Source organism: Haliotis rubra, unplaced genomic scaffold, assembly GCF_003918875.1.
Source record: "Haliotis rubra isolate DU_JTF1 unplaced genomic scaffold, ASM391887v1 Scf2219, whole genome shotgun sequence".
Taxonomy (NCBI): Eukaryota; Metazoa; Mollusca; class Gastropoda; order Lepetellida; family Haliotidae; genus Haliotis; species Haliotis rubra.
In genome coordinates this window covers 1-54516 of record NW_025766247.1, presented here as the reverse complement: position 1 = coordinate 54516, position 54516 = coordinate 1, and the positions used below count along the sequence as shown (strand labels likewise).

General features: G+C 38.1%; 1 protein-coding gene and 1 long non-coding RNA gene across 2 annotated transcripts; both read right to left on the bottom strand.

Annotated features, from left to right (window-relative positions):
* Positions 1-3071: 3071 nt before the first annotated feature.
* On the bottom strand, positions 3072-35615 carry LOC124277463. The gene is given in 24 exon segments (XM_046713158.1): positions 3072-3495; positions 14995-15033; positions 15035-15175; positions 15639-15899; positions 16782-16985; positions 17468-17638; positions 18138-18368; positions 19066-19242; positions 20128-20291; positions 21115-21322; positions 21894-22055; positions 22547-22708; positions 23392-23683; positions 24152-24321; positions 24616-24828; positions 25851-26054; positions 26375-26629; positions 26743-26925; positions 27858-28049; positions 28401-28525; positions 29027-29156; positions 32754-32858; positions 34425-34626; positions 35358-35615. Coding segments are annotated over 24 exon segments (4257 nt in total). The 5' UTR covers positions 35424-35615; the 3' UTR covers positions 3072-3295.
* A 13160-nt stretch (positions 35616-48775) lies between these two features.
* LOC124277462 lies at positions 48776-51610 on the bottom strand. The gene is made up of 3 exons (XR_006898827.1): positions 51574-51610; positions 49151-49264; positions 48776-48915 (listed from the first exon to the last, which is right to left on the bottom strand). It is a non-coding gene; the product is annotated as an uncharacterized LOC124277462 (long non-coding RNA).
* Positions 51611-54516: the final 2906 nt, after the last annotated feature.

Below are 54516 nucleotides of genomic sequence, written 5' to 3'. Positions count from 1 at the left end.
AAACATGTAATAGAGATATGGTTTGAATAGTAATCAGTTGTATAATCAGAGTTTTATCTTAAAACCAATCTTACATCGAACTCCAAACAGTGCAATAACGTTTTGTTTTCGTTTTATTTTTATTTTGTTTTGTTCTTTGTGTGTGAGTTTTTATTTGATTGTTTGTTGTTTAGCGCCTCGCTAGTAATATTCGAGCACTAACATGGTGGTCTGTAACAATGGAGCTCTGGACCAGACAATCCGGTAATTGACATCATGATCATTGATCTATGCAATTGGGATACGATGACATGTGAACCGAGTCAGCGAACCAGACCATCTCGATACCGTAAGTAGCCACTTACGACAAGCATGGTTTGCTTGAAGACCAGTTCTAATCCGGATTTTCACAGGTATGTAATAACTAGTAAGAGGGAATATTTTGGAATGATCAAAAGTATTTCATCAACTGTTACATAGTAATTGCATCTGGCATTGCCTGTGTGTGTGCTGCTTTCACACTGCACTCAGTATAACGTCAGCTTGGTAATATTCAAATCCTGATCAGACAAACTAGTGGTGGATACAATGAACAACAACGCCAGTACGTCGACAAGCCATCAGCCAAGTCACCGAACCCCATACAACGACCAGCAACTAATGTTCCCAGTGTTTGTCGGTATGTTGCTTTTGTTATATTTGGTGTTAGACGACTTTAATTCTTGTGACATAAATTTACTTTGAAATGACTACTGTCCTCAAGAAATATTAAATCCAAGAGTTTCAAACAAATGACATATTTTGTAATATTAGAAGGAATGTATAGTCTTCACGTTACCTTGAGGAACATGCACATCAACTGAAAATATAAGTGCCACAAAAAGATGAGATCAACATCATAGAAAGTACACATAATGCATATATAAACGTTTTAATGGAACAAAACCTATGTTAAGTGAAGTTGATAAAGGGAGTCGATAACTCGGGCAAAGGAATACTAGTCGTGAAATATGTCCCTCAACATGTCATGGTCTATACCCACGGTCTTTCAAGACAATGTTGCTATAGTTACCGTCGCTTGGTTGAGTAGCCGCTATTTTTAACCAACCAATAAAGTCACAGCCTGGTTTCAGCCAGAGCGAAACCGACGGGTGCTAGGACCAAATAGGGCATACGTAACTCTGCACTATTGTGCATTTCTTTCTTTCTTTTTCTTTTCATTTTTGTAATTAATATTTTATTTCTGAGTCCCTGTTACATACAAAACCAGATACCCAGGGCAGTGCTTGGTTCACATCAGATATGAAACATGGGCAACATTAGAAGATACAAGCAAGATTATATAGGAGTATAAAGCAAAAATATTGTTATCTATCTATCTATATTTATCTGTTAGTGAGGTTCATATTAAATGTATGACATTATGGGCTAAGATATGTTTGAAATTTAACGCTGACACAGACACTCATTCACACTCAGCTTCACTCACATTCAGCACTAAACTATAACAAGTTGTACCAAAGCCACATCAGAACATACATTTAAGCAATCTAGAATTGCACTCATTAAATCAAGACCACCTGGCAGTAGATATCGACATATGTACATCAGCTAGTTCATGGTACAATCCACTAAGTACATAACTTCGCTTGTTGGCCTTTGCTATAAGCAATATTTCTTTCATTGATATGCCTGTTGGGATATAATGTTTAAAGTGTTTCATATCTAAAGTTGTTTTCACAACTTTTATACATTTATAGATAATGAATTTATCTGAAAGCAAAGGTCAAACTAAAGTAGGTCAAACACATCAGTATATATATTTCAGTATATATATATCAGATCAAACAGAATAAGCTGAAGGTCAAATTTCAAATTATGGATTTGTGGGCGCTTATCATAGTAAAGGTACTTGATTGTAATCAGTGTTATTGATTCAACTTTACATTGAAACAAAACCCAAGAATTACACTCAGTTGTTGATTTTATATAAACATGAGTTAGTTGATAGTTACTGAAACCATCTCAACTCGGTATCTAAAGTAGTCTTATATAAAAATATATTTTCCCACTTTCAGCAGAGAGAACACATTCCTCACACTTCAGATTACATTTTAGAAGAGTATCACATGCATTCAAGATAAAATATTAACACTTCTTAACTCCAACACCTTTCCTAACTGATAGCAGTTTCCTGACAACAGGATTATCATCCAGTTGGACAAAAGATGTGGGTTGACATATGTTCAACTCATCCTGGTATTTTCTTTATAGCCTGGGTTAACCCTCGATAAAGAAGGAAGTTGGTATTGTTGAAAAGTGCATTGGATTTGTTCAAGAGTTAGTTAGTTTCCTTCAGGATTTATCTCGTACTTGGCTGATACCTCTATCAAACCATTTAGAATAAAAGATAATCTCTTTACCAATGGTGATATCTTTGTTGTAAAGTCATCAAATGACCCAGGCGGTATATTCTTTGAGAACTTATCAAACGCAAAGACAGTATCCAACCCAAAACATTATTGATTTTATAATGCTTTAGCTCGAAAAGTACTGCCTTCCATTTTGATTCAGTTTTCATACAAGATAGCTTCAATTAACTAACATAGGACAAGACTTGAACCATACCAAGACCACTCTCTTTCATATGTTTACACGTATCTGGTTTCCCACTCCAATGAAATGTAATTAACATTTTATTCAACTCCTTCAGGAAATAACCAGGAGGGTTAGGTAGTGCTAGAAATAGTAAGTTTAATTTTGAAAGGAATAAAGCCTTGATAACAGCAATTCTACCGAGGAGAGTAGTGATTCTTTTCATTCATCTTTTATTATTAAATGAATTTTAAAAATTATATCTGTTGAAAAAAACAACTCCTAGTAACCATTCTGGATTCCACTCAATATTTGTCAACCTTGCTCTATTATTCTTCCTGGAACCTTTCAATATTACTTGAGATTTGTCATTATTGATTTTAAGCCTGCCATGTCAGCAGACATGTCTATTGTGTCAACTGTAGCTTCAAAAGATTCTCGAGAATCTCCTAATATAAACGCTATACATCTGCATTTTGTGATAACAGGTATTCTTCCTCTCTTACTCTACGTGCTGTGATAATCACATTTTCCTGACAAATCCTGCATTGTCCATTTCTTGTGCCACAGCCTACTTATTGCTTCCCTTTCAGGCAATCGTAGGGATCGCACATTTCATGCGATTTACTTATATTTTTTTTATTTACTTCCTTGAGGCATGCACGCAAATCGTAGATACGCTTCATATTTCACAAGCCCAATGTATTCACGGGTGACTGATTTACGTGGTAAACACAATGAACCACTGAGTGTATTGCATCGTACCTGTACATTCCTCTATACTCAAGGAAGACCTCCCGGGTGTGGACTTGCCCTTGGGACATGCATGACAAGATGTCGCCGCCGTGATGTTGCTGTAGCGGCCAATGTCACATCGTTCACAGTAGCCATTGATATAGAAGGTTCCAGGACCACAAGGAACTAAATAACAAACGTTGAATTGTGTCTTGAGATCCCTTCGAATTTATTATCTACTCAGTTCTTAAACATTTCATGAACGTGACAGGATATATGTAAATACTGTCAATACAGATTAAAAAAATAACTTTACATTTCATTAATCAGATTTCCGTTTCAAATAATTCGGTTACCTGAGTAAGCGGCCAATAGTTTAAAATATCACATTTTATTAATCACATTTCCATTTAAAATATTTCTGAATAAATCAAATTCGGTTACCTGAGTAAGCGGCCAATAGTTTTAAATATCACATTTTATTAATCACATTTCCATTTAAAATATTTCTGAATAAATTAAATTCGGTTATCTGAATAAGCGGCCAATAGTTTTAAATATCACATTTTATTAATCACATTTCCATTTAAGATATTACTGAATAAATCAAATTCGGTTATCTGAATAAGCGGCCAATAGTTTTAAATATCACATTTTATTAAGCACATTTCCATTTAAAAGATTTCTGAATAAATCAAATTCGGTTACCTGAGAAAGCGGCCAATAGTTTTAAATATCACATTTTATTAATCACATTTCCATTTAAAATATTTCTGAATAAATTAAATTCGGTTATCTGAATAAGCGGCCAATAGTTTTAAATATCACATTTTATTAATCACATTTCCATTTAAAATATTTCTGAATAAATCAAATTCGGTCATCTGAATAAGCGACCAATAGTTTTAAATATCACATTTTATTAATCACATTTCCATTAAAAATATTTCTGAATAAATCAAATTCGGTTATCTGAATTAGCGGCCAATAGTTTTAAATATCACATTTTATTAATCACATTTCCATTAAAAATATTTCTGAATAAATCAAATTCGGTTATCTGAGTAAGCGGCCAATAGTTCTTAATATCACATTTTATTAATCACATTTCCATTTAAAATATTTCTGAATAAATCAAATTCGGTTATCTGAGTAAACGGCCAATAGTTTTAAATATCACATTTTATTAATCACATTTGCATTTAAAATATTTCTGAATAAATCAAATTCGGTTATCTGAATAAGCGGCCAATAGTTTTAAATATCACATTTTATTAAGCACATTTCCATTAAAAATATTTCTGAATAAATCAAATTCGGTTATCTGAGTACGCGGCAAATAGTTTTAAATATCACATTTTATTAATCACATTTCCATTTAAAAGATTTCTGAATAAATCAAATTCGGTTATCTGAATAAGCGGCCAATAGTTTTTAATCTCACATTTTATTAAGCACATTTCCATTTAAAATATTTCTGAATAAATCAAATTCGGTTATCTGAATAAGCGGCCAATAGTTTTAAATATCACATTTTATTAAGCACATTTCCATTTAAAATATTTCTGAATAAATCAAATTCGGTTATGTGAGTACGCAGCCAATAGTTTTAAATATCACATTTTATTAATCACATTTCCATTTAAAAGATTTCTGAATAAATCAAATTCGGTTATCTGAATTAGAGGCCAATAGTTTTAAATATCACATTTTATTAATCACATTTCCATTAAAAATATTTCTGAATAAATCAAATTCGGTTATCTGAATAAGCGGCCAATAGTTTTAAATATCACATTTTATTAAGCACATTTCCATTAAAAATATTTCTGAATAAATCAAATTCGGTTATCTGAGTACGCGGCAAATAGTTTTAAATATCACATTTTATTAATCACATTTCCATTTAAAAGATTTCTGAATAAATCAAATTCGGTTATCTGAATAAGCGGCCAATAGTTTTTAATCTCACATTTTATTAAGCACATTTCCATTTAAAATATTTCTGAATAAATCAAATTCGGTTATCTGAATAAGCGGCCAATAGTTTTAAATATCACATTTTATTACACATTTCCATTTAAAATATTTCTGAATAAATCAAATTCGGTTATGTGAGTACGCAGCCAATAGTTTTAAATATCACATTTTATTAAGCACATTTCCATTTAAAAGATTTCTGAATAAATCAAATTCGGTTATCTGAATTAGAGGCCAATAGTTTTAAATATCACATTTTATTAATCACATTTCCATTAAAAATATTTCTGAATAAATCAAATTCGGTTATCTGAATAAGCGGCCAATAGTTTTAAATATCACATTTTATTAATCACATTTCCATTTAAAATATTTCTGAATAAATCAAATTCGGTTATCTGAATTAGCGGCCAATAGTTTTAAATATCACATTTTATTAATCACATTTCCATTAAAAATATTTCTGAATAAATCAAATTCGGTTATCTGAATAAGCGGCCAATAGTTTTAAATATCACATTTTATTAATCACATTTCCATTAAAAATATTTCTGAATAAATCAAATTCGGTTATCTGAGTAAGCGGCCAATAGTTTTAAATATCACATTTTATTAAGCACATTTCCATTTAAAATATTTCTGAATAAATCAAATTCGGTTATGTGAGTACACGGCCAATAGTTTTAAATATCACATTTTATTAATCACATTTGCATTTAAAATATTTCTGAATAAATCAAATTCGGTTATCTGAATAAGCGGCCAATAGTTTTAAATATCACATTTTATTAAGCACATTTCCATTAAAAATATTTCTGAATAAATCAAATTCGGTTATCTGAGTACGCGGCAAATAGTTTTAAATATCACATTTTATTAATCACATTTCCATTTAAAAGATTTCTGAATAAATCAAATTCGGTTATCTGAATAAGCGGCCAATAGTTTTAATCTCACATTTTATCAAGCACATTTCCATTTAAAATATTTCTGAATAAATCAAATTCGGTTATCTGAATAAGCGGCCAATAGTTTTAAATATCACATTTTATTAAGCACATTTCCATTTAAAATATTTCTGAATAAATCAAATTCGGTTATGTGAGTACGCGGCCAATAGTTTTAAATATCACATTTTATTAATCACATTTCCATTTAAAAGATTTCTGAATAAATCAAATTCGGTTATCTGAATTAGCGGCCAATAGTTTTAAATATCACATTTTATTAATCACATTTCCATTAAAAATATTTCTGAATAAATCAAATTCGGTTATCTGAGTAGCGCGGCCAATAGTTTTAATATCACATTTTATTAAGCACATTTCCATTTAAAAGATTTCTGAATAAATCAAATTCGGTTATCTGAGTAAGCGGCCAATAGTTTTAAATATCACATTTTATTAATCACATTTCCATTTAAAATATTTCTGAATAAATCAAATTCGGTCATCTGAATAAGCGACCAATAGTTTTAAATATCACATTTTATTAATCACATTTCCATTAAAAATATTTCTGAATAAATCAAATTCGGTTATCTGAATTAGCGGCCAATAGTTTTAAATATCACATTTTATTAATCACATTTCCATTAAAAATATTTCTGAATAAATCAAATTCGGTTATCTGAGTAAGCGGCCAATAGTTCTTAGTATCACATTTTATTAATCACATTTCCATTTAAAATATTTCTGAATAAATCAAATTCGGTTATCTGAGTAAACGGCCAATAGTTTTAAATATCACATTTTATTAATCACATTTGCATTTAAAATATTTCTGAATAAATCAAATTCGGTTATCTGAATAAGCGGCCAATAGTTTTAAATATCACATTTTATTAAGCACATTTCCATTAAAAATATTTCTGAATAAATCAAATTCGGTTATCTGAGTACGCGGCAAATAGTTTTAAATATCACATTTTATTAATCACATTTCCATTTAAAATATTTCTGAATAAATCAAATTCGGTTATCTGAATAAGCGGCCAATAGTTTTTAATCTCACATTTTATTAAGCACATTTCCATTTAAAATATTTCTGAATAAATCAAATTCGGTTATCTGAATAAGCGGCCAATAGTTTTAAATATCACATTTTATTAAGCACATTTCCATTTAAAATATTTCTGAATAAATCAAATTCGGTTATGTGAGTACGCAGCCAATAGTTTTAAATATCACATTTTATTAATCACATTTCCATTTAAAAGATTTCTGAATAAATCAAATTCGGTTATCTGAATTAGAGGCCAATAGTTTTAAATATCACATTTTATTAATCACATTTCCATTAAAAATATTTCTGAATAAATCAAATTCGGTTATCTGAATAAGCGGCCAATAGTTTTAAATATCACATTTTATTAAGCACATTTCCATTAAAAATATTTCTGAATAAATCAAATTCGGTTATCTGAGTACGCGGCAAATAGTTTTAAATATCACATTTTATTAATCACATTTCCATTTAAAAGATTTCTGAATAAATCAAATTCGGTTATCTGAATAAGCGGCCAATAGTTTTTAATCTCACATTTTATTAAGCACATTTCCATTTAAAATATTTCTGAATAAATCAAATTCGGTTATCTGAATAAGCGGCCAATAGTTTTAAATATCACATTTTATTAAGCACATTTCCATTTAAAATATTTCTGAATAAATCAAATTCGGTTATGTGAGTACGCAGCCAATAGTTTTAAATATCACATTTTATTAATCACATTTCCATTTAAAAGATTTCTGAATAAATCAAATTCGGTTATCTGAATTAGAGGCCAATAGTTTTAAATATCACATTTTATTAATCACATTTCCATTAAAAATATTTCTGAATAAATCAAATTCGGTTATCTGAATAAGCGGCCAATAGTTTTAAATATCACATTTTATTAATCACATTTCCATTTAAAATATTTCTGAATAAATCAAATTCGGTTATCTGAATTAGCGGCCAATAGTTTTAAATATCACATTTTATTAATCACATTTCCATTAAAAATATTTCTGAATAAATCAAATTCGGTTATCTGAATAAGCGGCCAATAGTTTTAAATATCACATTTTATTAATCACATTTCCATTAAAAATATTTCTGAATAAATCAAATTCGGTTATCTGAGTAAGCGGCCAATAGTTTTAAATATCACATTTTATTAAGCACATTTCCATTTAAAATATTTCTGAATAAATCAAATTCGGTTATGTGAGTACACGGCCAATAGTTTTAAATATCACATTTTATTAATCACATTTGCATTTAAAATATTTCTGAATAAATCAAATTCGGTTATCTGAATAAGCGGCCAATAGTTTTAAATATCACATTTTATTAAGCACATTTCCATTAAAAATATTTCTGAATAAATCAAATTCGGTTATCTGAGTACGCGGCAAATAGTTTTAAATATCACATTTTATTAATCACATTTCCATTTAAAAGATTTCTGAATAAATCAAATTCGGTTATCTGAATAAGCGGCCAATAGTTTTTAATCTCACATTTTATCAAGCACATTTCCATTTAAAATATTTCTGAATAAATCAAATTCGGTTATCTGAATAAGCGGCCAATAGTTTTAAATATCACATTTTATTAAGCACATTTCCATTTAAAATATTTCTGAATAAATCAAATTCGGTTATGTGAGTACGCGGCCAATAGTTTTAAATATCACATTTTATTAATCACATTTCCATTTAAAAGATTTCTGAATAAATCAAATTCGGTTATCTGAATTAGCGGCCAATAGTTTTAAATATCACATTTTATTAATCACATTTCCATTAAAAATATTTCTGAATAAATCAAATTCGGTTATCTGAATAAGCGGCCAATAGTTTTAAATATCACATTTTATTAAGCACATTTCCATTAAAAATATTTCTGAATAAATCAAATTCGGTTATCTGAGTACGCGGCAAATAGTTTTAAATATCACATTTTATTAATCACATTTCCATTTAAAAGATTTCTGAATAAATCAAATTCGGTTATCTGAATAAGCGGCCAATAGTTTTTAATCTCACATTTTATCAAGCACATTTCCATTTAAAATATTTCTGAATAAATCAAATTCGGTTATCTGAATAAGCGGCCAATAGTTTTAAATATCACATTTTATTAAGCACATTTCCATTTAAAATATTTCTGAATAAATCAAATTCGGTTATGTGAGTACGCGGCCAATAGTTTTAAATATCACATTTTATTAATCACATTTCCATTTAAAAGATTTCTGAATAAATCAAATTCGGTTATCTGAATTAGCGGCCAATAGTTTTAAATATCACATTTTATTAATCACATTTCCATTAAAAATATTTCTGAATAAATCAAATTCGGTTATCTGAGTAAGCGGCCAATAGTTTTTAATATCACATTTTATTAAGCACATTTCCATTTAAAAGATTTCTGAATAAATCAAATTCGGTTATCTGAGTAAGCGGCCAATAGTTTTAAATATCACATTTTATTAATCACATTTCCATTTAAAATATTTCTGAATAAATCAAATTCGGTCATCTGAATAAGCGACCAATAGTTTTAAATATCACATTTTATTAATCACATTTCCATTAAAAATATTTCTGAATAAATCAAATTCGGTTATCTGAATTAGCGGCCAATAGTTTTAAATATCACATTTTATTAAGCACATTTCCATTAAAAATATTTCTGAATAAATCAAATTCGGTTATCTGAGTAAGCGGCCAATAGTTCTTAATATCACATTTTATTAATCACATTTCCATTTAAAATATTTCTGAATAAATCAAATTCGGTTATCTGAGTAAACGGCCAATAGTTTTAAATATCACATTTTATTAATCACATTTGCATTTAAAATATTTCTGAATAAATCAAATTCGGTTATCTGAATAAGCGCCAATAGTTTTAAATATCACATTTTATTAAGCACATTTCCATTTAAAATATTTCTGAATAAATCAAATTCGGTTATCTGAGTACGCGGCAAATAGTTTTAAATATCACATTTTATTAATCACATTTCCATTTAAAAGATTTCTGAATAAATCAAATTCGGTTATCTGAATAAGCGGGCCAATAGTTTTTATCTCACATTTCATTAAGCACATTTCCATTTAAAATATTTCTGAATAAATCAAATTCGGTTATCTGAATAAGCGGCCAATAGTTTTAAATATCACATTTTATTAAGCACATTTCCATTTAAAATATTTCTGAATAAATCAAATTCGGTTATGTGAGTACGCAGCCAATAGTTTTAAATATCACATTTTATTAATCACATTTCCATTTAAAAGATTTCTGAATAAATCAAATTCGGTTATCTGAATTAGAGGCCAATAGTTTTAAATATCACATTTTATTAATCACATTTCCATTAAAAATATTTCTGAATAAATCAAATTCGGTTATCTGAATAAGCGGCCAATAGTTTTAAATATCACATTTTATTAAGCACATTTCCATTAAAAATATTTCTGAATAAATCAAATTCGGTTATCTGAGTACGCGGCAAATAGTTTTAAATATCACATTTTATTAATCACATTTCCATTTAAAAGATTTCTGAATAAATCAAATTCGGTTATCTGAATAAGCGGCCAATAGTTTTTAATCTCACATTTTATTAAGCACATTTCCATTTAAAATATTTCTGAATAAATCAAATTCGGTTATCTGAATAAGCGGCCAATAGTTTTAATATCCAATAGTTTTAAATATCACATTTTATTAAGCACATTTGCATTTAAAATATTTCTGAATAAATCAAATTCGGTTATGTGAGTACGCAGCCAATAGTTTTAAATATCACATTTTATTAAGCACATTTCCATTTAAAAGATTTCTGAATAAATCAAATTCGGTTATCTGAAATAGAGGCCAATAGTTTTAAATATCACATTTTATTAATCACATTTCCATTAAAAATATTTCTGAATAAATCAAATTCGGTTATCTGAATAAGCGGCCAATAGTTTTAAATATCACATTTTATTAATCACATTTCCATTTAAAATATTTCTGAATAAATCAAATTCGGTTATCTGAATTAGCGGCCAATAGTTTTAAATATCACATTTTATTAATCACATTTCCATTAAAAATATTTCTGAATAAATCAAATTCGGTTATCTGAATAAGCGGCCAATAGTTTTAAATATCACATTTTATTAATCACATTTCCATTAAAAATATTTCTGAATAAATCAAATTCGGTTATCTGAGTAAGCGGCCAATAGTTTTAAATATCACATTTTATTAAGCACATTTCCATTTAAAATATTTCTGAATAAATCAAATTCGGTTATGTGAGTACACGGCCAATAGTTTTAAATATCACATTTTATTAATCACATTTGCATTTAAAATATTTCTGAATAAATCAAATTCGGTTATCTGAATAAGCGGCCAATAGTTTTAAATATCACATTTTATTAAGCACATTTCCATTAAAAATATTTCTGAATAAATCAAATTCGGTTATCTGAGTAAGCTGCAAATAGTTTTAAATATCACATTTTATTAATCACATTTCCATTTAAAAGATTTCTGAATAAATCAAATTCGGTTATCTGAATAAGCGGCCAATAGTTTTAATCTCACATTTTATCAAGCACATTTCCATTTAAAATATTTCTGAATAAATCAAATTCGGTTATCTGAATAAGCGGCCAATAGTTTTAAATATCACATTTTATTAAGCACATTTCCATTTAAAATATTTCTGAATAAATCAAATTCGGTTATGTGAGTACGCGGCCAATAGTTTTAAATATCACATTTTATTAATCACATTTCCATTTAAAAGATTTCTGAATAAATCAAATTCGGTTATCTGAATTAGCGGCCAATAGTTTTAAATATCACATTTTATTAATCACATTTCCATTAAAAATATTTCTGAATAAATCAAATTCGGTTATCTGAGTAAGCGGCCAATAGTTTTTAATATCACATTTTATTAAGCACATTTCCATTTAAAAGATTTCTGAATAAATTAAATTCGGTTATCTGAATAAGCGGCCAATAGTTTTAAATATCACATTTTATTAATCACATTTCCATTTAAAATATTTCTGAATAAATCAAATTCGGTTATCTGAGTACGCGGCCAATAGTTTTAAATATCACATTTTATTAATCACATTTCCATTTAAAAGATTTCTGAATAAATCAAATTCGGTTATCTGAATTAGCGGCCAATAGTTTTAAATATCACATTTTATTAATCACATTTCCATTAAAAATATTTCTGAATAAATCAAATTCGGTTATCTGAATAAGCGGCCAATAGTTTTAAATATCACATTTTATTAATCACATTTCCATTAAAAATATTTCTGAATAAATCAAATTCGGTTATCTGAGTAAGCGGCCAATAGTTTTTAATATCACATTTTATTAAGCACATTTCCATTTAAAATATTTCTGAATAAATTAAATTCGGTTATCTGAATAAGCGGCCAATAGTTTTAAATATCACATTTTATTAATCACATTTCCATTTAAAATATTTCTGAATAAATCAAATTCGGTTATCTGAGTAAACGACCAATAGTTTTAAATATCACATTTTATTAAGCACATTTGCATTTAAAATATTTCTGAATAAATCAAATTCGGTTATCTGAATAAGCGGCCAATAGTTTTAAATATCACATTTTATTAAGCACATTTCCATTTAAAATATTTGTGAATAAATCAAATTCGGTTATCTGAGTAAGTGGCCAATAGTTTTTAATATCACATTTTATTAATCACATTTCCATTTAAAATATTTCTGAATAAATCAAATTCGGTTATCTGAATAAGCGGCCAATAGTTTTAAATATCACATTTTATTAATCACATTTCCATTTAAATATTTCTGAATAAATTAAATTCGGTTATCTGAATAAGCGGCCAATAGTTTTAAATATCACATTTTATTAATCACATTTCCATTAAAAATATTTCTGAATAAATCAAATTCGGTTATCTGAATAAACGGCCAATAGTTTTAAATATCACATTTTATTAAGCACATTTGCATTTAAAATATTTCTGAATAAATCAAATTAGGTTATCTGAATAAGCGCCCAATAGTTTTAAATATCACATTTTATTAAGCACATTTCCATTTAAAATATTTCTGAATAAATCAAATTCGGTTATCTGAATAAGCGGCCAATAGTTTTTAATATCACATTTTATTAAGCACATTTCCATTTAAAAGATTTCTGAATAAATCAAATTCGGTTATCTGAATAAGCGGCCAATAGTTTTAAATATCACATTTTATTAAGCACATTTCCATTTAAAATATTTCTGAATAAATCAAATTCGGTTATCTGAATAAGCGGCCAATAGTTTTAAATATCACATTTTATTAATCACATTTCCATTTAAGATATTACTGAATAAATCAAATTCGGTTATCTGAATAAGCGGCCAATAGTTTTAAATATCACATTTTATTAAGCACATTTCCATTTAAAATATTTCTGAATAAATTAAATTCGGCTATCTGAATAAGCGGCCAATAGTTTTAAATATCACATTTTATTAATCACATTTCCATTTAAAATATTTCTGAATAAATCAAATTCGGTTATCTGAGTACGCGGCCAATAGTTTTAAATATCACATTTTATTAATCACATTTCCATTTAAAAGATTTCTGAATAAATCAAATTCGGTTATCTGAATTAGCGGCCAATAGTTTTAAATATCACATTTTATTAATCACATTTCCATTAAAAATATTTCTGAATAAATCAAATTCGGTTATCTGAGTAAGCGCCAATAGTTTTAATATCACATTTTATTAAGCACATTTCCATTTAAAATATTTCTGAATAAATTAAATTCGGTTATCTGAATAAGCGGCCAATAGTTTTAAATATCACATTTTATTAATCACATTTCCATTTAAAATATTTCTGAATAAATCAAATTCGGTTATCTGAGTAAACGGCCAATAGTTTTAAATATCACATTTTATTAAGCACATTTGCATTTAAAATATTTCTGAATAAATCAAATTCGGTTATCTGAATAAGCGGCCAATAGTTTTAAATATCACATTTTATTAAGCACATTTCCATTTAAAATATTTCTGAATAAATCAAATTCGGTTATCTGAGTAAGCGGCCAATAGTTTTTAATATCACATTTTATTAATCACATTTCCATTTAAAATATTTCTGAATAAATTAAATTCGGTTATCTGAATAAGCGGCCAATAGTTTTAAATATCACATTTTATTAATCACATTTCCATTTAAAATATTTCTGAATAAATCAAATTCGGTTATCTGAATAAGCGGCCAATAGTTTTAAATATCACATTTTATTAATCACATTTCCATTTAAAATATTACTGAATAAATCAAATTCGGTTATCTGAATAAGCGGCCAATAGTCTAAAATACCCACAGTAAGAGGTACATAAATATTGCTTGCAGCATATAGATGCATTTTCAGAATATTGCATTTTCATTGTGTTCACATTTATTCCACAGTAGATCAAAGATAGGGACCTGGCGGACATACTGAAAAGGCAATCTTAAGACGCAAGAAAGGATTTTAGCAGGAGTTATCTAGCCAAATCGGAGAAGAAAATGTTGTGTTCATGGACGCAAACAGTGAACAAAGAAATACTTAGCTGACCTTTCAGGTTGGAACAGCAAAGACGCGATGCAAACGCAACCAAATTGCACTTACTGCAGTAGAATTCAACTCTGGTCCATCCAGCACGGCATGGTGGCGCTGCCGACAATAGTCGGGGATCCTGTCAGAAAATAGTTCATGCCATCCAGCTTCACTGTAAAGTTCCCAGCTGACGCGGAGAAGTTCAGTTGATTCACGGCCGTGTGAAGTCCCTCGACTGACGTTTGTAGGCCATCTGTCGTGTACAGAGATCTCGACATGTTACAGTCAGCTATGGTTATAGCAAACACACTTATATCGAACAGATTTTCTGTGTTCCGGCCACTTATTGAACACTGTAGTTAAAATGCGAAAACGAACTAAAATTAGAGGTCTCTTTGAGTTCGTTATAACCGTAGTTTATTGTACTATATATAAATTGTTTTACTCTGCATGGGGGACGATGGATAATGAACAGTCTTCTGGGGCGCCACAATTCACAGGCATGCCCAGATTCAACGTGGTTACTTCACTATGTTTGTCAGCATCATACTTGTCGTTATCAATGAAGTGGTTAACGCCTCAAATATTCGTCATTTCGGGCGTTCCTAACCCACCAGTGTGACACGCCACGCTATAACTGAAACTCTGCCCAAAGCAGTCCTACACCCAAATCACTCTCTTGGGTGACGTAACATTTAATCAAATTACGCACTTACTTTCAGACGGATGAGCACCAAGGGTTATGATAAATCCCATGAAAGTGATATCCCTCTTCCGCCGTCGTTGAGCATCACAATCAGGTACACGTATGTCTTTGATATAACACGTGTTATCGTTGATGCAAGGCAACAAGTTGGTTTCTTCTCTGGCGCGCAGTAAAACCTTAGACTTCCGGTCAGCCTCGTTGTCATCTACGCACTCCAGGTCTTCATACTCCTCCTGGAATTCTACCTCTAATTCATCAGCATTCTCTATTGCTGAAAATATACACTTAACTGTCATAGATGTCTTCTTTGATTGGCATTCTACAAGTTGGGAAGATGAAGAATGAGGACTATTTTTATGGATATACAACTTCTTTATTTTATATAGGCGACGTTTCGACATAGATTCTAATGTCGTTGCCTGACGTAACCTATATAGAATAAAGAAGTTGTAGATCCATAAAAATAGTCCTCATTCTCCTTGTCATAGCTGTGTTTTCGCTTGTTGGTTGGGTAGGAACTATTAAGCAATATACCAGCTTCATAACAATACAAAGTATTTTCTACTCTTTGGAATAACATCACGTTTTACACACGACAAGTTGTTCCCTGGGTATGCCGGATGTTTTGAACTTGTGTAGAGGTTAAAACAATGGCTCTTACGTTCTGATTAAAAAAAGATTATATTCTTCTGATATCCAAACATCGCCGCTTACAGTAACAACGAAAAAGAAAACAAGATGTGTGCCACTGTTGCACATTTGTTAAAGGCTGCGCAAACCCATCAAACTAAAAAACCTGCGAAGATCCGGGTTAAAATTGGTCTTAAAAAAACCAGGCTTGTTAGGCGACCAACGGGATCGGGTGGTCACGCTGGCTGACTTGGTTGACACATGTCATCGCATCACAATTGCGAAGATCGATGTTGGGAGGGCGAAAAGCAGAGAATGACAAGCAGCTAGCGGTCACGTGGGTAGTTGGCGCTCAGCCTGGGAGAGGCCCGACTGGGGTGAGCTATTTTTTACTGTTCATTAAGGAACAATAGGACAGAGGTTTCCACTTGGATTCGGAAAGAAAAGGGAGATAAGTTACAACGTATGAGTCAGGATAAGGAAAAATAAACAAACACTTACTCATGTCAGCCACCAAACCTACCGACACAGTTGGGGAATCGTCCATCTGGGTTGTCCTCAGTAACATAACTCCATTCGTATCCCGTCTCCTGCCCACACTTATAGACAGACAACGGAGGTCGGTCGAAGTCATAGCCGTCGTCACATTTCAGCTCACACAGTCTTGTACTGTTGACATCCCTGCATTCCAGATCACCGTGATCAGGGGCACTTACTTCTGCACAGACTGTAGATGACAAAACACTGGCAGACTGAGTATGGTTTTACGCCATTTTCAGCAATATTCTAGCAATATCACGGCGGGTACACCATCAATGGGCTTCACAAATTGTACCCATGTGGGCAATCGAACACGGGCCTTCGGCGTGACGAGCGAACGCTTTAACCACTAGGCTACCCCACCGCCCCGCGATGACAAAACAAAACGAGGGATACCGATAAACTGGTTAGGGACGTCTTTCAGAATCAGCAGATGACTCAGTGAAATAATCACATATTAGCTTTGGAATACGATAACAATATGGACACTGATTCCTTAGAAATGTGAAAGCATTTTGTGGTGATTTTATCTTTACGCACCATTTTATTTTATTGCTGACAATTTTCAGATCTTTGAGGAGGATAAATTGCCGAAATGCAAGCCATCAGTTCTATGGGAGCCGACTGTAAATAATCGAGGCAAGGATATGAAGTGCATGATTATGGTACCTGGACATTCTCCTGTATTGCAGAGCCCGACCTCTGTTTCTGAACCCTCGCAGTCGTCTCCGCCATTCTGTGGTTGTGGGTTATCACAACGTCTGGCGCGAGTTCTCTCCCCTGGTCCACATGACGTGGTACACTCTGTCCAGTTACCCCATCCGGTCCATTGTCCGTGAACTACAAAGTATTGTTTTGGGTATATGTTTCAACACAAAGGTATGCAACAAGTTATGATAACAATGCTAACATGATTATTATCAGAAGAAGCTCAGGTTGTGCATTTGTGTTGGTTTGATTGAGCAAGGGAGATAACTCTTTGGATAAATTGTAATATAGAAAATAGCCATTCGTCCCCACTCGTCCCTTTCCATAACCTCAAGGAATATCGGCATGTCCCGGAATAAAATGAGTGGGGCACGCTTGAGAAAATAACTCATCTCTAAAGTTGTCTTTCCAGTATATTTGCTAGTTCGTTTGCAGGTTGGCATTGCACTCAGCAATATTCAGTAAAGAGACAATATGTTATCTATATAGTTTGGACCAAGTCAACCTGTCATTGGAGTCACCATTCCAAGTACATGTATTAGGAATGCGGTGACATTCAGTCTTACCGCAAACATTAGTTGCGAAGGTGGAATGCTAATTCCCACCTTCATGTAACGCCCCACAGAATTACCTAAATTAGCATCGCAGTACTGCCCTGTGTACTCAGGTGTACACCTGCACGTGTATTCCACCACACCGTCGACACACGTGCCCCCATTAGTGCACTCGTTCTCCACACAGTCATCTATATTGACGTCACAGTTGTCGCCTTGGTAACCAGTATGACAGGTACACGTGTAGCTATTCAGCTCATCGTTACAATCTCCATGGATACAAGGTGAGGATAGGCATTCATCTGTGTCTGAAATACAGAACCGTTAGTTCACTTTAAGGTCAATCTGTTCTGACTCCATATTATTGAGTGTTCTATATCTCCATTGTTTTATAAGAAATATCATGGACACATTCGCCAAAATAGCTACGTAAGCGAAAAATAGCCATTCCAATCAATATTACACTATTTCCATTGAAAAAATACAATCCTATAACCGATAGACAACTCCCTTTGCTGCACATCGTCTTTAGTAGCCTCCTACCTGAATGTGGTAGGTCTCGTCGTTTTTATGTTCTCATGCGGGATCATACGCTGCCAGTGAGATGGTGAGCGAGTTTAACACTGCTGTTGGAAAACACCAAATGCCATTTACGTTTAAAGACGCTTTTGAAAAAGTATATGAAATGCTTTTTTGACGTTAATGTGGTTGGAAGTGCAGCGTGCAGACAAGGGTCACAATGGAGTGAACCTCTGATTGGAATCCATTACATGAGAAACCAGGACACAACTCTACACAACGAATTGCAGCTCATGAGCTCACCGTCGCCCCGTGCCAAGCCTACCTGTGTTAACCTGTAGTAAGGATTGTTACCATAGTGGTTACAACATTGACTCCTGATGCCAGTGTTCGACAACTCTGATTATCTCACAGTTCTAAAACGAAGATAACTCATTTCAGAGGTATGTTCATTTTCTCTGCAAAGCATTAATCTGAAACCCATACCGTCACATTCACTGGGGATCTGTATAAACGATTCAGACTGGTTTGCGGATGTGAAGACGTCCCAGTTGATGACGTCTCCGACGTCTCCCAGGAAGCACGTGTGTGACGGTGGTGAAACGACACTCTGGGGGGACCGCCACATGTTCAGCTGGGAGACACCCCCTTCAAAACCAGCACCTGTTGACAAGACCACGATCTCAGGAGTCACCATTAAGTGTGATAGTGATCAACTGGCATATCTATGACAGTAATCAACTCACATATCTATGATAGTGATCAAGGTATATCTATGATAGTGATCAACTCACATATCTATGAAAGTGATCAACGTATATCTGTGACAGTAATCAACTCACATATCTATGATAGTGATCAATTTAGATATATATGATAGTGATCAACTCACATATCTATGAAAGTAATCAACTTACATATCTATGATAGTGATCAACTTACATATCTATGATAGTGATCAACTTAAATATCTATGATTGTGATCAATTTAGATATCTATGATAGTGATCAACTTACATATCTATGAAAGTGATCAACTTACATATCTATGAAAGTGATCAACGTATATCTGTGATAGTTATCAACTTACATATCTATGATAATGATCAACTTACATATCTATGATAGTGTTCAATTTAGATATCTATGATAGTGATCAACTCACATATCTATGAAAGTGATCAACGTATATCTGTGATAGTGATCAACTTACATATCTATGATAGTGATCAACTTACATATCTATGATAGATATCAGCTTACATATATGTGGTACAATCAACTGACATAACTATGATAGTGATCAGCTTACATATCTGTGGTACAATCAACTGACACAACTATGCTAGTGATTAACTAACATATATATGGTAATCTATCTATCTCTGTTTGTATCCTGAGTTAAGCGTCTCACAGAAAGTATGCGTCAACATCATGGCCGACTGATTCCAGACATTTCAGATGTTGGTTATTTTCTTTCTTTATGTATGAATATCTTTTATCTTTTAATGTAAAACATTAGGAACAAATGACGAAAAAAAGACTTACCACCCATGGAAACTAAAATGTTTTGAGCATCGTTAGCGTCAAAAGATACAGAATGTGAGCGACTGTGAACCCCATCCACACTGACGGAGAGTTGATGGTTGATGTAGCTAACATCTGTCTGATACCACTGGTTGGCGACAAGGCCTGGCACATCCAGCACTGTCCTGTTCAACAAATAAGGTTCATACTTCATCCATATTAGGCAACGATACCCCGAAAATAACGGCGATCCTTCTGCGTGATTCACATAACTTGCACATATAGATTACGTGTCACCTGCGCTGTTTTGGAAACAGTAACTTTCGCTATTTTTAAAGTAAATTGGGATAGATGCCCAAAATTATTCTTCTTTTTTTATCATGTCACTTTACGGTGTGTAGATTTAAAATAATATATATTTAAAACACAAAATTAAATATGTCTTCCATATAATTTTTGGGCGGTGGGGTAGCCTAATGGTTAAAGCGTTGGCTCGTCACGCCGAAGACCCGGGTTCGAATCCCCACATGGGTACAATGTGTGAAGCCCATTTCTGGTGGCCCCCGCCGTGATGTTGCTGGAATATTGCTAAAAGCGGCGTAAAGCCAAACTCAGTCAGTCAGTCCATATAATTTGATATAATGTAAAATCGCCCTGATAATAAGTTTCCGAATTAACCAATCAAGAGAATGTAATTATGACCGTTTAATTACATGTACAAGTATACAGAGACACAAGTCCCGAGAGTGATCAGGTTAGGTGGGGTCTCTGGAAGAATTCAATCGCTCAACACAATTAAACATTTGCATTTGAAAACAGGACGAAGTTCATTTACTTTTCGAGACGTCGGGGTAGCCCGTAGGTTAAATGTTAGCACGCCTAAATCCTCGGTTCAGTTTCCCAGATTTCCCAACATAAGAGCTCCACTTTTTGTGTCCCCCAATCCTCAAATACAACATTCTTTCCTGCCAATTTTGTTTTGTCGTAACCACTTATTGAGAAACTTACCCGTTAACCTCTAGTTGCATTCCGTATGTAGTGCTGATGGAGACAGACAAGATACCCTTATCTCCATGTGTCAGAGAGATGACGTCCCCTGCTGATTGATACGTCAGCCAAAAGCGAAGTTCAAATCCGTTTTGAATTTCAAAATCTTCTGTGTCGACTCTGAGCTGAGCATTGGCGGCTTGAGAAGGAGACATAGCCACGTCAAACGCTGTTAACATAAGGATATCAAGTTACCAAAAGGAATTTTACACACGGCTTTAAAACACCTTATATATTTTCTGTGAAAGGGGTCCGACTGCAATTTAGGCAAATGGTTATGTGAAGCGATAAGATATTCGGCTTCACCTAATGGACACAGCTTTTATGAAATATATGCCTGATTGCTTCTGACCCCTCTTTATTTGATTTAAATATTCCAAACTTCTGCTTGCAAGGCAAGATTCTCAAGACTTCACAGATTTGAGAGGGGGGGGGGGGGGGGGGGGTAAGAGAGAGAGAGAGAGAAAGACGGCTAGCCCGGTCATGAATAAATTCGTCATTTTATTCGCTGTGCAAAGTTACAGCCAGAACTTGTGATTGTGGGTTCGAAATACAGTTTGCGGTCATCATGTGTCAATGTTTGTCAACGGACTCAACACCATATACCGTTGCTCTAAACGCTCATCCTGCCCAGTCCTCTTGCCTGTCAGCATAAACGTAAACATATACATCTTTGCTAGTTACACTGAAACCAAATTGTGTGCCTCGACCTTTAACATATAGCGATGTGCACAACCTACGTCGACAGGAGGTGACACTTTCTGAGCCTTGGGACACCGTGGTCATGCTACCCGAGCAGGCTGTACATTCTGTAGAACCAAGGCGGTCAGCGTACTGTCCTTGACCACACGGTGAGCAAGGCTCAACACCATTTGCTGAGAAATGACCAAGTCCACACATTGCTGAAACACCAAAGCAATAATTAACATCGTTCTACTTTTTATTGATACTAGTATAATGTTCATTGTATGTTAAGCGTCATTGTATGTCAGGTAAAACGTTTTGTAGAACGTAAAACGAGAGAAGAGTTGTCTCATGTGTGAGTGCCAGAACATTGGATAAAGGATTCAGTCGTCCCAGCCATGACAGTTAGCTGTGCAGACATATACATTTCCTTGGACAGGTCAGAAACCTATGTATAATCATGGCTCAGAACCCCTGTTCGGCCCAATGTATCTACTAGGTTGGTCATCGCTATACCCATGTTCCAAGATTTGACCAAAGTTGTCAAGTATAAGACCCACATCTCTTTGGGTTTTTCGTCCTTGATGCCATGTGTGAGCCAATCTTGGTGCCTCCCATATGACGGGAATTTTGTTCAAAGTATCATGCAACAATACTTATATACTCTTTAACTGCTTTAAATTATATTCGGAAGTCTAGAGAGGCTTACGAAGACAACCATCAACGGTTGTAGTCTTATTTTGTAAGGTTGTCATTCCGTCTGGACACTGGACACACCCAGAACCTTCAGCTTCGGGTTGGTAAGTTCCAGTAGGACATTCCTCACAGCCGTTGTCTTCCTCGGAGTAGTATAGACCCTCACCGCAGCCAACTGCAATAAGACGAGAGAAACATATCATATGATATACAGATGCGTTAATGTCGCATTCATCGGTGTCAGACATCAAGCTCTGTAACTGACACGTACTAAAGAATAGGTACATATAAATAGGAAGACACCATTGAGTATACCAAGACCTCAATCATATGGTATATATGAGATGATGCATTGGGATCAGCGTCCTTCTTAGAATGTTTTATTGCCAAGTTCGCAGTTTTGGGCATATACAGTCACCGGAAAGGCCGTGGGGTTTCAGCAGTGCAGTACACTCGCACAACGTGTCTAGGAAAGAAAAAGCCATACGTAATCCTCTGTAATATACTGGACAAAAATAGTTAGGGATATATGTAAAGTTTGAAATTATGAATAATGATCTATTTATTCATTGACACACTGATAAAATATCAATCATAAAAATACCAATATCCCTAACTTATTTTGTTCAGTATATGTTTACTGTAAATGCCAACTATATCATTAGCATGATTCACGATCACGATGTTCAATGTCTCGCCAGGGTTACGAGTAAAAAAACATAGGTAAATGTTTTTGTATCAATAAAATAAACAATTTATAAACATTTCCCCTTGTTGATGGGTTATTCCTAAAGACCCGATCATTCCAATTTTGCTACCTTCATGTTAAAGATATGTAATGTATTATCATATACCTACCGCAGCTATATGTATTATACGATGGGAAGGTATGAGGAGGGCACTCCAGGTCAACCGTTGGCCTTCCTATAGCCATCTCAGCTCGGACTTCCTGACTGAGCTGAGGAAACAGTTTAGAGTTGTCGCCCTTTATGTCATCAGTAATGTGACTGTACAGATTCAGAAGAGTTGTCTCTGCCTCCTTAAAGGTCTCTCTGGACGCGTCGCCATCGAGGGCCAGGAGGATGTCAACTTGCACTGTCACACGAGTTTCTCGCTTTCGCTTCCCATGATCAGAGGAGCCGCAGGTCACCTTTCATTGAGGTCAAAAGGTCAACCGTGAACGTAATATAAGAAAATAAGATATCAAACAAAAACAAGAAACAAATGAGACATCAGGATATCTGAGACGATGACACGCCATCGACCAAGTCTCCGAACCTGACCACCTGATCCACGAAGTCGCCTAATACCACAACCACTGGTTGCAATGTAACATTCGTTAAAACAAACCCGGAGTGCTGTCTTACCCGGAGCCTAAGTGTGGGTCGGGAATTCGGAGACGAACTGGCGTGACCCCCTTTTATCCATATTTCAGTCATATCACGGCATGACAGCTTGTAGAAGGCGTTAGCCACCTTAATGAGCTCAATGAGTTAAAGTGACACAATGTTATAATTGACTGACGGTAATACATGTATAAAAGGGTGACGTTTGGGGATTTCTTAATGTATATATTCATATATATGAGATTACTGTACTAAATTGTGACGTTGCTTACCTTGACATTGGCAGTCGTCCTCCCTGTCTGTCCGATAATTTCTCGGAAAGGACTCTGATTGAAAACCTCCTGGAAGTTTGTTTTTATTTGCTCCTGGGCATCTTCCTTCGTGCATTGACCATCGTAATAGAAATGTACTGGCATTATTGTGTCCGTTGGTCTTCTAGATACTGTGGGCAGATGTTCACGAAGACATCAACAATTTAGTCTTGCCATTTCACGTGCCATTCCTAATTTAGTCACAGCTTACATTGTATAGAATCACGGACAACTCCAATAATACCCGTTTGTCTGTTTGAATAGGTCTATTAGCTATTTTATGTTCTAAAATGTTATTTTTTTCTGAAATAATTAAAATATCAATTTGCAAATAAAAATGTTTGTATCAAAATATTATGAAGATATGTGTATGCTGCAATGGAGACATATGTATTACATAAATGAAATATGGATGGCAAACTTACTTGTACAAGCTGGTAGTGGGTCATCAATAGTACGATGACTGATCTTCCAGTCCCCAGATTCCGCACATACCATTAGGTTCCCGTAGAATGCTGTTGACCTTGTCAGGTCGGTTCCACGCGAGCACTGCATCTGACAGAAATGGCCATCTTCCCATATGTCACATGCCAAAGCTCCGTTGTGAGGTGGCGTTAAGTCTCGACACGTGTCAAACACTGCAATCAATTTATTATTCAAACAACTCGTTTGTCACAAAGTGAGAATGATTAATTGCAACAAACTCATTATCAGGAACAGTTCATTAATATCAATAATGTTCACGACAATGGGTGAGTGAGTGAGTCAGTGAGTTTAGTTTTAGGCCGCACTCAGCAATATTCCTGCTATATGGTGGCGGCCTGCAAATAATCGAGTCTGGACCAGACAATCAAGTGATCAACAGCATGAGCATCGATCTGCGCAATTGGGAACCAATGACACGTGTCAACCAAGTCAGCGAGCCTGACCACCCGATCCCGTTAGTCGCCTCTTACGACAAGCATGGGTTACTAACCCGGATCTTCACGGGTCTCACGACAATGAATACCCTGTACCAAACAACATCTGCTTATTACGATATAGTTGTGTACAGGGTAGTCAACGACGTGGAGGGGCGGTGAGGTAGCCCTGTAGTTAAAGACATCATTCAAATTTAGAATTTTAACGATTCCCGTGGAAAAAAATAAAATGCCCGTTTCAGAAATTCAAACAGACAGTTTTATTTCGATATATAAGGCCATGATCCAGATTACAGTACATTTCCACGTTTTATTTGATGCTGGTAAACCAGTAGCAATCATACAATATTGCCAGAGCGTTTGTATAATATCAAACATTTCTGCAAAATGTATAGGCATAATATATCCTTCTAAAGAAAGCATATGAATCTTCGTATCCAAAATATTGACTGAAATTTATGCATTTCAAATTTACGATCCTTCATTCCTAAATTCAAAATGTAATGTCTAAATCAAATGATGATGACATCATCCATAAACCTGATGCTGAAGGTAGCCATCAAACGACAACCAAAGGCTGGACGACTTTAAGGAACATGTGACCTAATTTTTGTCATAATGGAAAACCAAAACACAAGTACATACTTGTATAGAAAGTCCAGCAATGTTAATAACAATATAACGCATGCCAGTTTGGGGATGATACATCTCTCATCTCTAATATACAGACGTTTACTTACCACTGCATGAGGGTTGTGAGGACATGTCCCAGTACGGGTAGGATACTCCATTGTCAGAGTTGGCTAATTCACACGTGGTCTCCTTTGCACCTTCTAAGATGTAGTTACCGGTGCAGCTGAAGTTGCAGGTAGACCCGTGCCGGTAGCCGTCGGGACAGTCCACCCTCATGTAGGGGAGCGGGTATTGGGCGAAACATTTCAGTTCTGAAAAGACGGACATTCTTTTGAATTTTGTACGTGTGTAATGAAATAACTACAAAAAGTACTCACAAACAACGATTTGCTTACAAACGTTTATGGTCGCAAGGTCTGTTTTCAGAGTTACAATCTCGTCAGCAAGGACAGAAACTCTCTTTCAGTAAATTGATCGAAGAAATATCAAAACTGGTTTTATTGTTGAACTTAAGCTCTTATCCATGACAAAAGCTCATGGCATAAATACATGCACGCCATATCCCAATCACATAAGTTTCCAAGTTCTAGATAGACTTCTAAACTGATCATGGCCCTCGTTCTGGCTCTACCTTTGACCACAACCTTGAACTTGCATTCCCTGGCCTCGTTTCCGGCGCTGTCCTTTGCTGTGTAAATGATTTCATAAACACCCACCGGATGATAGTCTGTGTTAGATATACCAGAGGTCTGTATAGGCGTGATGGACTCCTGACTGTTATCTGTGGCGGTGGGAACATCCCAGTCAACTAAAGCCAGGGATGAGCTCCTTTCTGTGTAATAAGTCTCAACGCTAGGGCAGCTGGTGAACTTTGGAGGTTCTGAATCTGAAGCATACGCACAAATACCCTTGTGGTGACTCGTGGTTACAATAGGACATCACAGCCGATGGAAGAAGCAACGGTGAACTGCCGGACTGAATGTCATCGTACCCACTCACCTACACATTCCGGAACGGCACCTCGCCATTGACCATCGTATGCGCAGACTCTGACACGTGACTTTCCAGGTTTTACGTCATATCCGGTTTTGCACGTGTAGGAACATGCGCTCTTGAAGTTAGTGCCATCGGTGCACATAAACGTGGCGTCAGGTGCAATGGATTGTGGTGGACACGTGACAGCTGAAATATGGACGATATGCGTGCACAAGGGTAGCAAAATATTTGGTTCACACTTCGGGTTGACTGACTGAAGAGAAATGAAATATTAGTCCTTGCGCTGCTCATGAATTCTGGTTTTAATAAAGAGCAGTTTTAGTATTTATTTGTCATTGTTTTGTATACAATAACTCAGTTATAAAATAATAACTGATATTTTAATATGTGTACTCATATCCAATCCAACCAAATTTGAGATCAAAAATAAACACAGTCATTCATTTTTTGATATCTTATTATCAAATTTGTACTGTAAGTGGAATTTGTGATAATGTGTGAATTGTTTACATATTGAAACTAGGATACTAATATTAACTACAGCTTGTTCAGGTTGACCTGATCAAGTGAATACTAATGCATTGCGTGACCTTATCTGGTTAGGTCTATTATTGTGAATGGGTGCAGCTTTGTCAGTTGATTGTCAACATGTTCGAACAGCCGAGACAAGGTCGCCGTTTGTCATCTCAGTGTCGAGAAATCGCCATGATCAGCAATGTCTTTTTAAAAGAAAGAAGCTATAGATGGTTTAATGTTTCCGATTCGGGCTTTAAGTCAGCGAGCAACAGCAGCAACTGGGTGTAGAGAGTGATAGCGAGAGTGAATCGGGTTGTGAAAGTAACTTATGTCTGTACATTGTAAAGTTAGTAAACCAAACTAGATAGCATATGACAGTATAAACCATTCAATTAAAACATGAAGCTGCATGACAATACAATCTGTGTCACAATGAAACTGGGAATGTATTTTCAGTTTCCTTTACCACGAACGTCCATCTTTGGGAAGACATGGGCATATTCAGTGCTGAAGTATTTTTACGTTCGTAGAAAAAATACGATTAAGAAATCTTGAATAAAATGTTCTTTGATCACATGAGGTATGATTGGTGTAACCCTTACTTTCACAGGTCGGCTCTAACGTCGTTGACCATTTGCCACTTTGCCAGCATTCTCTGCGCTTTGAACCCTTTATCGTGTAACCATAGTAACAGCCGTAGTTGCAGCTGGTACCGTAGACGAAGTCGGCGCTTGGATGGCAGACATAGTAACCGTTCCTGAAGGTCTTGCTTGGCCCAGGTGAACATCTGATGGCTGCAGAATATTGTTTATAAAAAGGCACACAAAAAAATTGGTCATATCACACGAAGTATTGTAAGGTTTACATGTGAACAAGAAGTCAGACCAATCAGGTCACAGTTCTAAGACGTGGGGGGTCTCCTGACGCACAAGGATCAATCTTTGATATTCTCCAACCATCCATAACATACGGACTTACAGACGTACAAGTATACGTACTCACAGATATGTCTGGACAGAGTTAATTCTTTATTCCGAAAGTCGGAAATCGCAAATTATAGCACAATGTTGATCTTTGTCTACTAATCTAACTTTAATATTTATCACTGAAGATGAATGTTTCTGGCCAGCTTGTGTAGGACGTACTTGTCACAGTGACTGTCATCACACATGTGCCCATGTTCCCCGCACTGTCTCTGGCTGTGTAGCTGATGGGTGTACTTCCTTCACTAAACAAGTACCCGGACCGCTTCCTGCTCGCCCGTCTTACCCTGTAGTAGAGATAAACGTATGATTTTGGTTCAATAGGGTTAACTTCAGAGCTCAAGTGGAAACAGGACGGTTGGTAGCCTAGAGCTCGAGACGTCGATTTCCGATATGAGTACTCCGCCTTGGTATTGCTGGAATATTGCTAAAAGCGGCTCAAAACTAAACTCACTGACTCATGTGGGCAAGGCAAATTTTGTTAGATGAGATGTAAAGTTCAGCACCCTTCTATGTGGCCTGAGACGGAGGACCCTGGTGTCGGGGGTAGGGGTGGGAGTGGTGGCCTGACTGAACTGGACAGGTGGGATATCCACATTCGATCAGAATGGAAAATAGCATGTAACCCAGTTGACAAAAACAACCTAAGGGTTCTTTATCTCGATACATTTCTAGACACATACGTCACACTGTATCTATCTTAAAACAGTGAGTCTTGAATTTACTAAATAAAGCAAGTCATGAAATTAGTGTGAGAGTACCAACAACGCTGAGCAGAGTTATCTTACGCAACATGTCTATCTTTGTTGTCGTAGGCTGACGCATCGTCGTCGTTCCAGTACACCTTAGTGCTTGTTTGGATTGGGTCTGAGAACTTATGGATATCCATTGGACAGGTGACCACTGGAGGAGATCGGTCTGTAAACAAGTGGAGAACATTACATCGGGCGACAACAGTTGACTCAAGTTTCTCATGTATGATTCAGTCCACATATAATAATACAAACTGATTTATTTCTTACAGGAAAACACTTATTATGGGGTATAATTCTCCACGACCTGGTTTGCCGAACAACGTGAACCAATTGCCTGATGATTTGCTATTATCTCCATCGTTTTATAGACATTTACCGCAGTTTACGGCATTTTAAGGGTAATCTACGACAACCAGCGTCGATCAGGGGCAATCTCCGTCGATTTATAAAAAAAACATAAAGTTTCAGGCAATCTGTTAGTAATCCACGGGAATGTGCGGCGATATTCGGATATCTACGGCAACTGGCGTTATCACGGATAATGTGTGCACTGTTCTGCGCCAGTGGCGATCGCCATAGATTAACTACTGTGATATACGTCATTTTCGGCCACTTATCCATCATAGGAAGTGAGTTAAAGTTTTCGGACTGCTAATTGTAGCAGGTGCCTCTATTACAGGTTCCGACAAACCGAGAGCTTGTGTTTTTTAATTCAGTGAACTGTCTGAGTTAGACAAATTTTATTAATTCAGTGTACACTGTATCCGAACATGAGGAAGAGCTACTCTATTACGTCACCTTCGTTTCATAAACGTGTCCTCTTGTATCCTGAAAATATCATTGCGAACGCCTAGCGATATTGGTGTCATAATATGGAGTAACTCACAAGCATTTCAAAATGGCGAGATGTATTTGGAAAATGGCGCAATGTTGGTGGCATAATGGCGTGATAAGGACTGGTTGATTGTTTCGTAGTTTAACGCCGCACTCAGCAGTAGTCCAGCTATTTGGCGGCGGTCCGTAAATATTGAGCCTGGACTAGGCAATCCAGTGATCAACAGCATGAGCATCGATATACGCAGTTGGGACACGCCAAGACCACACGATCCCGTTCGACGCCTCTTACGACAAGATCAATTCCACACTCCGGCGCAGTGATGACTTAGCATAACATCACTGCCACAGGCTAATTTGCATATCACGTGACCGGACTTTTTCTCTTGTTTGTGAACAAACGCGCATATTCATTTAAGAAGAGACTGGCCTTACGCAAGTTTTTCGGCGCGCTCTTCACAGTGATCTACATGTACATTGTTACATATATATTCTTCCACAACTGCGACAGTAAGGTCTATGACAGAACATATTTAGATATTAAACTGGCTGCATCGTTAGCTCTCCATCAGCTTCGATGACAGCACGTGGAGCCGTACAACCTATGTAAACAAAGGATCGCTACGCAAATCGAAATAGTGTTACACGTTTTAGGATATTTTCTCAGTGAAACCAAACCATTCTATCAAAGATGTTTCATTAGATGTGTAGACTCGTCAAAAATACAAGAGTTAAGAAATATGTAGATTATATTGAATGGACGGTGTAAGATGTGACGAATCGTCACATCTTTCTGGCCTGTGGCAGAGGTACTATGCTCGCTTGCCGCAAGGAACTCTGGGAAGGAGACTGGAACCATTCTAGACCTCTTACGATAAGCCTGTGTTACTGAAGACCATTTTTAACCCGTGTCGCGCTATAAGGAAGCAAGAGTGCCTCGGTAGTAGCCCTAAATGAGGAGATCTTCTATAAATGACGCCTTAATCTATAGTTAACCTCCAAGATGTCACAATTCTGACATCTAATGTTGGCAAAACCTTCTCAGTAACACGGGAAGATACTTTAGTATTTGACACTAAATGTACACAAATGTAACGCTTATTGTACAATGACGTTGTATGATTTCACTATTAACACGATACGGACAGATACCATATGAATTGTAGTTTGTACAAAATCACGGCGCAATTAAAGAGGCATTGTTCTAATGGCAAAAATGAATAAGGACAAAAATACAATTTCACGTTGAGCAATGTAAACTCACGCGCGAAACAAACGTCACCTCGCTATTTTAACATGTCACAAAACAACAAACTCAGATTTTGGAAAATTAACAATCCTATTTGGAAAATTAATGGATTCACGACATTCTGAATGATGAAAGTGTGAACTACAGATGTGAATAATCACTTAGAGTACGATAAAAGAAAAAAAAATATCATTTTGGTGACGTTTCTTTCGCCCGTGAGTTTTCTTAAAGGTCAATGCTACCGTCAGGCGGTGTTATGTAACAATACATTCACGTGACGGTTAGTCCATTGTGTCGTTGCGGTAACGTTAACATGTTTAGGTCAGTCAGCCCTCTCAGAATCGTGACGTGCAGGTACTAGTGGTAGTTCGGTGAAGGCAGTTGGTGAGCTGGCTTAAACATCTTTGAACAATATATCGGATGTATCTGGGGTTGTGTTTGGCGTAGCTGACGTATAACGTTTTGATAGCTCACACTTTGGTGAAGCCAATGGACACAAACATTTTGCTGACAAGCCAAGAGGTATGGCTTCTTCTTCCGGGAGAAATCACATCTAAGAGCTATGACCTGGTTGGTCTGGCCTCTGGTACAACGACTTGAAAACTCTGTGACGGCTCCACCACTGAGCTCCGAAGGCCGAACAAACTGTGTGAAAGTTTCATTAATATGATAGCCACAACTGTCACAAAGGATGTTTCTGATGGGACCGCATGCATATCTCAGGCGTAAGTCCTAGTCCTGGCGTAAGGGTGAACTGCACCCAAGCACAAATCTACGCCCTAATGCATATCCATGACGTAAGAAAAGCTGCGCCTTATTTTACGTCCCGGATGTACGCCACCTACCCAGATGGCGTTAGGCAGGCGCAGCTGAGCAATGGCGGCTGTAGTGTATCAACACCGCAGACGGTACTTGAACAGAAACCAGATATTAAGAGACAGAACAAACCCGTTGGAATTGTTTGAGTATCTAGAGCTCCATAGTCGATTCAGCTTTCGGACATCGACATATTCAGGATTGTCCATCCAGTCAGAACATGACATCAGCCATGGTGTTTCCCACAGATCCACTCTATCTCCCGAGTTGCAAGTGCTCGTTGCCGTACGCTTCTGCGCAATAGGTTCATTTCAGGACGTTGTCGGTAAAACGAAAACTTCAAGCTACACCAAGTGCTCATAATACCTACCCCGTGGTCCGGTAGAATGGTGCCACGGCAGGGCAGTGTCCCTACTTACCTAACGATGAACGTCATGATAACTATATATGTGTTTACCCAGAGTGAACTGAATAAATAGAGGATATTATATGAGTACCCATGTCATACTATGTTTACGACACGAGTGCCTAAATGATGGTATATCCCGAGCGAGAGCGAGGAATATACCGATATTTAGGCACAAGTGTCGTAAACATAGTGTGATATGTGCACGAATATAATATTCTATTTATTACCGAAGTCGTCAAATTGAGGAAAATAAACCTAAACCTACTTTAAAACATAGGCTGGCTACCCGCCGTCGCCGCATGTAGAACGCAACGTCATAGAAGAAATGTGACGTCATAGCATTGTTCATGACGTCACGTCACCATGACAAAGTGATATTTTGCCCTAGAGCATCGTATGAAAATATGAACCCCGATATTTTCGTCCTCGTAGGTAATAAAGAGTTACATTACCTGGAGGAGGGCCTGGTCTTGATCCCCACCACCCTATTATTAATATTGGTATCCAGAGCCAACGTTTTTGACGTCGTCTTGGTACCAGCTGGACATCCTCCATACCTAGAAGAATATATGCAATCTTTATGCTAGACCATGAACATATGATTAAGGAAGTGGTCGAATGAGTTAAAATATAATGTTGGCAATAATAAAAGCAGTATGCTAATTAGGTGGATCCAGCAAGCATTTATAAATGAATATGATATCCCGAAAACAAAACCTCATCAATTACATAAATCAGTCTGTACTGTGCATTTATCGGTGTGTTCAAAAATATGAGAACACGTAGTTTGAGGGCAGAGGTGACCTTTTCGCCTAGAACACATAGCTCGGTATGCTGAAGGGCATGGGGACCTATTCGCCTAGAACACATTACTCGGTATGCTAGAGAGCATGGGGGACCTATTCGCCTGGAACACATTAATCGGTATGCTAGAGGGCATGTGGGACCTATTCGCCTGGAACACATTGATCGGTATGCTGGAGAGCAAGGGGAACCTATTCGCCTGGAACACACAACACGGTATGCTAGAGAGCATGGAGGGCCTATTGCCTGGAACACATTGCTCGGTATGCTGGAAAGGCATGGGACCCTATTCGCCTGGAACACATTGATCGGTATGCTGGAGAGCAAGGGGAACCTATTCGCCTGGAACACATTGATCGGTATGCTGAACGGGTGTGGGGACCTATTCGCCTGGAACACATTGCTCGGTATGCTAGAGGGCATGGGGACCTATTCGCCTGGAACACATTGATCGGTATTGCTCGGTATGCTAGAGGGCATGGGGGACCTATTCGCCTGGAACACATTGATCGGTATGCTAGAGGGCATGGGGGACCCATTAGCCTGGAACACATTGATCGGTATGCTAGAGGGCATGGGGGACCCAATAGCCAGGAACACATTGATCGGTATGCTAGAGGGCATGGGGGACCCAATAGCCAGGAACACATTGATCGGTATGCTAGAGGGCATGGGGGACCTATTGGAATAGCCTGGAACACATTGATCGGTATGCTAGAGGGCATGGGGACCCAATAGCCTGGAACACATTGATCGGTATGCTGGAGGGCTTGGGGACCCAATAGCCAGGAACACATTGATCGGTCTGCTAGAGAGCATGGGCATGGGGACCCAATAGCCAGGAACACATTGATCGGTATGCTAGAGGGCATGGGGACCTATGCGCCTGGAACACGCTGATCGGTATGCTAGAGGGCATGGGGGACCTATTCGCCTGGAACACGCTGATCGGTATGCTAGAGGGCATGGGGGACCTATTGGCCTGGAACACATTGATCGGTATGCTCAAGGGCACAGGGGAGCAACCATCACTTTGCGGAGCCGCGTCCCAAATTCATGCCTGAAACCTGTGAATGCAGGTTCGAATCCCTCTTGGTCCTGTTTCTGTTACAGGTCTGGAAGCACCGTATCCTTGCATGATGGTTTCATTAAACTGGTACAGTTTAGGACTTTCACCTGTGCGAGATCTGAACTTCCCACATCACACTGACACGACGTGAAGTAACTGATGTAAGTCTCACTCACCCACACTTACTCACTCACTCACTCATAATGTGCTGTCTAACTGGTGGTTTAGATACTTGCAAAATTATGCTCACCATTGCAAAGATTGGGTGTCATATGCCATGTCCCGTCGTCACAGATCAGGAACCGTAACTCTGCATCCTCAAGGCAGGTAACTCTGCATGTACTGCGGCTGGGGAGTCTGGATTGAAGATTTGCAGCTATCCGGTTGCCGTCTTCATCAGTACAGTATCCGACAGAAATTGGTAGACGGCCAGCAGTCAGACTGCAGGTACGCTGGAACAGAATGGGTATAATTTGATACCGCTGCGAACAATGTTACAGTTTTAACAGAAGACGACGGACTTGTGTGAAAGGAAAGCCCAAACAGATCCGATGCAGACGGTTGCAATTTGAGTGACCACGGGTGGTGACGTAACAACCAAATGTTCATAAGAAGCATATCACTGCACATTGGGACTACTCCCTTTAACATGTTTCGCAAGAACTGACCACGAACAGCCTACACGAGGCTACTCAACTGACTGGGTGACACTGTTGATGGCATGTCATCATACACCATGGCGAGGGAATGACATGATGACATGTTATGATTTCAATGTTTGTAGCTGCAGTCATAATTAAATTGCCAGCCTATGTTGGTGTATGTCGGTAAACTACCTTATTTCTACTAATCATTTAGGTAGGGTAGTCTAGTGGTTAAAGCGTCAGCTCGTCACGCCGAAGACCCGGGTTCGGTTCCCACGTGAGTAAAATGTGTGAAACCCATTCTGGTGTCTCCCCGCCGTGATATTGATGGAATATTGCTAAATGCGGCGTAAAACCATACTCATTCATTCCATTAACCATTCAAACACGCTATCACCTGAGTATTGTGTAACAATGCGTGGAACAGAGCTCAAAACATCACATTACATAGAGTGAAAACTCGTTAAACCAACATTCCCATCAGTGCAGATATAGGGAATGTCCTGATTCAGAGGGTTTCGTTGTGGAAAGTAACTTACCTGACAGCTGTATTCGGATACGACAGACAAGCAGATGGCAATACCAAGCCAATACTTGGCCGCCATGTTGCCACTGTCGAGCAACAGCGTCGTCTTTAAGTTGACTAGCGGGTTTTGTCTCATGGGTATTCCGAGTGTAAAATAGGCGTGGCTGGTGAAGCCTGACTGACAGGGTACTCTGTGTTGAGTGACAGCCGCTTCGCAATCTTTCCTCCTCAAGACATTGAGTTACGAGGAAATTTGACGACGAAATGAACAGACGTTTTGGAACTTTGCCCAGTGATTCGAAGCAGATAAATTAACTTATCGAACAAGCGAAGGAGTGTCAAACAGGTTGTCAAAGGAAACAGTGCACGACAGTGCATGTTGTGAAATCACGTGTTTGTCTACATCCAGAATTCATGTTACAGCGTGTTATGTAAAGTGTTATAGGCACGAGACAGTAAAGTAATATGCAATGTGAATGAGTGATTGACTGATTGTTTGTGCGACCGAGTTAATCTTTTACACATACAGTACGTATCGCATTTATCCCCCAAATCAGGGAACCGCCTCCGTGGTGTAGTGGTTAGAGCGTCCGCCCGGAGTGCGGAAGGTCGCGGGTTCGATCCCCGACTGCGTCATACCAAAAGACGTTAAAATATGGTACTTGTTGGTCCCTGCCTGGCGCTCGGCATTAATGGGTACATCAAGGACTGGTCGGCTCGGAGTCAGTATAATGTGTCTGATTGGGGTATTCATACTTCACTGCGGCATGGTATCACAGTGGGCTAGCACTATAAAACAAGCTTCAGTCTGGGCTAGTACAAGCAGCCGCACTTACACATACACGCATGCACGTCGTCATATGAGCGAAATATTCTCAAGCACGACGTTAAACCCAATTCCACCACCACCACCACCCAAATCAGGGGAATTGAACCCGGGCATTCTAAATGATTCACTAGATAGCACAGTCTGCTATTACAACTAGGGCTTACATACATTCACTGGACATAAATGGTATAAATATTATGCCCTAGTGGGAATCGAACCCGGGTCTGTGACAAAGGTATCAAAGGTATAGATGATGAGACAAGAGACTAAATAATCCAACTCAGTCCTTGGTAGGTTTTCATCTGTTTGTATCTGAATGGACTGAGAAAAAAACAAATAATTCTATTTAGTGTAATATCCTTTTAACATGCGTTCCTCCGAGTGATCCGCGAGATATCTTTTCTGAACTCATTACTTGTGTCTATATATATAACTTAAGATTTTCTTAACCTTAGCCAGGCAGGTGTTATGACTTATGCTGCCAACGTTAACATAATCGCCGTTATTATCAAGGGGTAGAGTTTCAGAATATGACCTCCCGTGAATTCTGGGAAATACCAATAATTCCCCTATTGCAGGACTTCCTGGTTGGACTGTCTGTTGTCTTGACGACAGGTTTGTGTATACCAAATATTACTTTCACTATTCATTCACGGCCATTGTCGCCTTTCAAAGTTCACTTTGAATTTTAGCTGTGCCTTGCGAGTCTGTCTTTATGTGCTCTATAAAAACCCGAAGCACTCCATATTGTCTACTGTTCAAGATCGCCCAGTCGTAATACTGTTTGCTTAGATTGAAGATGTTGCTTTGAACGTGCTATGTTTGAAGGCATTGTTTGGCCTTTACAGGCCACCATTAGATTGAACACTGGCTACGGTCTCAAATATCTAGTTGCGGAAAGGTGACATATAGATCATGTCGATTACGATCCGCGATATGGAAACGAGACCATGCTTCTCATCCAAGTAATAAATATATAGTGTTGACATAGAAAAATATGACTGATTAAGATATGTATATCAATGTGAAAATATAATGACCTCTAACAAAACGATGTTCAAGTTCAGCTTGTGTATGATGATACGCATCATAAGAATGCTCATTTCAGAAATTATTGCAAGTGTAATAATAATAATAATAGCGTCAAATCTCCATTACTTCACTGTTTCAATTCTCTTGTGGACACAGTTGATGTTCCTCCATGGTTCTGAAAGGTCGCACAATACTCCTTCCCAAGGAAGGAGATTTGACTGATCCCAAAAATTTCCGCCCATTCACATGTTTGAATACTCAGTATAAAATTTTCACAGGGTGTTTGACAAACCTCGTGTCATCCTACTGTTCTTCCAATGATATAATTTATAGATAACAGAAAGGGGGTGCAAGGATCAACTTCTTGTACAGAAAATGACTTTGGAAAAAGGCTAAAACATATCATCGCAACCTCTTCATGTGCTGGATTAATTACAAAAAAGCATATGAATGGATTCTGAAGTCTCTTTGTTGTATTGACCTTCCTGAGCGACTACTTGATTTACTCAAGTCTTTAATGAGTCGCTGGTCGACTCAACTTGAGTCGTTCTCGCAAGGGCAGGTGGAGATTTCGGAATCTATTCCAATCAGAAGGGGGATATTCAAGGGGGATTCCTTTAGTCCTTTGCGTTTTTGCTTGTCTTTAAATCCTTTGAGCTTCCTGTTTTTGGTGCTCGAAACAAGGTCAAAACCACTAATACTGTACCAGTCCTTTTCCTATTCTTTTGGAGAAGTTGATTGGGCTCAACAAGATATCCAGAGTCTTGACCGCCTGACCAGAAGGATCATAATCTGATAACAGATCCCACCATCCTCGTCCTCTCTTAATCGTTTATATATGCCAATCAATTCGGGAGGCCGAGGTTTGATTAATGTGGAGGCTTTTCATCACAGAAGTTTATTGTGTACATTTACACGTCATATTTATTTATCAGATGATCCCCAAGTGATGCATGTCAAGACCCATGATGAAAGGTTAATTTGTTATGGTGGTTTACTGCTGGACGGTGCAGCGATGGGAGTAAACCAGGTGATGTCCTTCACCAAGTCTGCCCAGAGTCGGTCATTTGTCAACTTTCTGAGACCATTGCATCGTGTGTACATGCAGTGTGTGGAACAGAACAGTAATCCTTCGCCTTCGCCTAATGAAGTCGACTGGTCTAAAATATGAAACTGAGAGCTTCCTTTTTGCCTCTCAGGACCAGTCACTTCCCACTCGAAATCGCCAAAATGTGATTCTTAAACAAAATATCAATATGAAATGTCGACTTTGCAATAAATTTACAGAGACTGTCCAACACATTGTCAGTGGATGCCCTTCCTTGGCACAAACAGCATATCTTAAAAAGACATGATGGCATGGCTCGTTGCTTCTACTGTCGTCTTCGCCATGCCCGTGGCTTTGGCTCTGACGTCCATCCACGGTATGACCTTGAACATGTCCAGGGCGTCATGGAAAATGATGCTTTTAAACCTCTTTGGAACAGGCCCATATGCAGTCTCAGAATTCATGACAACAAACCTGATCTTGTCCTTTTTGATAAAGCCAATGAATTTATTTATGTTATTGAATTTTCTGTTCCTTTTAACAGCAACGTGATTGGAAAGATTCACCAAAAGCATGCTAAATATGCGGATCTCGCCTTTGAAATGTCTCGCTTGCATCCCAAGAACACCGTTGTTCTCCGGTGACCTTGGTTTTGGTACCTCCTGATCTCTTTATGCAGATCAGGAGATTGCCCAGGATTTTCCATTGGAAGCACATACCTTATGGCACTCTTGGTAATGCAGAAGGCTGCAATGTTGGGGAGTCTACATATTCTCCGGAAAGTTCTTGGCGGTTTCGACAAGGCAGCGTTTCGTGGGAGAAGTCCCATTCGCTGCGGTAGAGGGAGCCTGTGGGGTGCTAGAAGGTTAGTGGTTACATGAGGCACCCATTTTCTGCTGTGTTTACAGGGGCAATTTTGAACAAACTCATTTGCCTAAACTGAGGCCACATGTATCACGTGTGCTTCGCTGTGGGGCAGGACTGAAGTCCTGGAAACTCTCAGGAGCCAAGCTACCAAACACGGTTACCAAGTGTATTTCTTGGTGGAACTCCTGTTGAGCATGTCCACACGCAAACCCACGATTTTTATAAGTGCAGTTTGTGCACGTTCCGTGTCGTGTCGGTATTTAATTTTGCAATGTTCAATCATCATTATGCCACTGGAGATTATCAAATGACCAGCGATGACTAATTATTGATATGCATATTGGTATGTCATTTAAAGCAACTGGTCGGGAAGTCCACTACATAATTGCTAGTCGTTAGGTCAGAAAACGCAGAGAAACCAATGATGTGATGGATCGTCAACGTTCTCGCCAAGGTGCAGCGTTCGAAATTAACGTCGGTCCTTACGCCCGAATCCGACTGAAAAACACTTGGACCCACAGTTTTTGTTTCCTGCACGCCCTTAATGGCCCGCGGCTTTTTCAGCCCCAAAACTAAGAATATTATTTTTCAGAAGAAATCATTCAATAATTTCTAGATCTTATCTCGATCGGCAGCTGGTCAAATAATGGTAAAAAACATAGGGTGGCGTTGATTGGTTTGACATCGTGGTTCCTGTTAGTCTACTGTCAGAATGTGGTCGTTTTCTAGATTGCTAGCCCCGAAAAGAAATCTAAGCAGACTAAAGAAGATGCCCCGACGCCCTGACTCCAGTGTTGCCCCATGCTGTGGAACCTGCCGAGGAGTCTGATATCTGCAACAGTGGGTGCCGGTGTCAGTGGTGCACAAACTGCACTGTATGACTCTACTGCTCTGACATATTCCTGTCTGAACTTTCTGATTCAGACTTGGATCTTGACATGGATGTTGATTTTTGTTGTAAATGAAGACTAGTCAATCACCAGACCCTAAATTAAACTCAGTTTGTTAGCTGTCACATTTTGTCTGCTGGGAATTACTTATATTGTAGCTAAAATATAGGGGCCCTACTCATTCTGATCAGGACCCATAACCCTTTATGGTTTTGGGTCCTTCGGGATCGCAACTTTTCATGGTTAAGGGCAAACACTGCCAGGATGGCGTCGGAACGTGAAGACAGGGAACTATTGAGGCTCACTCAAAGACAACCATTCTGAAGAACCACTTGTACACATTTCGCCGGGTCTTAGCGAGAACAGTACAGAATCGCCTACTGGGAACCGTGTACATCTCTGGCAATGTCATCAAATGACCTCTACTGAGCGAGCATCACCATCAAGCATATTTGGCTTGGTGTTTGAATGAATAAAACAAAAACAAACAAAACAAAAGAAACAACAACAAAAACACAGCACATGCAACACAATTTCATGAAGTACATTCGTTATACAGACAGTGTGATCTTCATTAATTTTACGCAAGCCTTTATCTTTGTACTTTGTGTGCACTTTGTACGATTTCATCGTTGTTGCCAATCCGTTATGCATGCGTGAGTGAGTGAGCATTTAGCACTATTCCAGCAATATCACGGCGGGAGACACTCAGAAATAGGCTTCACACACTGTGCCCATATGGGGAATCGAACCCGGGTCTTCGGTGTGACGTGCGAACGCTTTAACCACTCGGCTACCCCATCGCCCCACTGGTAGGACAGGATAGTCAATACGTTATATATTTCCGTTCATTAAATATTTAGTATTAGAGGCAGATACTTCAGACATAATAGAACAGATACAAAGGGGCGTTCAATACATTTTGCAACTTGGGCATTTGTGCTTACACAAATTATGTCATGTTGTGGCAGGTGTGACACTAGTCATTACATCAGACTGACACGCGCCATAACAAGTTCAAACCGAAACATGATTCTCATGAACCAATTCAGACAACGAACTACTTTTCAGCCTGGGCAATCTTATGCCAATTTAATTAAATGAAATGATTTGTGAAACTATTCGCCAGAAACGCCGTGGGATGTTAATACGTGGTGTCCTACTTTCGCTTGACAATGCTTCGGTTCCCAAGTCGAGGATTGCACCAGGCCGCCATACATGCATGTGGATTCGAACAGTTAAATCAAACGCCCTACAGGCACGATCTAGCCCCAAGTGACTACTTCCTGTTCCGGCAAATGAAATCTGCCCTAAGTGGAAGATGCATCCACGGAGAACACAAAAGAACACAGAGAACACAAAGGCTGCCTCAGAGGCGTGGTTAGAGGACCAAGTGGCAGATTTCTATAAAGTGGTATTAATAGCGCGAAGGACAAATGGAATAAGTATACTGAGGTGAATGGAGATTATGTTGAAAAAATAAAAGTGCCAAAGAAATTCTGGGACTTGGTCTTATATTGAAGTTGCAAAATATATTCAATACCCCTCGTATAATAAATTACCTGACTTGGATCATCTGGGATATAACACATGCCACACCAGAGTGGTGTTTAGGTGAGATCTAAACCTACCGGTAGATTTTGTTTACACCAGGGTTGTGTTTAGGCTATTTGAGATCTAAACCTACCGATAGATTGTGTTTACACCTTATCATTCTGCTCACGAAATAAATGTGTATACATTGTATTGCTTAGATATAACACACTTTGTTTTCGTCCATTGTGTTATTCAAGCGTTTGAATGTTGCGTGTTCTATTATTCCAACTTAAATTGCTGCGTACTTAAGAGTTTTCCTTCTTGAGAGCCGTATGTGAGGCATAAAGTGATATTTCAATTACAAACAAAGAAAACGAAATATAAATCAAATTTATGGTGTTTATCTGCCATCTACAAAGAGACGTCTTGACACGCGAAACAACAATAGACCGAAGATAAACACGACGAGTGATAGAATTTGAGACACCTCGGATTATCTCGGGTATTTGGATGATTACATACACGTCTGTCATTGACTGTCATTGACTGCTGACTGGCCCGTCGCCAGTATCCGTAAAATATTGTCTTTGACTTTAACAATGCCTTTCAAGCACTTATTAGATATTTTGTGTTGGGATTCCCAAGCGTAGCGCTGTGTTGTGATTGGCTAGCACATACTTCCTGGTTCGATTGTTTACATCACAACGCAGCTGTTGCTGTGTAGGCTCTGAAAATGATTACTCGCGGAGACCTATCTGGTCATCGAGGTTGTTGTATCATGTAAATACCTTATGTATTAACTCCTGATTAAATCTTTTGTTCATGCACGTGTTCATTCACGTGTTCATACACGTGTCCCAGATACCTCGTCCATGGTACTTGGTTTTCACATAAATACTTGAAATATATACATAGGATTAATATATTGCACAACGTATACACTTACTGTTTAAATATTACAACGTATTACAAACATTTATGATATTAAATCTACTCATGCCAATAATGGTTGTCAATAAAACTGGACTACACTTGCGCTCAGCCAGCACTCCAAGATATGTGGATGTATTTCTAAAACATATTTTTGTATGCTACTTATAACATTAATAGTATAAATGTTTGCTCAAATACATAATAGCTGACGGACATCTTTATACACATCTAGTCTTTGATAATCAATTAATCTGCTTGTGGGGGATATATTAGCAACATTTCAAACATGTCATGGAATTGCAGTCTCATTTTATATCTCAATCTTCATTGAAACAAAACAAGGTTTACGTAGAATTTCCCCGTCATCGCTTACGTTTCATTGACAGCTGCAGGAATGGATGATCCACAAATAGTTAATGCTAAAACTTGGTGACAGTTCTTTCAATTTTATATTACACTGAAACACAACTAGTTATACTTTACTTAATCCTCAGTCTTTATGTATCAAACCAAAAGTGTAAAACTGCAACTGTTTGCTTACATGACACAACAAAGAGAGTGACCAGAGACAGATGGACATGTGGTGTACAACGTTACTTCAAAAATCAAATGTTACTTCTGAACTCAGTCCATTTCTGAGACTGTACAAATTCAAGCAATTCTTTTGACTTTTTGAGAATCCACATGGTATTTAATACGCTTGTCTCAAACACTTTCTGTTAACATTGCGAACATTCCACGATGGTATTGAGGGTTATGTATAATCTTTGAGACGGGCAGAAAATAGTAAAACCGATATCTGAATGCATTTTGTATTGTTTATTACATTCATTCTTGTCAATGATCACAAGTAAACGGCCCTGTGGCATCATAATCATAATCACAATCTCCATATTCACAAAAAGTACCATAGATATGAATTATTATATAAACGGCAAAACAATTTCCATAAAACATCACAACTACAAAGTAGAGTCCGTTGCACTATTCCGGCTACTTCAGAAGCATGTGTGTAAATTGAGACAATAGATTTCGTTGATAAGAAACGACCATGACCTGTACTTGTTATCAGCGTATTTTCCATTACCGGACAGTTTTAGCAAATGCCTATGTTTAACTCGAAGGCTGAATGTTGAACATCCGTCACCGTAAGGGACCGTTCATAATTTATGGCTAGTGTGTGTGTGTGTGTGCGTGCGTGTCCGTGCGTGCGTGCGTGATGGTTTTAAGGGGTCGCCCATTTATTCTGGGAAGGTAGTAGGGGGGGGGTGAGGTCATCAATTTTATACACATATACTAGGGGTCAGCAATTTTGTACACACACGCCCTACCTATCAGTTGCGAACGGTCCCTATTATGGAGAGCAAGTCCATTATCTCATCATTATTCTTCACGCGCCATTGAGGTCTTTAAATTATATGCCAAAGGATATCATGACTCACTTTAGCTTTTCCACGAAATCTATATCTGACAGTGCAACTGAACTTTACTGCGCCTACCACGTTTGGGCAAGAAGCCAGAGCTATCCTGATTATAATAACAATGTTAGAGAGTCCGTTTTCTATCAACATCGAATGTTGACATTAGCAGGTACACACAGATCGGTGTGTTTCAGACATGCAGTGTTAAAATCCGAATTCTTCAGTGATGAGATATACTGTTCTTTACGGCACTGACGTCATCACAAGAATCCGGACTGCCGAGGGATGCCACCAGACGCACCGATGAGGTCAGCCTTATCTGCGTATAAATTCATACATTGATGTTTTTACAATATATCCATTCCAATTACAAAAATAGTTCACGTTCACAGATATCGATATACATCATAATATTTATAGCCACATACCAACATCATGATAGAGATACAACCCCGTTGGAATGTACCTCATACCCGTGAAGGTCCGGGTTAGAATATTGATCTACAGCAACCCATGCTTATCGTAAGAGGCGACTAACGGGATCGGGTGGTCAGGCTCGCTGACATGGTTGACACATGTCATCGGTTCCCAATTGCGCAGATCGATGCTCATGATGTTGATCACGGGATTGTCTGGTCAGGTAAAATTGTAGATGTTCCATATGTCTGAGTAAAATCACCATATTTGGTCGGGTTAAATCCATTTTGGGCTGGTAACAGTTTGAAGTCACCAGCCCTGATGTCTGGCTGGGATTTTGGTTTATTTCATACACTGCTTTATGGCTCTTTTAGCAATATCATACAGTATTAGAATATCACAGCGCGAACAAACAAGCTGTTTCTCAAAGTGTAGTGACGTAGAGAATAGCACTGGGTGACTAGCGAACTCTCAGTAAACAAAGCTACCACACATCTTGGTGCAACATTTCGTTACAATGAACGTGCTTCACCACTGTTCAAATACAAATGAAATATATATCCAAACTCATTAATAATTATATTTCTTCAAAATATAAAATGCGTTACCTTCACATTGGATCATTCCTGGGTTTGAAGACCAGGTTCCGCCTGCTCCACATGCATACCATTGGCTGCCATCAATGTCACGTGGTAGGGTTCGGTTCGCCAGGCAGCCAATCAAACAATATTGTCCAAAGTCTGGTCGCCAACCGTTACAGGCCACGTAACCAAATTCGGGGACAGACAGGTTATCGCATGGAAAAGCTGTAAAAGAAAATAGGGAAATTTGAAATTAAGCACACGTCCTCTTAATGAAGATACGTTAAATATAGTATGACCAGAAATTATTCAGAATTTTAGGAATATGTTTAATTGGATTTCTAGTATAAACAACCTTGACCAGCTATCAAGTACTTGGTTTCATTCAAGAGAGACAACTCCGTTGATCCTTTTCATTAGCTTGTGAAGAGTTATCCCCTTTGTTTACTTGCTAGCAGACGACATTTTCAGTGGTCCTCAGTATGGATGATTTAGAGAAGAGGAAGTTGATTTTAGAGTATTATAACAAGTACATCAGATCAGCTAAAGTGATTTCAAGTAGAACAGGCATCCCCTTGTCCACTGTTTATCGTGCTTTTTGAGAAATATTGCAAATGGATATGGCATTGAGCACCAGGGAGGCGCGGGTAGGCCCCAGAAAAGTGACTGCCGGTGACAGGAGGCGGCTTGGTATTATTGTTTCTAAAAGTAAACGAAGGAGTTTAGAAAACTTAAGGCTGGATATGATTGATAGAGGAACTGTGGCTGTCTGTAAGGAGACAATTAGAACTGAGCTGCATGCAATGGGTTGGCAGAAAAGCCGAGGAATTCCATCACCGATCATGAAAACCTGAACAAAAAGGAGCGAAGGTTGAACTGGTGCTTACAGCATAGAAATTTTAACTGGGACAATGTGATTTTCTCAGATGAAAGTTCTGTGTGGCTGTTTCTTAACACACTGAAATTCTGGACCAAACAAACTGAAAAACCTTTGTATCAGCGCCCAAAGTACAGTCCGAAAGTTAAGGTGTGTGGTGGCATATCTGTGTTAGGGGCAACGCCCCCTCTGTGTATTTGAAGGGAATATGAACAGTGAGCGGTACACAGATATTCACGAGGGACATTTACTTCCATCTGCTCACGTGTTCTTTGGAAATGTTTGGATTTTCCAGCAGGACAACGACCCAAAACATCGTTCAAAGCATTCACAGGCCTGGTTTCGGACCCAAAATATGACATTATTAGATTGGCCAAGCTATAGCTCTGACCTAAATCCAATAGAAAATGTTTGGGGACTTATGAAGGAAAGTGTCAATAAGAAAAATCTGACAAATATTGCTGAAATGAAAGAAGAGGTGGTCCTATATTGGGACAGCATGGACCACGACTTTCTAACTTCTTTGATCAGTAGTATGCCCCGCCGCATTGAAGCCTGCATTGCTGCCCATGGTGACTTGACAAAATACTAACTGTTGACCTGTCTTTGAATCTGGAGTTATGTTCTGCTAATATTCACATTTAATACGTGAGTAATGAGTGAAAAAAAATATAAAAAATTACAATCTTTAAATTCTCAATAATTTCTGGTTGTACTGTAGTATAATATGGTTTATGTCTTTAGAACGATATAATAATGGGTGCATATTGTTGGGTGTATAAAACCGGACATCAGTTGGGTTTCTTTAACGCCGCATTCATCGATATATCGATATTTTGATAATGTAAATAATGGTGTCTGGACTAGAAAACATTGTGTTTAAATTTTAAACATCTCGATCCACACATTTTGGATGCGATCACGTACAAACGACCAAAAGCATGACCACTTTGACCACCGATCCATTTTGTGGCCTTCGTATGTCAGGCTCAGACTGCTAGGGACCTGAATGCTGACAGGAGCTCTTAACGGGTAAATTTGACATGTACCATTTATTAAAAGATTTACCAGAGATTTGCTGAGAAGTTGTTTTATCATGACTAGAACATCCAATGTCTCAGTAAAGATTTCAGAAATCGTGGTAGACGTGTGTAGGACATTTCCAGATTTGACACATCAGTCAACAAAAGATTCTGTATAGTTTCATATTTTGACTAATTCAATATGCTTTGTGCTTTTTCATATGAGCAGTTGTCTAGGTTCTGCGTGTGTTTAAGATAAGTGTTACAGGTAAGGCAGGAAACGCTCATCTTTTACGAACACCCGTATTACCATTGTGGTTGTGGAAAGGGACTTTACTTTTACCTACTGCTGGACCGGGTTAGAATAGGTCTTCAGCAGCCCATGCTTGCCGTAAGAGGCGGGCTTGTGTGCAGACTGAGACTCGCTGACTATTTCATCGCTTCAAAAAATGATGCTTATGATGCTGGTAACTCGATTGTCTGGTCCAGAGTCGATTATTTGAAGTCCGCCGTATTTGCTTAGTGTGGCGTTATACAACAAACAAACCTACTACTTCTGAATTATAAACCCTATTATCTTCTCAGTACCCAGTTTGTATCACGATGACATAATCAGTTTCCAAACTTCTAACTGTCCATACATAGCTTCTAACATCACATAACCACCGATGCATATATACCCAAATGGCCTAAATACAGTTATTATATATACATATTATAACTGCATCGAGTAACGTAAGGTTTGTTGGCGTTTGTCCCACATATACTCATGCCAATAATGGTTGTCACCCCTTAAAATGTTTTTAATTGAGAGGGTGGGGTGTGAGGTGTGGGGGTTGGGGGATGGGAGGGGGTGGTGGGTGACAACAATTATTGGCATGAGTATATTTGTGAGTTTTAACAAATACTTGCAAGAAGTAGCAATGTTAAACGGATCCCAAAACAACATAACCTGATTGTAAGAAGAGGATGAATGGATCGGTGGCCAGACTTTGTGTCATGCAGACAGCATGTCTCTGTACAAGGACGACCTGGGTCTCTGTTCAGACTGTTCAGACAATATATCACTGTTCAGACAACAGAAATTACAGTCCGACGTCATATGCCTGGATTACTCCTCAATGAATACATTTCTCAGGCTTAACCCAGAGGTCAGGTTGTTACCAAACCCATGAGAATTATCCTACCGGCCATTCAAACAAGAACAATGAGCTATGAGGACAGGTAGAACAAGCTATTGAAATGTGTCTGATGGCGTAAATGAAGATCTGGGAGATATGACACAAATTATAAATGCATTTGTCATATCTGATGTGTTGTGTTTGGTCTACTGCCTATGTACATTCTTTCACAAAGGACAACAGGTAGCTGTGTGGCGAGGAGGAAGTAGAACGATCCTCCCACAGACCTTTGTTCATAATGTAATATGTCATGGTTTATCATTTAACGTGTCTGCCAATTCATCGCGCAATATCGACCGTTAACAATGCAGTTACTAACGAATGTAAATACATGTACATACACATGGTTCTGGTTTAACGTATCTATACCATAATATCATATTACGACATGTTAGCCTTACGTGTCGTGACTTCCCGCAATGTACAGACTTTAGATGCGCATCAGTGGTAAACCCATGAGTACAGATATAGTGCTGACAGTCATACGGCGACCCTGGGATGTGAACCCGTGATCTGGCATGATGCCAGGATGCCATTCTACTAGTCACCTTAATTGACCACTCCCGACTCTGTGAGTGTGTACGTGTGTGCGAGCGTGCGTGCGTACTTGCGTGTGTTCGTGAATGTATGTTCATGCATTCATGTTTGTGTGTGTGCGTGCACGCGTGCGTGGGCGTATGTTATGGCTTACGTCTAATGCTGAGTTGAAACTTGCACTCCTTCTGTAAACCATTTGTTTGTCTTGGTGGCCACGTACTGGACGAAGAAGTCGCCCCAGGGGAAGCGGTAGGAGTTGCTGACGTAGTTGGATGTCGAAGTGACTTCGTTATAAAGTGGGTCTGTGAAGGTTGGCACTGTCCACTCGTGGGTCAGTTCGTGGTCAGCTGTATTGAGATCTGTCCTGTTTCCACAGCCACTCATTACAGGGGCTGGACGTCTGGAGCAACATCAGGAATATTGTGTATATGGTTTCTATTTGTAAGGTTGAAAAATCAGATATAAAGTACATATAATGAATAAACAGTCATACATACTCAACAACATGCAACTCCACGCTTTTGTGTCTTGGGAAGAATACTTGGGAGAAAAACGTGTTTTTTCAGATTTGAGGTGCTATTAGCATTCAATGGCGGCAAATTTCCGGACTTGACCAGACTTGTTGGAAGTCCTACCTTCTTCACAGTTGACCCCTGACCATCCAGGTGGACACATACACGTGTACAGCTCCAGGCCGTTCACACACGTGCCTCCGTTCTGGCAGGGGTTGCTGTTGCAGGATTCAGCGACTGGAGACAAAACAAATGTGACCGTTATACGAACGCCTTGAAATATTCTGATGTGGTGGGTATCATAAATGCCAGACACTTAACGAGACATACCATGATCACTTAATGCGTGTTGCTGTATTGTAGCTGCTTCGTTATATCAGGGGATATTCGAGGAATAACAATGTCACTGCAGCGAGTTTGGCGGGCACTGGTAACGGATGGCCAAGCGAAAGGTAGGACCAGTTGTAACATTGCAATAGACATGTTCACGGTGTATTCTTTGGGTGCAAACAGAAAGACGACAGGTGGCTAAACACTGTCTGTCCAACACCCAACCACACACCTCATCGTTGGCCATGCATCTGCTTATGAGGCATGGTCGAACGGATATATAATTTGAAAGGGTCTCATAAACTCTTGTCTCTCAACACCTGACCCAATAACGACCCAGTTTCAACGACCAAGGCCCACCCGTGCTCTGGGCCAGGACTTTGGCTGGTCATTGTATTCTATGGATGTTTTCCAGGTACTCAGTTACGATATGTGTACGGTGGATTCGAGCCTCACCATCTTCATACACAACAGAAACAACAAACCCCTTTCCACATCCATGGACCAGGATTGCCAAACAGCACGACCAGTACGATTTTTCGGTTGAGTTGTTCAGCTACCCTTCCATGGACACTGTACAACAGCATTCTGGCGGTCATCCTAATGGTCATACTGACCACGCCACACCAGACCCTAATCCCAACTGGCGTTGGAAGAATGTGCCGATGTATCAAGGTTTGTACTCAGTGGATGTCACTCGTTGAGTTCTACTTTGCAGTTTGAAGAATGGAAAAGAAGCCCTTAGTCGTTCATCAAAGTGTAGGTGACATGTTTTCGGTAACAAATACTGCATTATAGTAAAGGTGTCGATAGCTGATGTATATCCCGGTGTCAGGGGTTTTCGACGATGTAAGACAAAAACGTAATTTTTATCTGTAATATCATTTAAAGTTTTATTTTACTAACCTCGGGTGATAAAGGATATATTCATCTATTTCACACAAAATATCAAGTGTTTCCACCAAACATATAGCGTTGATGACATCGTATCGGCGAAAACAGTGGGCGCTCGTAACACCCGGGTATTTTGGTATGGGTTTTCGACGATGAGCCATACTTTTTGCTCCGCACTGCGAGGGAGTGTTGTGATCACGTGGCTTCCTATTTATATATTGCCTGTCACCAGCAGACGACTGATCTTACTGAATTTTCGCTTGCTATTATTTGTTATAAAGGCAATTGATTTTGCATCTTAAATTAAGGTATTAACGATCTCAGGTAAATAATATTGATGTTTGTTTGTTTTTCATATAACTTTACTTCCCGATTTCCATTGTCAATAAAACTTCTCGACAGCGGCTGGGCACCCGCCCTACCAGTGAAACTGTTTTGTTCACTCCGATCGCAATAACTACTCACCCGATATAAGCGCGAGCAATGCAATCGTCGAAATCACCCAGAACGTCGAATACAGCTCGTGTTGGGATATGTGTGCTACTGTGTCTAATAGATAGCATCAATGGCCGAGATCGGTTTCAGATAATTCCCTAGAGGGTGACGCATACACAGAGGTACTGAATGACTGATGGGAAACCTTTTCTTTATGTTAGAGTGTTCCGTGGCATTTGGTCCCAGTGTTTGTTTTCACCTCATTCGCTTTTCATATCCGACTTATCGTATCATCGTTCAGGCGCACGTTCCTTTGAAGGAGGATGATCCATGCGCTGTATGAACATAGAGGATTATTACACGAGTGTTTCATACGACTTATACCACAGAACGAGTGTGAAATTCCTTTCATTCGAGAGCAATACCGCAATTTGCACTTTGAATTTCATTATAAGTCGTGTGGCAGCACCTTGCCGAAGTGTAATAATTTCTTTTAATCCATTTTATTCATGTACATATGTGCAGTAAAACACGGTAAAGCAAGTGATGACTGCCCTGTTCACTGATGTCACGTTAACTGTTTAATGACGTCCTGAGATGACGAAATACAGAAACAATGGTTGCTTGACAAAGTCATATGTACGCATGTGCACATATGGTATATATGACACTGGTTATGTTTCACCATATGGATAAAATACCATTATTAAAGGTCTAAAGATTCAACATTAAAGTTAAAGGTCTGTTTCAATAAGGTTAAATCTGCATTTCAATATTCTATGCCTTGGTAAGTCCGACGGCAATGTTGCCAGCAATAACAATACTTCAGTACTGCAGCAATAACTTTTGCTGTACCATGATAATTTTATTAACGAGTCATGACTTACATGGGCACCTTGGCGTAGACCCTGTCCAGTAGCCATATATGTGGAGTAGCTGCTGTATGTTGAACACGTCATTTGTGGCCGATCCAGTTATGTTGTATCCGTCGCTGCACGTGTAGCCTGCCCGTAGTTGTAGCAGATGTTGCTGACGGTGAGAGCACCGTTAGACGTTGTTTGTGGCGTGCGACGGGTAACAAAGCTTTCAGAAAGACAATAGCGTTATGTGAATAAAGAAGACATATAAGGGTTTGTTATATATATGAGGTAAAATAGAAAATACTTTGAGAGAACGTTTGTATGAGTAATGAATTACTGAGAGAGGAACATGACAAAATACGTTCATATTGGTCGATATCCGCTGCTTGCATTCAGCAGAACTTAACTGCATGTACCCAGACTACATATACTGTCATCGGCATATATTACGTAACGCACTGGCTCTAGATCAGGTTTTCCTTCATCTACGAAATTTGTTAAAGGAAACGATGTAAATTTAATTTAAGGACATTGGAGGGACTTTTTTATGCCGGCTTTTAAAGTAAAGGGTCATTCACCCACTACACGTGCACCGACATTTACCCGGAAAGAAAGACCAATTATGCTACTTCGTGACCATGAAGAAACCCAGTTAGAATAGATGGCAGCGGACTGGAAATAATCGAGTCTGGACCAGAACGAATCCAGTGATCAACAGCGCAAGCATCGATCCCAGCAGCACAGGATACGGGCACACACATTATTAGCCTGACCACCCGATCCCGTTAGTCCGCGACAAACATGGGTTACTGAAGACTGATAAATATCTTAGGTAAGTACTGTGTCATTATACAAACATTCCCCGACCTGCGTGGGGGGATATTACCAACGGGTGAGTACAGACAGGCAGGGCCACGAGGTTGCCATACAGGTCGATTTACTAATCCAGCAAAACAGAGGGATGGAAATACAGACATGTGATTAGTTCAATAACTTTACCGATATCACAGCATGTTCCGTATCTTCACCGCCGGGCACCTGCATCCGCCGTAGGAGGAGTCGTTACGAACCGTAAGGTACAGTGGGGTGTTACAGTCTTGGTAGTCATAGGCCGCCAGCTCCACCATCACAGTGTTCAAATGTCCCACAACTGTCAACGCACCGACTTTCCTCTCCCTCACCTGCCTCCGTAGCAGGCTTTTGGGCATTTCTGACATTCTTGCCAGGCATCCAGCTGCATTCACACGCATCCCATGTTGAAGGAGCTCTCTGACTCCACGCAGCAGGCAGCGTAAGCAGAACAAATATACCATATACATGAAAACATTGTGGCCTTGTAAAGCCGCTTTCTGGTTGTAGAAGATACTATCGGATGAAAACTTCATCAAAAACCCTGTTGACTGTTTCATCTATTTCACGAGAGACAAGATTCGGAAAACAGTCCTTGCATTACTTCTTCAATGGCTGGACAAAGAGACGTCGGTTGAGATAAGGCTGTTGGGTGGGTTTGGGACCGCTTATCCATACTGGCGGCTATGCTTAATGCAGGCGTCGCACGACAAAGGTGTAATCTAAAGACCGCCGCCCGCATTATCTACGCCCGAGACCAGGCTTTTCCGTTACACAGGCATAGAAGCAGACTTCAAGGCCAGCAGGGGTAAAGTGGAATATTGCGCTACAGACAATTCTTTGGTACACATTTAGCAAGATAGGTGTTGTGAGTGTAAGCTGAAGTATCAATCCTGCAGATATTTACATTTTTCATTTTGATTTCCTATAAGTGACGTCTTCTGGACAAAGGGATGCTTGGTTGGATTTAGTTCTCGATTACTGGATAAAGCTCTGTCGGCTAAACTGAACACACCAGATCGCTAGTTGCAAAGTTGGAAGGAAGAATTCAAAATTAGTTCATTACAGAATATATACACGAAAACGATAGGTACAATGTTGTTAACATATTTTTTCTGAGCTGTCGGATCAAGATGAAAAATGAAAACTTACGCCAACATATTACATATTTTTTACAGGTGTATTCTGAAGTCGTTGTGTTTTACGCACCTTACATGTACTTTTCTAATGTTTTTTCACCTATGCATATTAATGGGAAAACAGAACAATTTCAAGTTTTACTCGTTTGAAGGTTATATGATGATTATATGAATCCGATGATAATTGCACTCGTCGCCTGTAGCATGGAACTATGGAAGATTTGATGCCAACAAATGCTGTATACGCATATATTATTGTTGCTTCAAGGTCATATATAAAGGTCACGACTCGTAGTCAAGATTTAACAGTGTTATGTGTTTCCAGATAATATTCAGTCACCGATCGATTTAATATTCTACCGGTATCAGGGATAATCTTAAAATAATAATTTATCTCCGACATTTTACTTGCATAAACGTAAATGTTTGCAGTATTAGCTTCATTACCTGGAATATAATGTTTCTCCTTTCATTGCCTTATCAAATATATTTGTCATTATTTCCGAGGAATTATTTAGTCCAGGTTTATCCCATGGCCTTCAGATAATAATAATAAGTTCCTGGCTTCCTGGTATTATCTTAGGGATTCGGAGTATTATCTTAAAGATTCGGGTATTATCTTAAGGATTCCTGGTATTATCTTAATATTCCTGGTGTTATCTTAAAAGTTCAGGTATTATCTTAAGTTTTCCTGGTATTATCTTAAGGATTCGGTATTATCTTAATGATTCCTGAGTATTATCTTAAGGATTCAGGTATTATCTTAAGGATTCCTGGTATTATCCTAAGGATTCCTGGTATTATCTTGGGATTCCTATGTATTATCTTAAAGAGTTCGGGTATTATCTTAAAATTCCGGGTATTATCTTGTGGATTACGAGTATCTTCTCGTGGCCTCGGATTATTATGTCGAGGTTAAGGTATTATCTAGGGCCCCTCTTGTTTTCTGTTTAGTTATGTGTGTGTGAGGTGTGATGCCGTG